Here is a 72,089-nt window from a genome sequence, read left to right on the forward strand (position 1 = left end):
ACATTACTACGACTGTACGTGGGCAGATCTGATTCCTATATCAAGAATTCGGCGCACTGTATCAGTAAATGAAACGACATGATAGTAGAGCCGGAGGACATGTTAGTTTTGACGTGGTGTCGCTGTTCGCTATGGTTCGACTCAATGAAGTGTAGCAACATGTAGTAATATAACGATGAAAATTAATATTACGACGATGTCAAACCTTATTTTCATGATTTAAAGAAGTATTCATGATAGTAAAAACGTAATTATAATTTTTTTTCATATTTGTGCTCAGTATATTAAAGATTTTCTAGTGCAAGGAATAAATTATAATTGTTTGTACTACGAAACTATATATGATTGTTAAGGGTTAAGCATGTAATAATTCGATGTAAGACATTTTGCTGAGTCTGAATATTGTTCTCGTACTGGTCGGTAGAGAAGGAAAAGTTCCTTAATCGATGTGAAGGTATAGAGGCTGTAAAAAGGAGAGTGATTGAAGGTAGATGCAAGATATTCAAAACAAATATCTCCAAAGTGTACGTCTTGTCCTATAACTAAAAATTGCAAGGTCTAATCTGAGCCTGTCCTGAATAATAGCGAGGAACATTTATGTTGTCATATGTTTTCTTCGTTTGACCACGGTTGTGATTCGCATGTTTCTTTTTGTTACGCGACATGTTATGAATATTTTCATTATACGCGCAAAAGTGCACACAGCTTTAATCGAACCTGCGTCTTTCGGAAACGATAACTTTTAATCAGTACAGTTACGCAAATACTGTCTAAATCGCAACCGTGATCGCAACAGCGTTTCCTAGACCAAATAATTCTTATAAAATGTGTGTTCTCCAAAGCGAGCAGCATTGCACTATCGCTGACTCGCAACAATCGAAAGAGTAAGGTCAATGCTAAAATAAAATTGCCACCTTTTAATAATTATTATTATCCCATTAAATAAATAAATAGCATTTCAGTGGCTATTCAATCAATAAACAGAAGGGGCAATTCATTGGCAACCTATTGACAGTACTAGCTTATATGTGTGTTTCTTCTGTTTGTTTCATGCTGTAATAAGCGGAAATATACGCCGACCCAAGCACAATAATTTAGCTGTACCATTCCACACCAGCGGCAACAGAACGAGGCACTGCGTAAAGTAGGCACATCTTCAACCTGGTGCTGTATCTTACTAAAAATATAACATCAAATAAACAAATGATTGAAATAGAAATTACATTACGTGTAATGGGTCCTCTCAGGAAGCTATAACAGTTAATTATATTTAAATAACTGCGAGAAGGATCAGTAAAATTCAGCATGAAGTGTTTTCAGTAGAGGTTAACTGAACGAGATTGGAACTGAATTTTAATGAAACGAAAGTGAACATTTATAGTACTGATTACAATCTCGTGCAGTGTAGTAATTATTTTATGTTTTTTGTGGCGGAATAATTGATGTGTTGCATGTGACGTTTTCCCGATTAGACCTGCACCCAAACATATGCAAACATGGTGAAAACAGTGCGACGTGTAAGAAAAGCTAAAAAGCAGGAAGTAACCGTAGAACATTCAGAGGAGGAAGGAATAACTAGTGATGTAGAAATTGATAATATTCTTTCAGATCAGGCAGAGGATATAGAACAGGACACTAATATTAAAGTCAGTGATCCATCTGCTGTAGAACACTCAGGCAGAATGGAGACGGTAGTTCAAGTGCATACTGAAGCGGAACCACAAGAAACGCCAGTTACAGTCGATTTACCACCGGTAGACCCAACACAAACAGTAATGGATCCATTTTCTCTCTTAATGATGAAAGTGGAACAAATGTTTAAAATACAGGCACAATCACAGATACAGCGTGCAACTGAGATCAATAATAAATTAGATAAACGTATTGGCAGAGTAGATGAACGAATTAGGACCTTCGATGAACACATCAGTCCATTAGAAGAGCGACCGCAGTTAAGCTTTCCACAGTTCTCAAAAGAGATAGATCAAAAGCTTGAAAACCGGTTAAAAGAACACCATCGCCAGCTGGGACAGCAAATAGATGCTCAGCTGTCTGCTGTTCTGAACAACATTTCAAGTATGCAACAAACATACCATGACTTACCACAGAATGTAAAGAAGTAACCCAGGATGTGGACAAATTACAACAAACACACGCTTCTTTGGAAGCAGAAATACGCAACATAAGTACACTTGCAGAAAACCTTACGGTTGAGAATCAAAACGTAATACAACAAAAATGCAAAAAACAAGAAGAACGCATTGTGACCACTTTCAACACACGGCTAAATGACAAAGACAAACAAATTAGTACTGTTATACAGAAGGAACTACCTGTGATGTTACAACGAGCAGGAACACAACTGATACATGATGGTTCAAATGGCTCTGAGCACTATGGGACTCAACTGCTGTGGTCATTAGTCCCCTAAAACTTAGAACTATTTAAACCTAACTAACCTAAGGACATCACACACATCCATGCCGGAGGCAGGATTCGAACCTGCGACCGTAGCAGTCGCACAGTTCCGGACTGCGCGCGTAGAACCGCGAGACCACCGCGGCCGGCTACTGATAAATGAAAACAACACAAAGATTCATGAACTCCAGACTGAATTACAAAACATGCAGAAAGTGCTTAACGAAACGCTTATGCAAACATCTCATAACAGTTCACCGGATTGTGTTAGTCCCACGGAAACACACCCTGATCATTATGAAACGCCTTTAACTGAAAGTAGGCCGCAGATGGGCAATAATTTCAATCCAACACGTGGAGTAACATCCGTTGATAAGGACCATACACAATCATTGGTGACTCAGGATGCTTTAGTGAAGAATTCCCAGTTTCAGAAGTTTACCAATGGTAAGAACGGACCCCATCCAATTATGTTTATCTAATGGATCCGCGGAATAATGCCAAAAAGTTGGAACGAAAGGGAGAAAATTGTTCTTACCATTACCCATATTGAAGGTGAGACAGCGTTGTTCGCGACACAGAAAGCTGAAGAATGTAGCTCCTTCAAAGAACTTGAACAAGCTTTTCTAAACAGGTATTGGTCGCATGGGGTACAAGAACGATTAAGAAAAGAAGTTAATAGTCCTGAGCCATTTAATAGAAAATGCGGTACTTTGAGGAAATATTTCGAAAAGTATCTGGACAAAGTGAAATATTTATCCACACCAATTCCTGAGTGTGATGTTTTAAAGATATTAAAGGAGAAGTTACCGCGTGATCTAAAGGAGAAATTGTTTCACATTCCTGAAGACAACGTGGAACATTTTCTATCTGTACTGGACTCTTTAGATTTGGTTATCGAAGAGGACAGACACCATTATGGGAATAATTCATTGAATAATGGTGATGGTAATGGCAATGGACGAAACCACAAGAACAATAGTAATAGAAACACCTACTATGGGAATCAAAATCACTGGAATAGACCGAATTATTCAGGATGGCAGAACCACAATATGAACACAAATGGACAGTACAGTAATGCACCGAATCACAATTATCATCCACAGAACAACAGCGGACAAACCAATAACGGAAACTTTTCAAAGAAACGGAAACGAGATTTTAGAGCTAACGCCAATTACAATAACGGTAATTTTTCAAATAATCAGCAAAACATGCAACCACCACATAACTGGTCAACACAGAATTATGCACAACAGCAATAGCAGCAGCTTAGGCCACAGCAATATCACAACAACAATAATGTGCAACCCCGTACAATACAAATACGTCAAATAACAAGCAGCAGTATATGAATGCGCAGCCATGGCAACCACTGAATAAAAATATCTAGATCATTGAGGTAAGTGAACCGCAACCATCAACCAGTACCAGTCAGTCAAACTAGATGCGACGACATTCTGCTCCCGCGTGTCAGTCTCAGGGTGTCTAGGGGGCACTTGCATGAATGATGTTAGTAATAACGAGCAACTAAACGTGCAGACAGCCAGCAGTAGTAACAATGAGAAGGTGTGTCGCATAGAATCAGCAGCGACCGGGTTGAACGACGTGAAAAATGCAGTGTGCAGGAAAAATTCTGTTGATCTTGCTCAGCAACGTAGTTCAGCTATGCACATGTTAAGATATAATGACGGAGTCGATATACGAGAGGAATTATGTCAAGATTTTCGGAAGAAGTGTATCTTGTTTGAACGGGAAGTTGTACAAGCAGCTATAGTTTGTGATATTTATGGTATTCAAACTTCGGTGATTTGAGATACTGGAGCATCTGTTTCTGTGCTGAATGAATCGTTCTTTCTTCACTTAAAGAAGATTAGAAAGATTCCGGTTTTTCCAGTCACTAATTGTCGAGTTACAGGAGCCATTAGTCAGAAAGCCCAACTACTTTGGGAACATACACGGTTTTTTATTAATTTTGGAATGGCAGCCAAAGAGTGCACCTTCCTTATTGTAAAGAATTTAGCTGTGAACTGTCTCCTCGGATTACATATTTTGCGAGAGACGGAAACTATAATCGATCTCGCAAAGGGTGAATGCAGCATGTGTTTCGGTGACACGAGAGTCAGGTTAGACTTGGTAAAGACCAAAGAATTACGTGGCAAATATTCTAAAATTTTAAAGATAGAACCGATTTGCGCACATTTATGGCGGCTTCAAGATAGTTTCAATTGCCGTACCTTCCCCGTCATGGAAGATGTGAAGGACGAAGAGAATATCCACTTCTCTGAAATAGTAGAAAAAGTACAACAATCCTCTGGTCTTGACAGTCTGCAACAAAAGCAATTATTAGACACACTTACTAATTATCGTAAAGTATTTTTGAAAAAATTTAGACTAATTAAAGGTTACGTGTACGACTTGGAAGTGTTTCCGCATGAAATTTACTGTCATCAAACGTACTCAATACCCAGTGCGAAAAGGGAAGCAGGACTCTCAGAATACGAATTAGTTGTAAGAAAATTTCGGCTCCAGTTCGACGGAGAAGAGGACGCCGAACTGCAGCAAGGAGAAGAAGAATTGCTTCAAGATGATTCCACCCTAAGACACTTAATCAAACATAATACAAACTACGAACAGTGAACAGAACTGCATATTTCACACAACAGTAGGATATAGTGACTTTAGAAAATAAATGTTTCATTTTGTTGATTGTTAACTATTTTGAACTCACTAGGTTGAGCAGGTTATGTTCTTTTTTTTTCTTTCAGACTGTGCACAGGATACACTTACAACATGTAAAGTTTATGCGTGTTACGTATAGGTTTAACAAATTTTCCACTGTAAGTTAGTGCTCGGACTTGCATGAGCGATAAACCAGGTCGAAAAAGATGTTGTCAATGACTGAACAGATCAATACACACACAAACATATACACACTTGTGTTTATCACTGCACAATTCTTTGTAAGTCCAGGAGCACCTTTTCGAGAAAATATATGACTTAGGATTTGCTTTTATATTGTAAATGACAACAATTATGTACTTCATTTGGTATGTACAATCATTCAGTTATTCATCATTATGTAACTAGACTGTGTAAAGACATTCTTATGGGTAGCACAAGGACTGTACCTTGTCAGACTTGATAACTGTGATCAAGTGACTACGTGGTGGAGTGAATATGTCACAGATGACCTATGAACAAAGACATCCTGTGAACATTATTCTCTGGCGAAAGAGTGGAATTTAACACAAAAGAGGACGCTCAATGAGTGCGTTGTGTTACCATGATTTCGTTTTCAAATTTTGTGCTACGAGTGTTTAGTAATGCCAAATATTCAGAGTGTTATTGGGACCACATGCGTGGACGTAACATTCCAGGCAAACTAAAATTCAAGAGCAAATGTTTTTATCGATCCGTCAGCAACAGTGGTGAGTCGTAACAGTGTTGGGAACTGCTACTGACTATATCGTTAAACACGTTGCAGAACTGTATCAATGTTGGAACGGAATTACATGAACCTCTAATTGCAGATAGTCAGTTACGTCGGAAGGACGAATGGACTTGCATGATAAAGAAACTCACAAACAGTCGAAAACCTCACAAAAAAACACACATTCTTCTTGTTGAGTGAAAGAGTGCGTGAAATATGATGTAATTTAGATGTTAATTTAAGGAACTGATACTGCTGTTTGAATTTCATGTGACTGTATGCTGGGATGCTGAGCACACGTGTCGGTGAGGGCAGCATACTGCAGCGACATCATGCGTCATCCCTTGCCGCACCCTGCCACGTCATCGCAGTCCGTCGCAGACTTACCAGATGGGGGGAGACATCGGTGTTGCAGTACACCAAGTCTCCAGCTGTCGTCACCAGCAGCACTATTACGAAATTGTACCATTATTAAATGTCATACGAAGTAAATATTCAAATGCTGAAAATTAAAAAAGAGGGTTTGGTAGATGTACTCGCTCCGCCGTGTTTTTTTTCCAGGGTTTTTCCCATTATCCTTTGCCCGAATGGGGGAGCGTAACTCAAAATCCCTGAGACTTAAAAGTAAACAAAGCACATGTTTCCAAGTGAAAGAACACAGTGAAATTTAAACAGAACAAACAAGGAAAGTAAGCCTGCTTGGATGTCCAAAGGGGGCAATGTAGTTCTACCACGATGAAAATTAATGTTACGAAGACGTCAAACCTTATTTTCATGATTTAAAGAAGTATTCATGATATTAAAAATGTAATTACAATTTTATTATTTTCATTTTTGTGCTCAGTATATCAAAGACTTTCTGGTGCAAGGAATAAATTAGCATTGTTTGTACTACGAAACTATATATGAATGTTAAGGGTTAAGCATGTAATAATTCGATGTAAGACATTTTATTGAGTCTGAATTTTGTTCTCGTACTGGTCGGTAGAGAAGGAAAAGTTCTTTAATCGATGTGAAGGTATGGAGGCTGTAAAAAGGAGAGAGATTGAAGGTAGATACAAGTTATTCAAAAAAAATATCTCCCAAGTGTAACGTCTTGTCATTTCCTATAACTAAAAATTGCAAAGTCTAATCTGAGCCTGTCCTGAATAACAGCGAAGAACATTTATGTTATCATATATTTTCTTCGTTTGACCACGGTTGTGATTCTCATGTTTCTTTTTGTTACGCGACGTGTTATGAATATTTTCATTATACATGCAAAAGTGCACACAGCTTTAATCGAACCTGCATCTTTCGGAAACGATAACTTTTAATCAATACCATTACGCGAATACTGTCTAAATCGCAACCGTGATCGCAACAGCGTTTCCTGGACCAAATAATTCTTATAAAATGTGTATTCTCCAAAGCGAGCAGCATTGCACTATCGCTGACTTGCAACAATCGAAAGAGTAAAATCAATGCTTAAATAAAATTGCCACCTTTTAATAATTATTATTATCCCATTAAATAAATAAATACAATTTCAGTGGCTATCCAATCAATAAACAGAAGCGGCAATTCAAACAGCTGAATCAGGTTATTCCTCCCAATGTTGCTGAAGTTAAAAAATATTGCCTCACAACCATGTATTTCAAATGGATCGAAGACTACGTACAGACGGATGGTGTCGCAATTGGGAGACCCTTAAGCACGGCTGTAGCGACCATTAAGTACAACAAAAAATGGTTCAAATGGCTCTGAGCACTATGGGACTCAACTGCTGTGGTCATTAGTCCCCTAGAACTTAGAACTACTTAAACCTAACTAACCTAAGGACATCACACACATCCATGCCCGAGGCAGGATTCGAACCTGCGACTGTAGCAGTCGCACGGTTCCGGACTGCGCGCCTAGAACCGCGAGACCACCGCGGCCGGCTTAAGTACAACACTTGGTGGTGATAACGCCCCATATATACTTTGCCCTCCGTACAAAAATGAATAAACCTCAATTAAAATAATGGAGTCTGATTATTCTCGGTGACAATTCTCAGACCCTGATACTAAAAAAAGTGCCATGGACTTCGTATTTGACGTTTGAAGTATTCCCTTTGCCAGAAATGTTCTGGGACAGGATGTTAAAGAAAAGAAAATTGCACTTACCAGATAATGATCACAGCTCCTATAGAAGTAGTCCCCTTGGACACCTCCACCCAGTTGCCAACGTTTCTTCTGGTTTTGGAAGCAAGCAGGGAAATTTTCAACTGTGGTACTGATAAGCCCATTGGATGTCTGCGGTATCTTGATGAAGCTTTCCTTTCAGTCACCTCTTAACTCGCGGAAACAAGGAAAATATCGCAAAGTGAGAGGTCGGGCAAATATGGTGGATACTGGATGGCAATGTCTGGCCATATACTCGGCAACGGATCATGCAATATGTGTTCTACCATCGTTATGCAGGAAGAACCAGTCTTGTGAATGCCACATATCAAGGCGTCGATGTCGAATTGCTTGTCGAAAACGTTTCAAGACTTCGATGTAAACGGTTTGATTCACTGTTTGATCTAGAGGAATATATTCATGGTGAACTAATCCTTTACCATCAGAGAATGCGATCAACACTGTCTTTGTTTTCAAAGGTTGTCGTGTGATTTTTTTGTAGGTTCGTAACCCAGGACTTCCCCATTTATCACCTTGACTCCTTGTGTAAAGGTGTTACCGGTTGCACCAACTTTATTCCCCAACAATAATCTTTGACAGAAATGTGGGATGACATCTGACTCCATCAGTTAGTTCAGCAGAAATTCTTCGTCCTCTCTCGTCGTGTTCGTCTGTTACTGTATCAGGGACGAGTATTGCATTAAGATTCCGTTTCACTAAATCTTCGGGTAAAATCTTGTGGCAATCACGATTCAAATTAAGTTCTTCTGATAGCGCACGCACAGTTACATGACGGCATTCTTGCAATAACTGCTATATACGTACGCTCCACGTTTGCATCGGTATGTGCCGCAGACGGGCGACCAGCCCCAGGATCATCTTTCACAGAATCTCTGCCTCCACGAAACCTTTTGTATTCTTGTAAGTGCCTCGCCTGCATATGCTAGCTTTATCACTGTACACGTTTCACTAGCGATCCCGAGTTTGAGTCTCGGTCAGGCACACAGTTTTAATCTGCCAGAAAGTTTCATATCAGCGCACACTCCGCTGCAGAGTGAAAATCTCATTCTGGTCACTACAGATATTCGGATTTAGGTTATGACATGCCTGCCATAATTGGCGATCATGTGGCGCAGAAGAATAGCGAAATTCTGCATGGCCCAGAGAAGTGTCTGAACTTAGATGCTGTCGATGACCTGAATGGATGTTTTCAGGTCATCAGTGGTTTTGGGTTTATTGCTCTACATATTCTCATCAATATAGCCACACAGAAAGGAGTCGCATGTGTTCAGGAGAATATAGCGGCCAATCGAGGCCCATGCCAATGGCCCATGAGTGCCCCAGGGCCATGCTGCAGTCCACAAAGTGATCCTTCAGCACATCAAACACTCTCCTGCTTCGATGGGCTAGTTCCGCCTTGCATGAACTACATCGTATCGAAATTAGGGTCACTTTGGGTAATGGGGATGAAATAATGTTCCAAAACCTTCACATACTGTTCGGTAGTCACCATGCCATCAAGGAATATCGCACCAATTATTCTGTGACTGGACACTGCATACCAAACAGTCATCTGCTGAACGTGAAGTGACTTCTCGATCGCGAAATGCGGATTCTCAGTCCCCCCCCCCCCCCCCAAAGTGCACCAATTTTGCGTCTTGGAGAACCAATCCAGATGAAAGTGGGCTAAACAAAACCATGCGCACAGTAATTCCCGTCATATCCCGTCGCCAACCGTGATGTTTGAACGTTGTACCGATACACAGTACAAAATATTAAATCGTGCGACGAAAATTCAGATACAAAACGAAGTAAAATGAAAATTGTAAGAAACTCTGAAAACGCAAGTGCAGTTAGCTCCCGGTAATTTATAATGAAATGAAATAATAATGATACAAACAGACTCTTATAACATAACTGTGTATGATCTCTTTGGTTGGTTGTTTTGGGGAAGGAGACCAGACAGCGAGGTCATCGGTCTCATCGGATTAGGGGAAGACGGGGAAGGAAGTCGGCCGTTCCCTTTGAAAGGAACCATCCCGGCATTTACCTGGAGGGATTTAGTGAAAGCACGGAAAACCGAAATCAGGATGGCTGGATGCGGGATTGAACCGTCGTCCTCCCGAATGCGAGTCCAGTGTCTAGCCACTGCGCCACTTCTCTCGGTGCACTATCTCTTTGCTAATTAATTATTCTTTCACTCGCTGGCGAAAGAAACTAAAAAGACTAGCGTTATTAGTCGCTCTTTGTCCTAGTCTTGAAGTTAACGCACGCTATGGCGGCCATTTCGCACTGTACGATGTAATTTTTAAATAATATATCGTAATTAATGCTGATTGTGTATTTTTTCCTTCATATGTCTAGTGACCTTCATTCAGAAACAAAAACATTATTTGCGAGGTTTACAGCACGCGGGATAAACGACAAGAACTGTCGAACAAGCAGGCATTCTTGGCAGACATCTTGCATCGGGCAGATTTCATTATAAATTCCATTGCGTTCCGTCATCAGCGGACGCATTATAAAACTCGTACCTAATTGTTAAGGAAAAGAAAGTGAATGTGCCAGCTTATGTTGTATTAAAGTAAAAAACTAAGAACATTTAATTAAGTTCAAATATTTGTCACTTCTCGGCAAGATGAAGATTATTCCTTCAAGAAAGAGAGAAATGTTTTATTTTATTGCAAGGTTTCTTTTAATTAAATGTCACTACAGTAAAGATATCCTGCAGCAATATTTTAATGTGATAACACGAAATACAATCCCTGAGAGTAGGTTTACGTTTTTTTGTCAGTATGAAAGCTCCACGTACAGCTCTGTTTAAATGAAATCTAAAAGCGCCTCATGTAATCATATATCAACAAGGTGGGGAGTCGCGCGCTGTTATTTAATCAGAGTTCAAAGGACTATTTTATGAAAGAATAACTCAGGTCCCACATATTTCCATGATTCTTTCTTGTGTCCGCTCCGCCAAATAACTGCTCTATTCCCCTTTCTTGCTGGGCGTAAATATCAGTAAAGTTAGGCGGGAAGATCTTACACTCTTTTCTTCACATTCATTGAGTACACCGTAAATATACTTAAGACAGTGTTAGGACCAGGGCGGTAGCGGCACGACGTCCTACCGCAAACCGTTAAGAAGTTATGACGATTTCATTTCATATAGCTCAATAATTATGAATGCAAGATAAGCGCATTTCATAAACAGAATGGAAATTGCTCTACTGAATCATATTCTCAAGAGTCATTCTGCCACAACATTCAAGATTGAGCTAAAAAGATTTCGAAAAACCAATATGGCTCTCCACTGCCAGCTGTCGGTATTGAATATCCATTAGTTTTTGTCCACATTCGAACAAGAGAGGAATTTTGTTTTTAATAAAATGTATCATTATTGTTCTGCTTTGATACGGCCAGTGACTGCACAGCTTAGCACCTTGTTGGTTAGGGCATCCTCACACTTATTAACCTCGCCAGGAACATTATCATGGCATACCTCATAACAAGGTCAGTCACTGTGTTCAAAGGTAAGAAAAAATGTCGCTTGAAGATAATGGAGATGGAACAAACTGAATCTATAGAAGTTAGCAAACGTCTAAATATAATGGACAACTTTCATCACAACACATTCCAAACTTATCACTTCTTACAACTCATATTGGTTGCATTCAGCATTTACAGTCAGAATTAAAATTCATTATGCCATAATTGTATAAAAATTCTTTGATGTATAGTCTTTATAAATTTCATATTATTCCCGAAATTAGCGACAAAGTTTGTGAGAATGAGATTCTGTGGTCAGAGTAGAAACATCAGTTTTAATTTTCGACATAAAAGACTAATTTATCAAAATGTGAGAAGGTTCTAGGTATGATACTTGAAAGAAGTTACACATACCAAGAAAAGGATTGTAACGTCATTTAAACTGTTCATAATTAATAATATAAATTGTGCAAAATACTTAGACTGAGCAGTAACTTGCATATAAATCCTTATACAAATGAAAGTGTGTGTGTGTGAGAGAGACATAACTTAAAGCAATAGCCATATTTTTGTCTTATGTAAGTGGATGTCCATAGCTATGATATGAAATTAATACAAAAATAAGTGATTAAATAGTGAAAAATGTTAACCCAAAATATTATCTCACTGTGGATACAATGTAAACGAAACATTAAAACCTAATATGAAAATCATTGTTCTAACAAGCTCAGTCTTAAGCAAACTCTCAATAACTAACTTAGAGGTATGCAGTTCATATGTAGAACCTTAACTATATTATAAATATGAGTACAAATCCCATTAATGATCTTTTTTTACCCTGTACATTTTAGAACTGTACACACCAAAAATTAGAAGATTATTCTTTCTGTAAATTGATCAGTGTTATATCAAGGATATACTAAATGTTTAAAGTCACTAAGTTGATGGAGAGCTTCTAGATACAGAAGAAGAAAGAAAGCATAGTACTTGTGACCTGATTAAGGTTAGAGAATCACAAAATTACCATGTAAAGCTAGCAACATTCTGCCTATTCCAGCCTTGTGGAGATGGAACAAAAGCATTCTTGTGCCTTATATTACTGCAAAGGATTATGAAGTGGCTTCCATTACAGACTAATGAAAAATGACTTTATCTCACATAGTATTTGGAATTACGTATATAATGGCCTAAGAATATATTCTTCACAGGCTAATATTTAGAGAAATGTAAGATGCTTTACACAGTCTCTGTTTGTGAGAGTATTAATGAATCAGAAATGTCCACAATGTTAGGAAATTGATCATTGTCCTGTTAAATGAGGGAAGATAAAGTTACAAGTGTCATATACCACATGGTTGTTCAACCAGAATTCTGTGACATGTGAAAGGATTAGAGTGAGCTTGTATTTCTAAACTTGAAGTAGCTGAACCCTTCCCTAGGGTAATAGGGAATTGGGGATCTGTCAGTGGTACCAAAACTACCTTTCACCAAACGCTTTTTGATGACTTACTGACTGGGATGTACATGTAGAATGTGTGGCCGAAGACAGGATGCTAATCATTATCTTCAGTGCAGTATACGATAAGTATTTAAGGATATACTACAATGACAATATTTAGTTTCATTACTTCTGGATAAGTCATTTGCGCTATGTCTCAGAGCTATTCACTTCTGGTAAACTACAAAATTGGTACCTAATTTAAATTATGAAAGGTGTGAATCAGTAATACAGATCTGAGATTTCCATTGACCTTGTTGTATCTCAAGAATAGAAAGGTTTCACGTTGTAAGGAAGCACTAATTTTGCTAACCTCTGCAGTATGCCCATTTTCTACTTTTGTCATGCCATGGGAAAAGTTCACATTGGGAACAGAGCTGATTTTCATTCTCATCATTTTTTGATTCCGTAGTTTTACTGTTGGGTTACCAGAACAGCTGTTATGATATTTTTGTCCCTTTTGCTCTTTTGACAAGGTTCTACAACGAAATTTGAGTGAGGATGACAGATGATAACATGAGAGAGTAGATGAGAAAGCTAGGTTCCAGCTTACTCAGCTCTAGATTCCTTCGCTCAGTTCAGATTCACCAGAAAACTTACCAAAATATTAGACTATCGATAAATTTTTCAGGTCTAACTCACTTTTTAAGAAATGTTTTTTTCCTCACTAAAGGTGCATATAATGAAATGAATTTGTTAACAAGGCAAATAAATTTATTTGCAGTCCTCTTAAGCAGCGATGAGATTTTTCGACTGTTTACTGCATTAACATCTAAAAATAAATTCGTGCTCAAAAAGTGCAAAAGCTTGGTGCCTTCAATGAGAAAACTGGAGTGTTTTTTATTTTTTGTAAATGTAATAAATCTTTTGTAATAAAAGGTGAGTCTTAAAGTCAACAAATTAAAAACTAGACCAAGATAACTACGAATTAAACGATATTCTAAAATAGAAAAGGAAAAACTTAGTTTAATGACTAATTATAATTTTAAAAATTTACATTTTAATGCACTATATAGATTGTATTTGACAATATTTGAAACATATGAAAATAAAATTGTTGGGTATATTAAAAATCATGATCCATTTGGTAACAATGCATGGAAATATATATGTGGATACTATAAACTACCTGAAGATTTTATAAGAGAATTTGAAGACTAATTAGGTTTTAATGTTCTATCAAGTACAGAAAACTTATGTGAAAAATTTATACAACAGTATCAGAATATAGTAAATTGGTCATTTCTATCGATATGTCAAAATTTATCTCAGGTTTTATAAGAGATTTCCAAGATAATGTAAAATGGGTTGGTAGTACCATTACATCAAAATTTAACTGAAGATTTTATAAGAGTATTTCAAGATAAATTAGCCTGAATAAGAAATAAATTTTCGAATAGAATTTAAAGTTAATTTGGAAATAATTTAGAATGACAAAATCTATCAGAATGATTGTTACAAAATATATTTTAACCTGATGAAACACAATAAGACACTGACCAATCATAAGATAATGAGTGTGCAATATGCTTAAGCAATGAAAATCATCACAATCGAAGGTATGCTGTAAACATATTTCTCAAAAAGAATGTATTGACAAATAGTTAGAACAAATTAATTATCCAATGCATAGAAGCATAATTAAAAAAGACTTATATACTTTGATTAGGAACCATTACAAAAGATCTAATAATTTTCTTCATACTTAAATGGAAGCCATTGCATCTAAAATACGTTAGTATTGCAACATTGAAAACTAATTTGGGAATTTTACTTCACAGAAATATACATATGATGATTATAGAACGATATGTAGACAATGTGTAAATGAATATAACGTAAAACTGTATAATGGAAAACGAATTCCTTGTGTATGTGTGAAAAATATTTCTATATGTTATTATAAAAATAAATTACACGGTTTTTCTTAGTGAAGAACATTCGAAAATATTATTGTCATTGTAAGAAAACTGGCACAGGGCCAGCAGAAGCAGCATCAGCTCAAAAAGCACACAGTCCAGAGACTGCTTCAGCAGCTGCAGGCTTAGGGCTTTCCATAAAATGTAAAAGTAGTCAAGAAATTAAAGATTTAAGATGTTTTAAAATAAATCTTTCACATAAAGATAAACACAACTATAAATTTAAAAAGTGGACCTTAGAATGTGTGGAAAATAAGAAAGGACTATCATCTTGTGCTTAACTTTAAATAATTATTAAATAAGAATTGTCTTTGATTGAATTTCGAAGAATTAATTTTTTCACAAATCTTAATTTTATTTCCAACAAATAGGTAAGTCAAATGGAGCGATTCAACATTTTTCGACTTTGTGATTGTTGCAAAACAAATCATTTAAAAGGATACTGTAGTCCTTTGATTTACATCTTTGGAAACAGTTACCTTACATTAAAATTAAAAATTATGACGATGTTTTCAAAAATAATGAGAAGATAATCCTCTGGAGGAAATATTTTAATTTTCTACCGATGCATGCATGAAACAAAAAATCTAGAGCTAATGAAGAAAAATTACTTCCTTTTTACTCTAATTTTTTTGAGAAACCAAAAGGTAGAAGAACATTTAGGGATTGTGTAGTTAATAATGCATTTGCAAACAGATTACAAACTATAAATTTCGAAAATAATATATATTTACTCAGCTGAACCTAACCATTTCCAAACTGCAGCAAAGCCTAACATTATGAAAATCGTAGAAGACAGTCTAAGAATACCTCATGGATTGAAACTACCTTTTAAACTTTTTGTGAGTACCACATGCAGACCAATAGAAATATTAGGGAATTTAATTTTCAGACACAAAACTATAAGAACACAAAATAAAGACAGATAATTAATAAATTTAGTATTGTACAATACAACAAAATATTTTATCAAGATTTCCAAGCACTTGAATCAGAACAGACATTAAGTGTGATACTGGATTACACCATTGGAGCTGATGTACACATTCATTATGTTTTAACCATAAAACCTATGGACATTTGTCATACGTTTTTCATTTCCGACTTATTTATTTGTGATTTAAACGAGTGTTTTACGTTTCTAAGAGGCTAGATTGACTGTTTGGCTTGTCCTAAGTGCAGTGCTGATGACTAGCTCGCACCAGTCTCTCGTGAATGGTACCAGTGTTACACGAACTCCACGCGCTCGAAATATTGTTTCTAAAATTAAAGTCACAGACACATATTTATGCTACTGATACTATTTCATAACTTTGCCGTCATAACAAAATCAAACTAAAATATTTATGGATGAAATGGAGAGCAGTTAGGGTACATGAAGTATATAATATTTTTGCATTCATTTTGTATATGTGTGTTGTAAAGAAACCTAAACTTAGGGATTATTGGTCTGAAGACCACGTGCTTGCTTCATCATTTGCTTCTCAGCTATGTCACGAGACAGATTTTTTTGCCATCTACAGGATGCTGCATGTGAACACTAACACACGATGGATACCTAAAAAAGACCTGGGTCATGACACCCTGCATAAAATAAGACCTGTCTGGGACTTTTTCACAGAAAGATGCAGAGAAGTTTTTATTGTCACGAAATGTGACTGTAGATGAAGCAATATGTACTTTAAAAGGAAGAATTGGATTCTGTGTTTATATGAAAGACAAACCAAGAAATATGGGATAAAACTGTAAGTTGTAGGTGTTGTGCAAACAGGTTACATGTGCAATGCTCAAGTTTATACTAGAGGAAAAGGAAGTTTTGACAATTCTGTCAAATCCCTGCTGCTAAGGCTATGTTCGTCTTACTTGGGAAAAGGACATGTGATATACATTTGACAGATTTTTATACAAGTTCTGTAGTCCTTGAAGAACTGTGCGAATGAAGTACATTTGGAGTAGGAAATAAACAGGATAGGTTTGCCTAGAGTCCTAATAAATCAAAAACTCAAGAAAGGAGAAACGACATTTCGTCGCAAAGCACACCTATTCAGCTTGAAATGGAAAGACAAAAGTGATGTACACATGTCGCCAACGCAGCATAAGATGACTGCTTCACAAATCAGCGTAAAATCAATGAGTGAATATGTTGAGGTAATTAAGACAAATGTTGTATTAAACTACAACTTGTGTAAAACAAGTGTTAACAGGGGAGACCAGCTGAAGAGTTACTATCCCTTCCAGCGAAAGACTGTAAACTTGTGGTAAAAGATCTTCTTACATATTTTTATGAGAGCAGTTGTGAATGCCAACATCATTCAAATTATTAAAATATGAAAAAAGTGTGCGTTAGCAGATTTTATATGTAAATTAGCAAAGTAGGTGATTCAAAAAGGTGGAATGGAACAAAATAAAAACACACATTAAGCATCTGTAGTTGCAAGTGCAAAGAGACTTTCAGCATGTCATTTTCTTCAGAAACTGCTACTGACAGAAAAGAAAACAAACCCAGCTAGAAGATGCAAGGTCTGTTGGGAACAAGGGAAAGCTGCAGGAAAGGTAGTGAGGAAAGAGATCATATACTGCTGTAGTCCATGTAACACAGGCCTTTGTGTTTCGAAAGATTTCATGCCTCAGTGAAGTTCTCTAATTTGCAAAAATGAGAAAATTTATTTCACAATAAAATTCTTTGCCTACAAATTAAACATTTAGTACTTCTTTTTGACAAGCGATTTTAAATCAATAGCTTACCATTCCCTATGACTTATGAAAATTTTGTTCATTTTGAGGAAAAATAAAAATGTTGAAAAGCAGTATATTTAGAGTATTATCTACAAATCCCTGTATAATTAATGTGTGCAAAACGTATACATATTCATGAAAAGGATGGATGGGTTAAGCTGATATACTGACTGAAGAATTTAGTGGATTAGTAAATTCATTAAAAATTGTAAATTGCAGCAAATTTCCTCAGGATCCAGGTATCAACAATACTGGCACACCATTAGGATCCAACGTGTTAATGGATATGTTACACAGAATTACCAGACAAATTAAAAATAAAAAATCATATATTATTGTAAAAAAACGATCAAAAAGATTTTCTCTGCTCTATAAATTTTGCATTATGTTCCACAAAGGAAAAGTTCAGAAACAGTAATAAAATATAAAAATGTTGGTCTTGATCTTGATCATAAATATGAAAATTTTGAATCTCCTGTAGTGTTTGTTAGTATTCTGAAAATTGAGAGTAGAATTAAGGTATCTGTTAATGTTTATTCGTTTGATGAAAAATATAAAATATATCCACAAAAAATTACAAAGTTCAAGAAAGAGAAACAATTAAATCTCTTTTATTTCAAGAACTGTTATATAAAAAATTTATTTCAACTTGTGTAAAGTCAGCTTAATAAAGGTAAAGAAGTAAAATTTATTAGTAATATGTGTTTACTCCATCTCAGCAGTAAAAAAAATTAGATAAACACACACCAAATTATTTGATTATCTAATCATTAAAAGTAAAAATGCCAGAAAAAGGGTCATATGTTGTTTTTAAAAATTATCAACATACATAAAAAGTTCCATTTGTTGTTTATTCTGGTTTTGGATGTTTCCTATTGAAGATCAACATCAGTCCAGAAAAATCATATAACATGAAATACCAAAAACATGTACCAGACGGATTCTGTTGTTATATCAAGTACATTAATTGATATTATAAAGTTTCCATTGTGTAGAGATGATCAAATTGTCATAGAAATTTATTGAATGTATAAAACAATAAATAGAAGAAGATGGAAAAATTTGTTTGAAAACTGATGAAATGAGCTCATTAACACCTGAAGAACAATCAAGACATAATGCAGCTAAAACTTATACATTGTGTAGATGTCATTATACAAGATATAATGAGAAAGTTTGTCATCATGATCATTTCACTGAAAAATATATCAATCCATTATGTAAGAATTGTAATTCAAGTTGGAAGGTCATAGTTTTGTACCACTTTATTTACATAAATTAGCAGCACATGATTCACATCTGTTTGTGAAAGAACATGGTTAAGATGAAAACAGAAATAGATTTATACCAAATAATGAACACAAATATGTTTCTTTTGGTAAGAGGACAGAAAACATGACTTACCTACAAATTTAAATTTATGGTATCTACACTCGATAATCTCGAATCTAATTTAAGAAGAATAAAAAAAATCAGGAAATTTTGCTCAGAAGTGTCATTCAATGTAGTGATCAGAAAGTGTGATAACATGAATTCTTGGATATAATTTGAAGAGACACAGTTACCACTGACAGATGAATTTTTCAATAAACTGAATGACTGTGAAATAGATGATGAAGATTATAAACAGTCAAAATTATTTGGGAAAAAATTAATATGAAAAGTTTGGTGAATCATATCTTCAAATTGGTGTCTTTTTATTGGTTGATGTGTTTGAAAATATTAGAAAAACTTTTATTAAAGCTGATGATTTAGATTCTTCATGCTATTTCACTACACCTGCAATGTTGAAAATGACTGAAGAACCACTGAAGCTATTACACAATTATGATACGATTTTAATGGCTGAAAGGGGAATAAGAAGTGGTACATCTCTGTGTTGTGTAAGAAATGTCAAAGCATATAATAAAAACATGAAACATTTTATTGATAAGAATATATCAAGTTATTTACCACATTTAGATGCAAATAATTTATATGGTTATGCTATGACTAAGTATTTACAATGTAGTGGATTTGAATGTGAAATCCAGATTCTATTGATTCTACAAAAATTAGGATAATTTCAGACACTGAAAAAATTGGATTTGTTTTTGAAGCAGATTTAGAATATCCAAGAGAACTGCATGATTTACATATATATTTAGTATTTGCTTGTGACATTAAATAGTACGTGGGGCTAAAGAAAGGAAGTTGTTGACAACTATTAATGACAAACATAATTACTCTGTTCACTATGGAAATCTGAAACATTCTATTATTGGAAGGAAAATAAGTAAAATACATGAGCTCTTAAAATTCAGACTGATTGGTTGAAGAAATAGTCTAATCAGCATACAGTCGAAGAATGATTTTTGAAAAAGATTTATACAAATTGATGAATACTTCTATGTTACGTAATGCAATGGAAAATGTAAGAAACACAGTGGATATAAAATTAGTGTCAAATGAAAAAATTGAGAGCTGAACCAAACTTTGAACAAAATCTATATTGAATGAATATCTTGTGGCCAATGATCAAAATACATTTAATAAACCTATCTATTGCGGCATGAGTATACTTGAGTTATAAAAAGAAGACAATGACACCAAAATACGAAAAAATTTATTTTGAAAACAAAAATATGAAACTGAGATACAAGTTGTACAATTCACTCTGTGAATTCCTTGACACAAGTTAAATAAAAAGTTTTGTAAATAAATGCAGATATTGCAATATATATAATGTAGTTGTCACTAAATCAGAAATACACATGACAAAACAACTGCTTCAGCCGTCTTCGGACTAGGGACAGCCAAAGAACTCTTTAGACTGGGTCTGCATGAATATATTTGAATATATGAAGGAAAATAATTTAACAACATCTGATGATCAAACCTTTTTGGAATTGTTGCTATCTTCGCAAATACAAAAATAAATATTAAAAACAAAAAATTTACTTATACATACAATGATCGAATATTACAATCTCTGAAATATGAAAGAGAAAATCCAGTTTTGTTGAATTCTTAAAAGAGAATGATGTAGATTTGAATAAATGAATTATCTTGATTAAAAAAATATTTTTTCTATCCCTATATTAAAGATGATAATAATTTTAAATGTGCAATTATGTTGTTGAATGAAACTAAGGCTAAGAAAGTTTAAAAAACATAATCTTAAACACATAAAACTCTTTCTCTCCTGTACTGACTATGTAACAGAATATAAAGTCATTCAGTCTGAACAACTAACCATCGATTATGAAAAGAAAGAATGAAAGAAAGAGAACTGGACGAAAAAGAGAAAGCATGTTTACATTTTACACATGTTGTTCATAACATCATTGAATTGTAAATAGAGCACAGTATTTATATTCAAACTATCAAGTATAGATCAAAGAAAAATGAATGTCAGTGGAGTTCAATCTACAGTACACATACAAGGTTTGTTTTTCGACTTGTAGCAGTGGTCGATTAGGTGATGACAAATTATCTTTCTATTCATTCAATAATGATATAATTATAAATTAATTGAAAATAATTACTGCTTCTACATGAAGATAATCAAGACAATAAATTATCAAATTTATTATGATGAAGAGACTAATAATTATATTGATTTAACAAATTAAGGTAAAACTAAAATATTTTCGAATATAAGGAAAGAACAACCTATAGAGTTTCATCAATTGTTATTGAACAAGAAATTGTGGTACAGTTGAAGATTCGAAACAAAACACATAAAATAAAAACTGTTGTGTTAGAAAATTTGCTGAAGAATAATTATCTTCAGCTATTTCTAAAATCTTTGAAGAACATCCAGACAAAAATAATGTGGTTAAACATTCAAAGAACGATAGAATCGAAAGGGTGTAAAATTAAAGGAAAGATACAGATATGGAAAGAGACAGTGAATATTCTGGGAATAAATTTTACACAGTAATTTGCTTTTTAAAAGTATTAACAAGCCATACAAATTTCTTCATCAGTTTCATCATAATAATAATTCACATTTTAGTCAGTTAATTGATATATGTATGTAGAGATTATACCTTCATGATATAGACAGCTGAAGCTGCCCTCTGATTGCACATCATCAGGATAACAAATGAAATGGTTAACTTTCTCATTCATACTGTTTCATACATTTATGCACAAAAAGATTTTTATAACATTACCATCTTTATTTACTCACAGCCCAACTATTTAAGGTGTGCCCCATCACCTTTCTTTATTAAAACTGTTTCAACAAGGTATACATAAAAGTATATTTTGTTTTCTTTAGTTCTTGCTCATAACAATTTCTTTTTACTTCTTCTCCATCTATAGTTTTTAATTTAAGCATGATTTTATCAGAATGAATAACACCATCAATTTCAAAAAATTCTGTTGACCAATAAGGTGTGTATCCTTTCTTCAACATTCCTTTAAGTTTTCTGGTTTAAGCTTTGCCTCCTTTTTTAAATTTGTCCTTCTCATTAGGTACAACGGATAATGGTTTATAATTCTTTTAATTAGCTCTTATTGGCTTCATTTTTGTAGTGGAATGTTTTGTGTTATTATATTCATCAACTAATTTCGAAACTAGACCAGTCCTTTTACAATTTCCTAGTAAGTCAAATTTTTTTCCACCACTTTTCTTTCTTTATTATTTATTTATTTATTTATTTATGCATTTATTTTACCTGGCAAGAATTAGGGCCTTCAGGCCCTCTCTTACACCTAACCAGGCATACTCAGATTGAACGAGTTACAGTTTCTACATAACATTAAGGACATATAACGTATTATGCAGTATTGATGTTAAAGAAAAGAAATTGAGATTATAACAGTAGTACAATGATAATTATAACAATAAAAAATAATTATAACAATCAAGAATAATAAAGATAATAATAATAATAGTAATAGTGACTATGTATATTAAAGTAAACATACTTTTCTTTTGTGAATGTCAGTCCTATTGTTAGTTGGGAATTTTCTCGTTATGTTCTTGCAGATTGTGAGTTATTCTCATCGAGCAGAGACATAAGACGATAGAATGGGGTGAAAGAGATATATTAGAGGTATATAGGTTAGAGGAATAGAAATAGAATGGTAAAATTCGAAGCTGTGATGGAGAGGAGAAAGAAAGAGATGGGAGGGGCACAACAATGGTGGCTATACCGTCCCTAATTTGTAAGTTTTGAGTTCTCTCTTGAATGTTGAGTAGTTCTGGATAAGACGCAGATCACAGGGGAGCACATTCCGTAGTCATATGGCTGAGATGGAGAATGACACGGAGCAAGATTTTGTGTTATGTAAACATACAGCCAAGATGCTAGACGTATCCGATCTGGTATTGCGATTGTGGAATGATATAGGTGTTTAATGTGAGAAGATAAGTATTGGGGCCACCAATGGCTAAGAAATCGATGAAGTAAGCACATCTTGTGGAGATCGCGTTCCTTATGTGGGCGTATCCAACCTAGCTGGGAGTATGAAGGACTGATATGATCATACAACCGAATATTGCACATGTATCTAACGCAAGCATTCATCACTAGCTCGAGGCATCTAGAATTTTCACTATTTGTGCCTTGTTGAACTACATCGCAGTAGTAAAGATTAGGCAAGACTAGTGTTTGGACGAATTTTTGTTTAACATGGGTTGGAAATATTTTTGAAATTTTTGAATTGCATGTAGGGAGGAGAACGATTTCCAGCAAGCTGTGACTGTTTGTTCTTCCCAGTTTAGGTGTTTATCCAAGATTATTCCAAGGTCTTTTACTGTTTTTTGGTATGGTAATTGGGTACCATTGAGGAGTATTTTAGGGACTGTTTCGCGAAAGTACCGGCTGATTAACTTTGGATGAGATATAAGTATGACCTGGGATTTCTTGGGGTTTAGTTTGAGACCTAACTTCTGTGCCTATCGAGAAACAGAGCAAAGATCTGCGTCCATACATGCTACTGCGGCAGCAATGTTTTTGGGTCTTGCACTTATGTATAGTTGAATGTCGTCGGCATATAGATGGTAGTTGCGGGAGTGAATCACTGAATAAATATCATTAATGTACAGTGAGTAGAGTAGTGGACCAAGGACAGAGCCTTGGGGAACTCCAGAGCGCACGCTTTTACATGATGACTTTTCCGAACCACAAATGACTTGTTGACTTCTGTTTTTGAGGTAGCTTGGGGAACTCCAGAGCGCACGCTTTTACATGATGACTTTTCTGAACCACAAATGACTTGTTGACTTCTGTTTTTGAGGTAGCTGTCGAACCAGTGTTTTGCGCTGTTTGAGAAATTCAGCTGTTTCATTTTAATTAGTAATATATCGAAGTCAACTGTGTCAAAAGCCTTGCTAAAGTCAAGCAGTCTTAGGATAGTAGCTTCACGTCTGTCCATAGCATGTTTAATGTCATCAGTTACTTTGATTAATGCAGTTGCTATACTATGATGTTTTCGAAAGCCTGACTGATATTCGTCATGGATGTTATGAGTTTTGAGGTAATCTGTCAGCTGTTCATAGACGATGTATTCTAGGGCTTTAGATATTGCAGGTAGTATGCTGATCGGCCTGTAGTCACCTGGCGACTTAGGGTTGTCAGTCTTGGGTATAGGCTGAATTAAACTTTGCTTCCACTCAGTAGTATATGTACTACTGACAAGAGACAGGTTGAAGATGTCTGTGATAACTGGAATAATAGTGTCTACGACGTTCATAATCATGCCAATGCTCACTCCATCATTTCCTACTGCCTCGGAAGAGAACCTCATAATTGCCTAGTGTACTGTGCCGGTAGTGACATGTTTTAGGAAAAACTTGTATCTCGAGAGATTGATATCTTGGGGCTGGTAATTTGTCGCTGCGTGGCAGTTTACAGCTGTTGAGAACAAATCGTTTAATTCTTCTGCAGACGCTTGATAAACAGCGTCAGATCTTCGCTTCCCTATACCGAAACTGCGCAGCTTTTTCCACAGTGCAGCAGGTTTTGATATGCCGCATACGACATAGCGGGCAAGTCTGATTTTGGCATTCCTTACGCTTTGCTTGGTTCTGTTTCGGTGTTTCCTATAAACTTCGTACGCCTCTGGAGTTGGGTTACGTTTGAAGGCCCTATGTGCAGCATCACGTTTATTCATTAAGTGGCGTAATGCAGCGGTGAGCCACGGAGTGGGAGCTCTCTTTACCTTGACGGTGCGTTGAGGAGCATGTTTATCATACAGTGCAATAATTTTGCGACATAATTGCCGAATTTTTCCGTCTAAAGTCGGTTCATTTCTTATATCATGCCAAGAGATGTCTGAACAATCCTTTTGAAGAGCGTCATGGTTAATTTTTTTTAAGTTTCTGTAGGTTACCAGGTAAGATTTTTCTTTGGTAGCATGCATTGGGTAATTTAAGAATATCACGTCATGAGCAGAGAGTCCCGGAGTGGATGTCTGATTGGCGCGGATTATTTTATCTGGTCGCTTTGTTGGTATTATATCTATGAGTGTGTGGCTGTGTGGCGTGTGATGAGTTGGGTCCAGCGGTGTTAAACTCATATCATTGGAATGGAACAGTCGCCTTAGTTTTCTGGCAGAGGGAGATTTTAACTGTAAGTCGATGTTTGTGTCGCCCATAATGATTATGTGTTCATACTGTGTCACGAGTGAGGACAGGGCAGACTGAAAGGAGGACATGGCACAGACGTTTGGAGGTTTATAGATTACTCCAATTAGCAGTTTCTGATTTGATGTATTTACTTCGAAAAACAAGAACTCTGCTTCTCCTTCGCCCTTTGCATCCGACGTGCATAGTACAGTAGGTGTCAGATCAGAGCGAACATAGGCACCCACACAACCCCTGCGTTGTGTTTCACGATCTGCCGTTAGGAGAGAGTAACCGGCGATTCGGATAGCTTTGGAAGAAATGTTTGGTTTCAACCAAGATTCAGAGACGAGGACATTGTGGAACAGAGATTAGCAGAACAGGTCGCAGAACTCGTCGAAGTGAGCCGTTAGCGACTGCGCGTTCGCGTGGGCCACAAAGAGCCCGCCGCCGGAACCGGTCCGTCCCATTGTGGCCGCCTGTAGGACCGAGCGCGCTCCGTTTACGTGCTGGCCGGAAGAGGGACAAAAGCTGGATTTCGCGGGGGAAGACATTTACAGGTGTGTCCAAGGTCGTGACTGACTCAAGCGTCTGTGAACTAAAGGTGAAAAACATTCTGGAAGTATCGGAGAAGGGAGCGAAAAAAAAGATGGAAAGTGGCAGCAGGGGTTACGAAAAAGAAAATAGTAGTAGTAGTGGTAGTGGCGAAGATGAAAATAACTGATATAGAAAGGCGGTTGTAAGGAGATTCCTGTTAATGGAGAATGTTAATTCCCATTTGACTGACAATTGGAATATACATGAGCACTTATGACAGACAAATAAACAAACAATATTTTTGTGAAACAATTGACTAATTTTAAATAAAGTGCTTATGGTACTTATACAAATAACAGAGCAGTATTTAAGCTAAAAAAATGAGAAGAAAGAATAAAAATTAACTTATATTAGACAGATTATAATATGAGACTTTGTACCTCGCGAGATTTCGCTCAGTCTTTCAGTTCGAACATGTTTGTCACCGTTTTCCTCCCTCCTTCCGTCTTGATTACGATTCTGCCATCCTGCGTCAATACATTTTGAAGGCCGAACTGTGTGATCGCACTCTTGGCGAGTTTTCTTTTCTGAACAAACACTTCAGCTCTTTTCCAGTTGGACACAAATTTAATTATTATGGGCCTGGGTTTCATGGCACCTGGTATCCTGCGCCCAACACGGTGGCTTCTGTCAATATCGGCCACGTCGATCTGCACGCCAAGTTTCTCACGCACGAGGCTACTGGGCAGGTCGTTGGTGCTTTCGCGATCGTTTTCAGCTACCCCGAACAGGCGCCAGCTGTTCCTTCGCTGATACTGCTCAATTTCATCGGTGGCAGCAGAGAGTTTAGCTTCTAGGTCGGCGGCTTTTTTCTCTTGTGCGGCCAGGGACTTTCTAAGAGACTGGATTTCGGTGCTGTTGCGCCCGACAGACTCTTGCAGTTTGTCCATGACCGCGGCCGTGACAGAGTCCGTGATGGATTGGACGATTACGTCTAGCGTGTCTTTGCTGTGCAGTGCCTCACTAACCTGGGACCGGACGAGCTCCCCGATGTCGGGAAGCGGGGCCTCACCTGCCGCCGGAGACCGGGCGCCCGCGCTGCCTGCGCCCCTGTAGCCTCGACTGCTGCCGCTTACTCGTGCTCTTCCAATTTTTCACTCACTTATCACTTATCACTTGTGGTAATCAACGGAGAACAATACACCACGGCAAGTAACACTTGTTTAGTCGGATGCACACGTTGTGGACTGCCGCACTTCTCTGTAACACCTTCAATGAGCGGAAAAACTCGCGAGCCGAAGAAACGCGCGTCTCTCAGTGGCCGCCATCTTGGAATAAGTGATCTGTTAAATCTATTGGCAACAGTGTTTCTAATTCAGTAAAAGTTGAATAATCATGAACACACTTTTTTCCATCAGTTCTTTAAATTATTTATTATAGGATTCTTTACCATTATCTACTTGTAGATTTTTTGTTTTTCTATATCTAAATACTTTTTCAGAATCATAAGCTACAATTTTGCCTATTTTATCTTCAACTGAAACTGCCCAAGGAAACTTTGGAAAACAGCAATAAGAGTCAATAATTATTTATATGCTTTATTTGTTTTTGCAATTAATTTTAATTTTTCAGGATCCATTTCAGCTAAAACAGCTTACCATTAATCATCTATCCTAAGAGAAATGACATTTCTTCTTCTAAATTTTTTTCTCATCATTTTATGTAAATCATTAATAACTTATTCACAAATATTAGTAAGTTTTGCTTCATCACCTACAAAAACTTTTTATCAAATTTACTCTTCTTAGTTTTACATACAATAAAAAGATTTTCAGTTCTTTGTCTTCCATTTTTTGTTGTTGTTTTGTGAGGATAATGTGATTCAGTAAAATATTTGCACATCAAACAGCAGATATTATCATCCTTAAGGACGAGCTTCAACTGGTTATCCATTGATATAGATAAAAGCTTACTAAATTTTAAATTATGTCAGCAAATATAGAATTATTAATTTCATACATATTATGAAATACACCTACCAAAATATCAGAATCATTAATTGTTAAATCTGTTTTTATACTTTTACCAATAACAACAACCTTTTTAAGAATAAAATTATACTCATTGAAACTACATATCTTTTGTTCACCTCGAGTCATAGATGTGAATTCAATAACTTCTAACTTTAAGATTACTTGAATCGTTTAAGCATTGGGTTAAATGTGTTTTCGAGAAATAATCTGAAAAGCTCTTCCAACTTCCTTCATTGCAAAATAATGTGATAGATAACTGTTACCTATTACTGTCATAATTAATTAGTTATTGTAGAATACTTCTATACCCAGACTTTGTAACATTTATTAATAATTTATTTGCGAAATATTTTTTGGTAACTGCATCTTTAGCATCAATTCGATAATTTATATTCACAATTCTTCAGCCTTTAAAGCCAATGTAAACGTTGGTTGTTTTGAAAAATGCTGCATAACTCTTTATAAAACTGTTTAATTAAGGTTTCTATTTTTACAGACTGGAGGCTGCAACTGCTGGAGCTATTTTCTCCATTGCTTATGTCTTTTCTGTTCTTCCAAGTCTGAATCAGCTTTTTCATGTTTATTACTACATTTGCGATTACTGCAGATCCACCACCTAGTGAAAAAATAGTTGCAAGATATAGTAATGGAGCCATGTCGAATGGAAGAAAACCAGCTTTCATGTTCTATTTCTTTCATGTTTGTGAGTTTTTCATAACAGATGCATGTAATGCTATAAGTGATTTGTCTTCTTACCTCTCCTTCTTTCTTGTGCATCAGTTAAAAGTGGTTCAATATAATGTAACTGTCCATTATTGAGTTTAATTTTAATTGATTTTGGTTTATTTATGGCAATAGGTAGCAAAGTAAAATGAGTTTAAAAGATATTCTTATACATAGATAAAAAATTTATGAAGATTAAAAAAAATTTACACCTAACATTTTTCATGTACACCTAAGCTCATAGCTAATTTTCATTACTCGAACATTACTCCTCTAACTGAAGCTGCAGATATTTTTTCTCTCCTAAGAAAGCAGCAGGAGCATGCATTCTTTCTTTTGCACTGAACTGAAGTTTCTTATTTGTTTCATAACTTTTTTCAAAATCTTTTTTATCTCTATATGCAATATCACATTGTTTGCATGTGTCATGTAATAGATTAATTTCTTGATCTCCTCTAGCTAATCTTCAATCTAGTTTGGTCCCTGGACCAGAAAGTTGGTAGACGGGAAGATTCATTTTTCACTTGTCCATAAATATTGAGGAAGATTATTCAAAAATCTAATCATGTATGCAGTTCATTTTGGGATGCTGATGTAGAAATCATGAAATTTATTCATTAATACTAGTGTTGTACCAACTTTAACATTTTTCATTTCTCTAGTAAAATATTCTCTAACCATATTATGATTTTCATGAAGGAAGTCTAGTGTTATAATTTGTTCATTATTTTCAATAAAAGTAACATTCTTCTCATAATGCTTCTATTAAATTTTTCTACAAATTCCATGATACTGGTTGTTCAAAGATTTTAGAAAAATACACAAATGATTAATATTATCCAGTTCAACCATCCTGGAACTACAACATAACTGCCAATAAGTAATGTACTTTTTCCACAACAACTTGTTCCTGTTATTGCACATTGAATACAATTTGGTTAAAGTTTACTATACTTATTTTTTGTTTTTGACTGAAATCCTTATTAATTGTTCATTCAGTTAAATAAAAATGATCAAATAAATAACTTACTGATTTTAGATAATTGGTAAAAGCCTGTTCTTAAAAAAATTAACTACAACAGCAAGAGAAACTTATTACACTATTGTACTAGTTGGGTTTTACTCAAATTTTTTAACTGCAAATATTACATAAAAAATAGTAAATTGTATTGGTTTTGAGAAACGATGGAAATTCCTTTAGATTAAATAGTTACTATTGAGAATGATGTTAAGTTGTATGTGGATATAAAAGGATATTATATTGCTAGTGTGCTCGTATTTAATAACCAAATTATTGAAGATAATAAAAAGACTGTTGCTAGGAATGTTCCTAAAATTATTCCATTTGAATAAATAAATTTAAATTTTGATCTAAATGGCTGGGCAGGATAATTGATATGGCCTGGGAGTTGGGACAGGTTTCTCAGACTGGACAAAAGCAGTAATCACACCAATCTTTAAACATGGAAACAGAAAAGATTGTAACAACTACAGAGGTATCTCTTTAATCAGCGTTGTGGGTAAAATCTTCTCAGGTATTGTTGAAAGGAAAGCGCAAGTATTAGTTGAGGACAAACTGCATGAAAATCAGTGTGGGTTTAGAGCTCTTAGAGGTTGTCAGGACCAGATCACTAGCTTACGGCAAATAAGTGTTATGAGTGGAACAGGGAATTGTATCTATGCTTTATAGATCTAGAAAAGGCAGCAGTTAGAGTTGATGGTAAATTGAGTTCATGGTTCAGAGTAGTTTCAGGGGTAAGACAAGGCTGCAACCTGTCTCTACTGTAGTTCAAATTGTTTTTGGATCATATGTTGAAAACAATAGAATGGCTGGGTGAGATCAAGATATGGAAAAAAAATAAGCAGTCTTGCATATGCAGATGACTTAGTTGTGATGGCAGATTCGATTGAAAGTAATATTTCAGAGCTAGATCAGAAGTGTAAGGACTATGGTGTGAAGATTAGTATCTCCAAAACGAAAGTAATGTCAGTGGGAAAGAAATATAAACGGATTGAGTGCCAGATAGGAAGAACAAAGTCAGAACAGGTGGACGGTTTCTACTACTTAGGATGCATATTATCACAGGATGGCAACATAGTGAAAGAACAGGAAGTGAGGTGTAGCAAAAGCTAATGCAGTAAGCACTCAGCTACGATCTACTCTCTTCTGCAAGAAAGAAGTCTGTACCAAGACTAAGTTATTTGTGCACTGTTCAATCTTTCGATCAACTTTGTTGCATGGGAGCGAAAGCTGGGTGGATTCAGGTTACCTTATCAACAAGGTTGAGGTTACGGATATGAAAGTAGCTAGGATGATTGCAGGTACTAGTAGATGGGGACAATGGCAGGAGGGTGTCCACAATCAGTAAATTAAAGAAAAACTGGGAATGAACTCTATAGATGTAGCGGTCAGGGCGAACAGGCTTAGATGGTGGGGTCATGTTACACGCATGGGAGAAGCAAGGTTACCCAAGAGACTCATGGGTTCAGCAGTAGAGGTAGGAGGAGTCAGAGCAGACCAAGTAGAAGGTACCTGGATTCGGTTAAGAATGATTTTGAAGTAATAGGTTTAACATCAGAAGAGGCACCAATGTTAGCACTGAATAGGGGATCATGGAGGAATTTTATCAGGGGGCTATGCTCCAGACTGAATGCTGAAAGACATAATCAGTCTTAAATGATGATGATGATGATGGAAGGTTTATTAAAAATACTGATCATTCTCATTGATATACAAATATTATTGCTTCATTGAAAACTTATGCAGAATTTGGTGGAGCAATAATTCATGACCCACATGATCCTGTAATTATTTGAGTTCATGATAAAGTTCAGAAGTTAGAGAAAGCTATAACACATGAAAATAATGGCACCTTTGTAACAGTTGTTTTAGAAATGTCATAGTATTTTTTCCCCTAATATATCATGAACGAAACCGAGAGTTGTATTAATCCTCTGTCAACAAGAAAAGCAAAACTAATTTAAATCTTTTCAGCAAGGGTATAGATACTAATATAAACATTGTTGATGGATTGTTACATTATAACCATGTACAATTGTACATGAGTTCCAATATTACTGGAAGTTATGGATCAGATTATCCAACATATGAAGGAAAATCAAATAAAAAATTAATCAATAGTTGTGTACCAAAATTATTTTATTTTATAAGCATGAATGAAGTTAATTATATTTTATCTAGAATTGAACATCCTTTTATTTCCTTGTCAGTTCTATTAAATTTGATATCATCTGTTACTGAAAAGTATGGTAGTTAATATTAATAATAATGGAAAAATAAAGAATAAAAAAAATGAAGTCCACTGCATATACTTGGTGGTGTTTTAAGGATTGTAAGGGAATTACGTGGAATTTTTACTTGGAGTTCTAGTGCAAATGGCACCATTTTTCCTTCAGAAGACTACACTGAAATTGGAGTTGAAAGGTGTAATCACACTTCCTAGGGGACGTGAAATTAGTGCAACTATTGATTAATATGAGCTACATTACAAGTTAAAACCAAGAGAAAATACAGTGAAATTGCGGTATTTTTTTACAAGCTACAAACTGTAGAGGTTGCCGGATTAAGTGGAAAGAAAAATTTGGATTAATTATCAGGAATTACCATAACTCATCAGAATTTGATGTGCCGTTTTCAATATTTTTTACACTTCAGAAAACTCGTAAAATTAATCAGTTACTTCACTTGTCATTATTTGATCATGTTAATCTTCATAATTTATACTTGAAAAATGAAAGTAACGAAATATGATGCATTTCTCAATTTTAAGCAAGTCACACAACTCAGAGCAGATGTAGATATTGCTTCATATAATTTTATAGCAAATTACCCCGTAACTGTAATAAATACTACTCATAGAAATAAAAGTGTAGCTTCACAGAAAACGACTATGATTCTTGTGCAACGTTTAATGAATAAATTCCAGGTGACACACTTGCATATGTAATAATGAACAGAAAAAAGAACCTTACTTATGATGATCAACACATAATTTTAATTCAGAATTTTAACAGTTTTTAACATTTTGAATTTTTGGAATCGGTTAATAATTTACTGAAAATCGATCGCTCTAAAGAGCTCAGTTCACTGAAGGTGAACGATCTTTTCTGGTAGCTGGCATGCGAGAGCAAAATGTATACCTTCTTCTCCTATAAGGCCTCTCGGTCGACTGAGCGCTGCGGGAAATGCAAGCTGATAAATACGACAACCAGCATGGCCTTCAGATAACTAGTCCCGCCTTCCACTCTCTTCGCCTTTTATCTCCTCCATCTCTGTCGCTCCCTGCACAAGAAGAAAACTCTATGGCCAGTTGCTCAGAGCTTTTCCTGTAGATGTCTGTGACTGCAGAAAATTATTATCACGATATTTTTACTATTTATTAACCGATTTTGATGATTTAAACTTTGAATTGAAGGTCATTAAGCGGTTTCCTGACGTTTCCAAGAGATTTAAATGAACATTACACATTTCAAAAGTTTCGAGACTATATGACAGACGGCCTTGATCTAAGTTTCACTAGAATTTCACTTTAGAAACAATTTTTTCTCTTTTAATTTTAATTCTGGTGTTCTAAATCACATTTATGTTTTTTACACACATTCTCTTATAATAAACGTAATAACTGAAAGAAAATAATGCATATGCCTCCAATATAAAATGATGAAAGTAGTGCTATTTAGAATGTACTTCGTCACTCCAATACCAACTACGTATACGATTTGTGAGCGCTAATCCCTTGCCCTGTGGGACACAGCTAAATTGCTATAGGCTTGGTTTGTCTAGTCAGTACTAATGCAGTTTGCTGTCGTCATCCACTTCTCGAGTCCATCAACATCCCCAGAGGCAGCTCTTCCAGTTCATACCAATGTGTACAGAGCCAACTGAATAGCAGAAGAAGATGGTTGGACAACGGATAGCAGCCAAGAAGCAGAACAGCAGCAACGTTCAGCAGAAAGAAAGCCCTCTGTGGAGATGAAATGAAGTGAGTAACATCAAGAAATCCAGAGGACTTTCCTTCATATGACGCCGAAAGTTTTGAACTTTTTGAGAATGATTTTATTTTTTTGATGATAATGCAGTAAACAAAAGAAAAATCTTTACGCTGCTGAAGACGAAAGTGAATGATCTTCTTTACCTTCGTTAAGCAATTAATTTATTTATGTGCATCTTTTATGAGAAAAATATGTCTTTTCAAATGAAAATAAGTGAGTTAAATCTGAAAAAATTGGGCTATAGTAGAATATTTCGCTAAATTTTCTGCTGAGCCAGAACTGAGCTGAGTGAGCCAGAAGTGCGCAAAGTGGGATGGAACTCAGCATTTCATCTACTGATGATTTTAGTTTTTACTGCATACGATGGAACTGTAACTGTTCTGAAACCCGCCGTGTAACCAGTAAAATACTGTGGATTAAGCAAGCGTCAAGCGGTTTTCTTCAATTTTTATAAATTCTAATTGTTATTATGCTAAATATCCAGCATCTTACGTAACTTTAGCTACCATTCCTAAACGTGGAAGATAGCGTGATTGTATGAATGACAGTGTAAATATACTGAAGCGCCAAAGAAACTGGTATAGGCAAATGCAGAGATATGGAAATAGGTGCTGCGGTAAACGACGCCTATATAAGTCAACAACTGACTGGCGCAGTTGTTATGTCGGTTACTGCAGTGGCAGGTTTTTAAGATTTCAGAGGCTTTGAACGTGGTGTTACAGTCGGCGCACGAGGGACGTGACACAGCTTCTCCCAGATAGCGATGAAGTGAAGATTTTCCTTTACAACCATTTCATGAATGTACTGTGAATATCAGGAATCCGGTAAAACATTAAATCTCCGGCATCACTGCGACCGGAGAAGGATCCAGCAATAACGGGATCAACGACGAATGAAGAGAATCGTTCAGCGTGACAGAAGAACAAACCTTCCGCAAACTGCATAGTACTTCAGTGCTGGCCATCAACAAATCATCAACGTCATCAGTACTGCCTTTTGGAATCGAAAGCCCACTCGTGTACCCTTCATGGCTGCGCGACGCAAGGCTTTACGCCTCGGCTCAGCCTGCCAACAACGTCACAGGACTTTTGATGAGTGCAAACCTGTTGCCTGGTCAGAGGAGTTTCACTTCAAATTGTATTGACTGGATGGACGTGTGCAGGTGTGGTGACAACTTCATGAATCCATGGTCTCTGCATGTCAGCAGGGGACTGTTCAAGCTGGTGGAAGCTCTGTAAAGGTGCGGGGAATGTTGGAGTGATATGGGACACCTAATACGTCGAGATACAGCTCTGACAGGTGACACGTGCGTAAATACCCCACCTGATCGTCTGCATCCATTCATATCCATTGTGCATTCTGACGGACTTGGGCAATTCCAGCACGACAATGCGATACCCCACATGTCCAGAATCGATATAGAGTCTCTCCAGGAACAGTTTTCAGGGTTTAAATACTTCCGCTGGCCACCAAGCTCCACAGACGTGGACATTATTCAGCATATCTGGGATGTTTTTTATCGTTCTGTTCAGAAGGGATCTTCATCCCCATGTTCTCTTACGGATTTTTGGACAGCCCTGCAAGTATTATCTTGTCAGTTCCCTTAAGCACTACTTCAGACATTAGTCGAGTCTAAACCATGTAGTGTAGCACCGCCTCTGCGTGCTCGCGGGGGCCCTACACGTTATTAGGGAGGTGTACCAGTTTCTTTTGTTGTTCAGTGTACAAATGCATGCACACTGATAAAATCAGGTGGACTTCTTTCGTTTCATCTTATAAAATGGCCTGGTAATAGCCGCTGAATTTTTTCTGCAAGGCCTTCTTGTGGTGTCAGTCGGGTGGTGGGGAAGAGGACGAGGGAGTATGTCGTTTGGCCTTGCTTAGCAAGTGGCCTCGTAATTAGTTTCTTTGAAAGCACTGCGCAAGGACAACAGCTGGTAAAATTTTAGACGTTGAGTCAGTAGGAAGTGCTGAACAGGGAAACCAGGTGCTGTATCTGCTGTCTACTGTTTGGAGGATACGTCTGGTACCACTGGAAGGTCGCTTTGTCGATGGGCCACTTAGCCACCGACAAATTTCACGTGTTGTGGTATAGCAGAGGAAATGGCAAGAAAATCTGTAATCTTGTAGTTCAACCAGTAATTCATATCAAAATCTTACTGACTTTCAATTTCTTAGCAGAGGCGGTGACTACTTCCGAACTGCTCTCAGGATCATAACTGTTCTGTGTTTGATCTGATGACATTCGGCGCCGTGTTCGACACGATAATTTTGTACATTTGCTGCCTGAGTACACTTTCTTATCATTTCTCATCACTCATTCTCCCTTGAAAGATAAAACTGTGTACTATAAGATCACAATTATACTATAAAAATCGTAGGTTTGAATCCTGCCTCGGGCATGGATGTGTGTGATGCCCTTAGGTTAGTTAGGTTTTACTAGTTCTAAGTTCTAGGGGACTAATGACCTCAGAAGTTGAGTCCCATAGTGCTCAGCGCCATTTGAACCCTTTTTGTACTATGAAAAGTCAACACTGCACAAAAAAACCAACATGCGAAGGGAAATATTTATCTTTTTCGTACTTCTGCTGATGCTTGCTGACTTCAAGCTGCCGTATTATTGTTCTGAAATGCTTTTAACTCTGCACAGGCACTGAAGGGGGTATCAAGTTGGCATAGACAGACCTCCGTTTTCCGTCATCCAAGGAGCTAAAGGAGCTCAGAATTCCATAGAAAACTTCTTTTTTCAGGGATTGATCTTTTTGCCTCGTATATTACAAGATTCAAAGTTTTTTAGTCAATAAAAAAGAATTTTTTTGGAAAATTGTACAGTTGTGTTACCCATAACCCCTTCCCACTCCTTCCCCCCCACCCCCCACCCCTCAGAAAGAAACCAGCATGTCGACGTCGAGCAGCTGGCACTAACGTGATGTGCAGGCAATGCTGACTACACTGCACCACTGCCGTCGCCGAACTGTAGAACTCGGTCCGCTGTCTGAGGATCTGGATATCTGGTCAGCACAGCAAATCACAGTAACGTGTCGCCTTCTCTGAAATACGACGCTACATCTACCGAGATTGTAGCGCCTAAAACCGTTCGGCCACTCGTGCGGGCTCCACAAATGATGTATACTCAAGTGTGATCTATTAATGAATAGCAGCTCGAGAACAATTCCGTCGGGAGCGTTCAGTTCTAATTAAATAATGTGATGCTTTCTTTGGAATAGAAGTGATTTCACGGATAATTTCTTTATTTTTATTTTTTCGTTTTTTATTTTATTTATTTATTTTTGCTATGCAACAGAGCCCCGACGAAGATTTCTCCGCTTCTTTGATAAATACTTTCAGCTTCAATACAGCATCTGCAGCAGCTGGAGCAGATCGCCATAACAACTGAAACGTATACTGTGAAAGCAGTTTCGCCCATCGCCCTCTGTCGCACCAACAGTGTATGTATTCACTATAACGGAACATACACACAGACAATCACTCATACATATAAAGCCACAAAACCAGGTGGTGTGGGAGACATCTCAGAATTATAGTCTCAAAGGCAAAATACAAATAACAGTAAGTGAAGAAAGCTGAGTGATTTTATGATTGTCTACCGTTAGACAGGACTCGATCTTGATACAACAGCGCTAAAAATGAACTAGAACCTGCAATACCACTTCAATTGGTGGCAGGTAGACACGACACTAACAGTCAAACGTATTTGTCATTACTGATAACTGTAACATACTTTGTAGCGGATATATACTCCTGGAAATTGAAATAAGAACACCGTGAATTCATTGTCCCAGGAAGGGGAAACTTTATTGACACATTCCTGGGGTCAGATACATCACATGATCACACTGACAGAAACACAGGCACATAGACACAGGCAACAGAGCATGCACAATGTCGGCACTAGTACAGTGTATATCCACCTTTCGCAGCAACGCAGGCTGCTATTCTCCCATGGAGACGATCGTAGAGATGCTGGATGTAGTCCTGTGGAACGGCTTGCCATGCCATTTCCACCTGGCGCCTCAGCTGGACCAGCGTTCGTGCTGGACGTGCAGTCCGCGTGAGACGACGCTTCATCCAGTCCCAAACATGCTCAATGGGGGACAGATCCGGAGATCTTGCTGGCCAGGGTAGTTTACTTACACCTTCTAGAGCACGTTGGGTGGCACGGGATACATGCGGACATGCATTGTCCTGTTGGAACAGCAAGTTCCCTTGCCGGTCTAGGAATGGTAGAACGATGGGTTCGATGACGGTTTGGATTTACCGTGCACTATTCAGTGTCCCCTCGACGATCACCAGAGGTGTACGACCAGTGTATTTGATCGCTCCCCACACCATGATGCCAGGTGTTGGCCCTGTGTGCCTCGGTCGTATGCAGTCCTGATTGTGGCGCTCACATGCACGGCGCCAAACACGCATACGACCGTCATTGGCACTAAGTCAGAAGCGACTCTCATCGCTGAAGACGACACGTCTCCATTCGTCCCTCCATTCACGTCTGTGGCTACACCCCTGGAGGCGGGCTGCACGATGTTGGGGCGTGAGCGGAAGACGGCCTAACGGTGTGCGGGACCGTAGCCCAGCTTCATGGAGACGGTTGCGAATGGTCCTCGCTGATACCCCAGGAGCAACAGTGTCCCTAATTTGCTGCGAAGTGGCGGTGCGGTCCCCTACGGCACTGCGTAGGATCCTACGGTCTTGGCGCGCATCCGTGCGTCGCTGCGGTCTGGTCCCAGGTCGACGGGCACGTGCACCTTCCGCCGATCACTGGCGACAACATCGATGTACTGTGGAGACCTCACGCCCCACGTGTTGAGCAATTTGGCGGTACGTCCACCCGGCCTCCCGCATGCCCACTATACGCCCTGGCTCAAAGTCCGTCAACTGCACATACAGTTCACTTCCACGCTGTCGCGGCATGCTACCAGTGTTAAAGACTGCGATGGAGCTCAGTATGCCACGGCAAACTGGCTAACACTGACGGCGGCGGTTAACAAATGCTGCGCAGCTAGCGCCATTCGATGGCCAACACCACAGTTCCTGGTGTGTCCGCTGTGCCATGCGTGTGATCATTGCTTGTACAGCCCTCTCGCAGTGTCTGGAGCAAGTATGGTGGGTCTGACACACCAGTGTCAATGTGTTCTTTCTTTCCATTTCCAGGATTGTAGTTCTTATCTTTAGGGAAATTCGTTATCTTATTAATTAAGTAATTAACGTTTCATGTTTGTGCATGTATGTATAGTTAGAAAGTGTAATTACATTATGGTTCTTTGTATGTTTAATGCTAACTGAACGTGCGGGAGTATCTTGTGAAGAGAACGTGTACTCCGTCCTATCAGCGAGGCTGAAACTTCTAAAAGGCCAGACATTTGAATTACTAGCTATCTGGAGCATTTATGCATTTTAATGACCTTTTACTTATTTTCTTTTAAGCATCAATGAGTAGTTTCTCGATAACTTTGATTAGAATTTCACTACTTGAGTAGATCAATTAAGACAGTATTTTATGTTTTTATATGTAATATGTTGGTATTACAATGTAAAGTGAACATAGCATTACGGCGTTAACATTTTTGAGTGTGTAGAGATGAACATTGACTCATGTGAGAAGACTTAGTAGAGAAACTATCTGTTGTTTATTTACACGGTGATAATTACGTCTATGCTTAAAGTCAATAAACAAGAACGTAATATTACGATGGCACAAAATCAAATAAGCAACGTAATTACATCCTCAAAGGGTGCCACAAAATTTTAATCAGGCATAGTTAGCGAAGTGTCGGTTACGGCTGAGAAACCTGCTGTAATTTCGGCGCTCACGTCGGCGACACAAACGGTTTCAGTTTCCGCCATTCATATGTCGAGTGAAATCCAGAAATACGCAGCAACCAAATAATAACATGAATATGATCTCTGATACAGAAGCACTCGCCAGGGGAGAATTAGCGGCAACTATGTGCGAAACCGAAATAAATGTGCCGAAAATTGTGTCGGTACAATCTTCAATAAACCCAGTGCAAACCTCAATTGCTGAGGATACTGGGTATTTATCCCAGCTGATGTCGAATTTGACGGTCATATCATAAGGGATTAACGCAATAGCGAATAAGGTCCAAGCATTGGAAAGTGCGCAAATTAATTTTGCAACAGCACAATCCACTTTTGATAATGATATAAAAACTATGCAAGCTAATTTTGCTACACACAGTCCACTTTCGCTCAGGAGCAGTCCGAAAAACGTAAAACAATAAATGAAAATATTACTGAAAAATTCCAAAATTTGGAAGCAGAACAGAGTCACTTGCAGGCCAGTCAAACACAGCTCATCGTCACACAAGAACAGTAACACAAAGAATTATCAACCAAAGACGAAGATATCTTATACCAACAAGATAAAGTAAATAATCAAGTGCAAGAAATTATCTATGTAGAGAACACCGTTGCACAGGACGTGCCTACAATTGAATACGAAAACCAGCAATACAATCAATGATCTTACTCGAGGGGTAGACACTCTTAGGTGAGAAACAAATAGAGAAAGGTTTCAACGAACATAAGATTGTTTTACTAAAGTCATAGAGGAAAGGGCGTAAGCGCAAACCGAGACGGTGCGAAATTATGTGGATCAAACCTTGGCAGAACTTTGGCAGAAACGGTTATTAACGTACAAATTAACAAGGAAACTGCACAAGGACAACTTAAATCAGAAATTCAAGAGATTAAACAAAATAAAGGAGATCAATTTCCTGCTTGGAAGGCATATATTGAAATTGAACTCAAAGCGTGCTAGCGAGGTTTAGCTAATACTAGAGGGGCGCCTATTACCTGCAGTTTATCAAAAGCAGACATTATTTCAGACGAATTTAGTGAAACTGAATCCATGCTACAATATCCATGTATTGGTGCGTATTCACGTAATTAACAGGAACGAAATTATCAGGTATATCATCCATCACGAAATAGTCACCAGAATACACCTGTGACTATGAATGAAGAAAAAAATACTTAAATATCGTCAATTTCAGATATTTAGCCCCGAAAGAAATTCGATAAATCCTGTGGTCTTTATCAAGCAATTTAGAGGGATATTGCCACGAATATGGACTGAGCAACAAAAAATTAAGTTCGTTGCAGGATTCATACAAGGGGATGGATCGATGTGGGCGTCAGAAGCATCGGAATGGTGTCAAGAATACCAGCAATTTGAAAACGCTTTCTTGCACAGATACTGGAATATGGGAGTGCGAGAAAGACTACGCAAGGAAGTTTTTGACCAACAACCATTTTCTTTCAAAAACGGAATTTTAAGGAAATATTTCGATAAAATATAATAAAATCAAATACTGGAATGAACCAATCCCGGCACAAGATACTATTCGAATATTAAAGACCAAACTTCCACTAGAGGTAAAGGAAAAACTTCTACATGTGCCTGAACAACATCTGGAAGATTTTTTAGCTACATACGATTCAATAGACATTCTATTCGAAGAATCGCGGGTGCGCTGTACCCAACCAAGTTACCACCCTAACAAATATAACAGTAACAACAAAACGTATGGAACCAAACCTTTTGCACAAAATTCACCAAACCCATAGTTGCCCGAACTACTTCCAGAAAAACGTGTAATCTACTAATGAGAATCCAGACCAACGTAATCAAAACCAACAAGGTGAACAAACATATAAACGGAAAAGGAGAAAAAATAATAAGAAGAGGAAATGATATTATCAAGAGGGGAATTACCAGCCAAAACGCCGATATCAGCAACAAACCCAAAAGTATCACAACCAACCACAACCTTCAGGTTGGGAACCAAACGTCAATGCAAATGAATGGTGAAACCAATCACCAGTAATAACTGACGTAACGGAGCAAACACCTAACAATTATGGACAATCGTTAAACTAGACTCGACTGTCAGGAGCCCCGACGACACAGTCGAAGAAGTTTGGAGGGGCGAAAATTCTAGCATCAATTTTTTCTCGTAGAATGATGGCAGATTGTTAATAGAAGAACTTTAGCAAGATATGATGCGTTGTCAAGAGGAACATACCGCTGAAACTGTTGTGAAAATTCAAGCCGGAAATTGAAGGTATTACTGTGCAGGTCACTTTAGACACGGGAGCAGCAGGAAATGTCTTTTCTGAGAAATTATTTGAAAAAATACTCCAGAAAGTAAATCCACCGATTTTCCCTGTTCAGTGTTGTACGATTGTGGGCCCAACTGGTCATAAGTCTTCTCAGGTTACAGTTCAGACTCAACTACAGTTAAAAACACTCCTGGAGATGGAAAAAAGAACACATTGACACCGGTGTGTCAGACCCACCATACTTGCTCCGGACACTGCGAGAGGGCTGTACAAGCAATGATCACACGCACGGCACAGCGGACACACCAGGAACCGCGGTGTTGGCCGTCGAATGGCGCTAGCTGCGCAGCATTTGTGAACCGCCGCCGTCAGTGTCAGCCAGTTTGCCGTGGCATACGGAGCTCCATCGCAGTCTTTAACACTGGTAGCATGCCGCGACAGCGTGGACGTGAACCGTATGTGCAGTTGACGGACTTTGAGCGAGGGCGTATAGTGGGCATGCGGGAAGCCGGGTGGACGTACCGCCGAATTGCTCAACACGTGGGGCGTGAGGTCTCCACAGTACATCGATGTTGTCGCCAGTGGTCGGCGGAAGGTGCACGTGCCCGTCGACCTGGGAGCGGACCGCAGCGACGCACGGATGCACGCCAAGACCATAGGATCCTACGCAGTGCAGTAGGGGACCGCACCGCCACTTCCCAGCAAATTAGGGACACTGTTGCTCCTGGGGTATCGGCGAGGACCATTCGCAACCGTCTCCATGAAGCTGGGCTACGGTCGCGCACACCGTTAGGCCGTCTTCCGCTCACGCCCCAACATCGTGCAGCCCGCCTCGAGTGGTGTCGCGACAGGCGTGAATGGAGGGACGAATGGAGACGTGTCGTCTTCAGCGAGAGTCGCTTCTGCCTTGGTGCCAATGATGGTCGTATGCGTGTTTGGCGCCGTGCAGATGAGCGCCACAATCAGGACTGCATATGACCGAGGCACACAGGGCCAACACCCGGCATCATGGTGTGGGGAGCGATCTCCTACACTGGCCGTACACCTCCGGTGATCGTCGAGGGGACACTAAATAGTGCACGGTACATCCAAACCATAATCGAACCCATCGTTCTAGCATTCCTAGACCGGCAAGGGAACTAGCTGTTCCAACAGGACAATGCACGTCCGCATGTATCCCGTGCCACCCAACGTGCTCTAGAAGGTGTAAGTAAACTACCCAGGCCAGCAAGATCTCCGGATCTGTCCCCCATTGAGCATGTTTGGGACTGGATGAAGCGTCGTCTCACGCGGTCTGCACGTCCAGCACGAACGCTGGTCCAACTGAGGCGCCAGGTGGAAATGGCATGGCAAGCCGTTCCACAGGACTACATCCAGCATCTCTACGATCGTCTACATGGGAGAATAGCAGCCTGCATTGCTGCGAAAGGTGGATATACACTGTATTAGTGCCGACATTGTGCATGCTCTGTTGCCTGTGTCTATGTGCCTGTGTTTCTGTCAGTGTGATCATGTGATGTTTCTGACCCCAGGAATGTGTCAATAAAGTTTCCCTTCCTGGGAAAAAGAATTCACGGTGTTCTTATTTCAATTTCCAGGAGTGTATATCATAGCTATAAACTGCATATTCCTTGTAATAGAAAAATTGGTTGAGTACTGTATCTTGGGAACTGACGAATTTATAGAGAGGGTTTGCCAATCGATTTTTCGCTGAGCCGTGCCAGTTACAATAATGGTTCAGAGACATCAGGTGAATCTTCTCAGGGAACATAGTCGTCATGGACAAAAACTGCATATAAAGTGGATACGTTGTGAACCTGCACAAGAAGTTGCAGTGCATGAAAAAATACAAGAATCTGAATATTTGCAACACCATCAAAGAAAGCAGTTATACGATATTGTACAGAAATATCATGAAGTCCTTAAAGAAAATCCAGGTGTAATAAAGGGAAACACGTGTCATTTAGATGTGATTCCACATCAAGTTTTCTGCTGTACTTTGTATCCAGTACCGTGGCATCTACGAGAGGCTGTTGATGCAGAAATCCAACAGATGCTTGAATGGGAGCTGATCGAACCTTTAACGAGTCCATACTGTAGTCCTATTCATGTTGTCGCGAAAAAGGAATGGAAGGTTCGTCTCGTGCTAGACGCACGGCAAATAAATTATTGTGCCCGTGCAAACTCATCCGGAAAATATCGATGAGTTAATTCATAAATTCGAAGGATTAAAATACTTATCTAATATTGATCTCAGGAGTTCAGTTTGGCAGGTGGCGCTAGACGAACAATCAAAAAGGTGCACCGCATTTTTAGACGCAGGCAGAAACTGCCAACTTAAGCTTCTACCTTTCGAACGTGAACTCTGGGGTTTTTATTACGCATTGGGGCCTACACTTCGAAGCAGTTGAATTTTTTTTGTGGACGACATGATCATTGCTACGACCACCTGGAAGGAACACGTCGATTTAATGAGGAGAGTGTTTTACCGTTTCGAGGAAGCAGGAGTAACCGTAAATCTGCAGAAGTCCCATTTTGCTTCGGATAAAATTAAATTTCTGGGTCATCTTATAAATGAAAAAGGAATATTACCGGACTCCGAGAAATTGAAGGTAATCAAAAGCTTTGCAGTTCCAACAACTAAAAAGCAATTAAAGGGATTCCTCGGAGTTGCTTCTTTATTCAGGGGCTTCATTTATGACCACTCTATTAATGCAGAACCGTTGTACAGGTATTTTCGAAAAATACTCGGTGGGTTTAGACGTAATAATGCCAGCATGCACTAGAAGCAATAGACATGTCTTAGTTAATATACAAATATAATATCATCCAGATGTGAGCCAAGAATTCGGTTCAATGGCGGATGCTTCGGAAATTGGAATTGGTTCCTGCCTCTTCCAAGTAAAAATAATAGATGGAAAAACGACTTTCTGTTCCATAGCTTTCGCTAGCCGACTCTTAACTGCTTGTGAACGAGCGTATAGAACTACCGAAAAGGAAGCATTGGCCGTAGTCTGGTCATTTAAAAAATTTCACTATTACTTATACGGAACAGAGACAACAGCATACTGTGACCACAAAGCCTTAAGTTTTTTGCAAACGTGTAAGTTATTACATCCAAGATTAGCAAGATGGATGCTCTCAGTCCAAGAGTTTAAATTTAAAATTGAATACATAAGCCGACAGGATAATTTCATCGCCGATGTACTGTCAAGAATGCCACACAGTGATGTGTCAACAATTAACATCACAGACAATACGTCCGAGTCCAAAATTCTGTTAATGACTAGTAAAAAATATAAAAAGCATTTTCTAAGAATGTGTAAACTCATGGGAAGACTACAAATTGAAGATCGTCGTTGGCTCTCAGTAAAAGAAGCTTTAGAAAAACCTAGAAACGAAGATCTAAAGCGACTGTACAAAGATGAGGACGGCGTGTTATTTTTCAGAGGGCATATTGGTTAAGATAATTGGAGAGTGTGTATTCCCAAGTAGAATGAGGATGACTTAATTTTGTACACGCACATCATTTGGGGACATTTTGGAGTATTAACATGTGCTCAATAGATTCAAGCATTTGCTACTTCCCAAATATTCGCAGGAAAGTACACCGACAGTTTAGGAAACTAAAATTTGTCAGCTAGCCTAACCATGAAATTTTTGTGTGATGGATTTCCTACATCCGATTATCCCTACTAAACCACTGTCGATCGTTTCGGTCGACGTCTGTGGTCCTCTACCGTCTTCAAGAGGAGGTGCTAGGATATTGTGGCTTTTCTCGATCTATTCACTAAATACGTCAAACTATATCTGTTAAAAATCAGCTACTTCTCCAACCATAGCCAAGAAACTGGTCAAAGATCATATAGTCAATGTAGGGAAACCAGAGGCTATACTTTCTGACAATGGGTCAACGATGACTGGATTTCGTTGGAAGCAAACTTTAAGTAACTGTGGTATAAAACAGATTCTAACATCAGTGTACCAGCCTTCGGCAAATCCTGTGGAACGTATCTTTAAGGAATTAAACCGGTTCATGAGAACATATTGCCACAACCAGCAAACGATGGATCTATTATCTTGACGATTTTCAGGAAATTGTGAACAACATGACACATACTACGACAGAGTACACCCCGTAGGAACTGACGTTTGGAAAACAGGAGCAGAATGACGGGATTCGACCAATTCTTAAGACAGCAGTTGACAGAGTGTCACTACACCTTAGTCAGTGTAATGAACAAAGCAAAGAAAAGAAAAATCAATTTTGACAATCGACTAGGAAGAATAGAAACATATCAAGTGAAAGACCAACTGTTAGTAAAAACTCTTCATAAGGCTTCACTTATACAGAGGAGGAACAACAAATGGCAATTATTCTCTCATCTAGGGACTTATGTTTTGAAGAATGTGAAGATAGATAAGGTGAAAGGAATGTATCCTCATCATTTATTGAAAGAATTTCATGATGACTGAAGATTCTGAAGACTGAAGATACGACTATCTCAATTAATATTGATTAGAAAGTTTTACATTGAATCTATGAATCATATTAAGAATATTTCCTTTCTTTTTACGATTTAGTAGTAAGTTTTTCTTTTCAGGCATTATGTTCGAGATGTATGCAGCCATTATGTGTTTGTTTTTCAATGTAGAGATGAATTTGCTTACCAGAATGCTGATAATGTAGCTATAGTATGATTCATTTCTTTTAATTTTTAGATTAATTAATAATAATAACTTCAGTCATTTCTCACAATGCATAATGACCATGGGTTAATGATTCAAATGAATCTGGTCTATAGCATGATTGTTTTTGAAACTTCCTGGCAGATTAAAACTGTGTGCCCGACCTAGACTCGAACTCGGGACCTTTGCCTTACGTGGGCAAGTGCTCTACCACTTGCCCGCGTAAGGCAAAGGTCCAGAGTTCGAGTCTCGGTCGGGCACACAGTTTAATCTGCCAGGAAGTTTCATATCAGCGCACACTCCGCTGCAGAGTGAAAATCTCATTCTGATGATTGTATTTGCTTACGCCAATTATTCATTGCATGTTTGTATCTTTCTTAACTCGCTGAGCTGAAGTCATACTCTTCGGAAGGGGTAACATATTCTCAGCTACTACACATGCTCATGCTTTATTTCAATCTGTTGTAATGGACAATTGCTTCATTATTGTATCAGTGTTGTAGCATACCTCTGTATGTAAATTTTGTCATGAGAATTGTTACTCGTGAAGTTACTAACTAGGCGAATGATGAGCAGTTACAAACTCATCAACAACTGTTAAGGTAGATCTGAAGGATGATGAACATAAGTTGAGGCGGCATCACCAGTTGAATTAGTGTATAGTGCAGGATATGCTTATTAATAAGAATTAAGGACATCTTTAAACTTCATAATATTTCGAATTCAGGACAGAGAATTAGAAAGGACTTTAGATTAGATTCTATTTCAGCTCAGCATCGATCAAATACCTTTTTCACAGAACTTATACTGACTCTTATTTTCATGTAAATCACATGCCAGAAAGAATAACACCCACGAGGATGTAGTGGAATGGGAATAGAATTCAAATCAGCTAAACAGAGATGACAAGTAAAAGGGAATCGTAGATGGACATTACCCAGTGCGTTCACCTCAAGACACAGGAAATTAACTGTGTTGTATTTCTTGTGTGAAAAGTGCTTAAATTCATTTCAAAGGAAATTATTCAGTAAATATTTTTTTATTCATTGTTATTCAATGAAATTTTTGTTTCCCAAATGATAAATACTAGGATAGGAAATCTACCCCGAGGTTTTACTTTGTGGGGCAAGACTGAATGGCTAGATTAGAAGTTTGAGACGTCCTAAGGCGTGTGACAGAAGCTTTGAGTGATGATGAAACAGAATTCTGATCATATCTCATGCCATCCTTGACAAACTAAGTAATGCAAGTTAAGTGAGCTATGCAAATAAGCAGCATCTCAATAATTATCAAGCAACACAGACTTGTTAGAACAATATTGTACCACATTATGTATATGCACCCAAATGTATAATTTAAGTTCAATTTACAATTGATGGTAACTGGACTAAAGCAAAAAATGTTACTATAGATATTGTGGACATTAATAGTATACAGAGTATAACACCCCAACGACGCCCTTAAAGTCAATTAAGATAGAATATCATAATATGAAGTAAGGAAGAGTTATCTTGGCCAATACGACATCTTTGCCGATAAGCTAACACCAAGAAGTTTTGATAACAACAACATTATACATCACTGAGAGTTTTTATTATGAAAAGAGGAGGAAGAAACCTCAGATTTAATTAATGAACAAATATCCAAGTGATAATTGCAATTAATATCTTGAAAACTAAGTCCAAGGTAATGTTAGAGAGAGATAAGTTTTATGTGGAAGAGAGTTGTAAGAGCAACGAAGAAATTCAATGCGCCTACAATACCCTTTCCCAGAAGAAGTCGCTTGCTGGCTCTCGTCCTGTAAAGACGTGCGAGAACAATTTTTGTCTCAGCTATTGAGATTACGGAACGCTGCGAGATTGTTTTGTGTTCAGAAGTGTTTCTTGCGTGACGTCATTCACGAACCTCGGAAACTGATTTTCTAAGCAGAGACAGGGACTGATAGACGCGTTTAACCGTGCATGACGGGGTTAATTGAACTTTGTTGACGAAACTAGTGAATATAGGACTTGACTTTCAAATAGTTGGAACTAAAAGAAGAGTTGATAGTATATCAGAGGACTACACTCAATTAGTCTCGAGTAGGACACAATTACACGACTTCACGAAGATAATACAATTACGCTGAAGAGTCGCATTGTACCAATTGTCAAGAAACTTAATTGTAATAGAACTGACTTTACCAACCCACTGCGTGTGCTTGTGGTGCGAAAGTTATAAAGTATTTAGTGGCCAAGGAACAATAAACTGTTCGGGCCAATTGAAATATCAAGCGTAGACTACATCATTAAGTGATTTAATCAATGATAGTTAACCAACGGCTGTTCAGCAGGGACAATTTAATCTGAATATCAAAATACCTATTTCATTAATTGAAAAGAGAAATTTTTAACTTTTTTTTACATTACGGAGTAGTTTCACTCAGACGTGATCAAAGAGTAACTGTGGATCTCGCTTCATACAGGTTCAACAACTCCATAGCAACGAGCCAACAACTTACGAGAAGAAATAATTGCAATGTTTCGTCGCAATCGGTGGTGTGTACGATCCGGATGAGATAAGATTTAACAACTACTGCATATCCGGGCAATCTTAAATCAGAAGAAGCATCCATCGTACGAGTTCTCATTTCTGTCTCCCGTTCACCAACGGGGACCTACGTCATCGCCCATCGTGTCTCAACTCCACTGCGAGAGCTGCGGCAGTAGCAGCTCTACGGCGTCGACAATATCAGCAAGCGGTTGGAGTGCGGGGACACCTGCTTCAAGAGCACGTTTGTTAGGAAGTCTGGTCCTCCAGCTTTTTTCCATTTAGTTCTTCGAGCTGCTTTGTAACTTCTGCTGTAGAAATCGGTTGAATGTGGTCATCTTGGAAGTCTCTCGTTGATTAGGCCAATGTGGGCTGCGTCGGCGAGGTCATTCATCGGCGTAAAGTTTTTTTGCGAATACATCTGCCAAATCATTAGCTTTGGCATCTGGTTCGCTAATTATATTGTTGCCCACATGTAGTGGGGGTAACTTCTGTCCGTTCCTTAGTAGAGACTTCGTCATCTTCCAGGCTGATTAGTCTTGTAGCTGTGGCAGTGCAACCTTACCTGCCCAGACTTGATTCTTAAGTTTTTCTACTTCTGCCTTTATTTCTCGTTGCAGTCGATTTAGTAGGCGCTTTGTGTCTGGATTACGCGTTGCCTGCCATTCTCTGAATGCCCGGTTTTTTTCCCCTGATGGTTGCTATGATAAGTGGAGGCAGTTGATGAGTTTTTGGTCGTGTAGACCGTCTCGTAGGCATGGCTTCTGTTGTAGCGTCTAGTGTTTTAGATGTTATGAATAATACGGTGGATCCTGCTCCTGCTGTCTCAGGGTCTGGTGTGTCCGGAAGGTCTCTTTCAAGCAGTTGACGATATGTTTCCCAGCTGATTCCTCGAATATCCAGGTGGTGTCTTGACGGTTTATTGATGCCGACGAGATGTCAAAGATGACAAGTTCATGATCTGATGCAAGGGCCCGTCTGGTAGTGGCAGTAACATCATTGGGAAATCCCTTAATGAAGGCTACATCCAGCACGTCACTCTGGCCTCTGTTCGGAAAGCACGTGGGGTCGTATGGTCCCACAATGATGATGTGGTTTCTTTCTGCAACTTGTAGGAGATGGCGTCCACTGATGTAAGTGATGCGGCTGTTCCAGTTGGTATTTTTGGCATTAAGGTCGCCAGCAAGAAAACGATTTCCTTGTTGTGACAGTAATGCCTCAAAGTCTGCTTCTTCTAGATGGCCACCAGGAGGCCTGTACACTGCAATGAATTGTATGCGGCCTCGGTTTCTTACATGTACTGCTGTTCCTCCACCAGCAGTCGGCCAGTCCGTCCGGAAAAAGCTGTAGTTGGCGACTCGTACGTGGATGTCGGGTTTCAAGTGTGTCTCTGTGACAAGGCACACGTCGATTCTTTCATCTTGAAGAAATTAACAGAACTCTCCTACTTGATTGCGAATTCCATTGGCTTTCCACGTGCACACAGTTAGACCCAATCTAGCTGCCATGTTGAGTGGTGGAGGTTGGCTTTGGAATGGCCTATAGGGCAACTTGAACTGCAGCAGAAATCTGTTGCGGAATGGTGGCCATGAAAGCCTGAAGGGCTTCAGTGATAGCTTTCGTCATCACTTGCATGACTGAGGTCAGATTGAACTCTTGGAGGGGAGTGCTGTGTTGTGCATGAGTTGTTGGCGATCCGGCACTAACTATGTGCTGCTGAGGCGCAGCAGTGGTCGGAGGGGGTGGAACTGGGCGATGGGGAATAAACTGTGTCTGGCCACTTGGCCGATGCTTTGGCATCGATAACAAATGGTGGGGCCACGTTAGCCCCGAGGTTCCTCGGTTGTGACGTCTGTGTTGGCTATGATCTTCAGTGTCAGCAATTTTCGGTTGTCTGGTGTGTTGGTAAGCACTACCATAAAGAGGGGGGTGTCTTTGTGTGTTCTAGGCGATTGTAATCTGGAGATGGACCTGGGGACAACTGCAATGGCTTCGATATCTTCCCTCAGATCATCGCACGAGAAACTGAAGGGGAACCCTCGAATGACTTTTTTGTTGGGTTTGTCAGGCGAATAGTTATATAATCCCCATTGCCTTTTTGAGATTTCCTCCGTGACTTTCATAAAATCCGCGGTAGTTACGGTCTGAGCGTTGTAGAGATCTTTACAAGCTGTTCTGAAGTGGAAAGGGTAACTGAGAACGCCCTTAATAGTTTGCAGAATGATTTTATACGCCTCCTTGAATTCTATGATGAGAGGAGGAGGTTTCTGTGTTTTTGTAGAAGTCTCGATGACGGTGGACAAGGTGCGTTTTGGTCGGCGTCCATAGCCGGGAGGAAGTTATTTGTTGATATCGGAGCAGCACTCGTAATCTTGTGGGCAGGAGCCGTCCGAGTGGCTGGGATGAATCCCTCCTCATCAGCGATGGGGCGGGACTTCTTGTGTCGATTTTCGCTAGCTGACGAGTTCGGGGTTGTCTTGTCCGTCTTTTTCCTCCTGGCAGGCCCTGGAAGTTCTTCTGTTGGCGTAGATCATGTGATAGTGGTAGGCATTAAGTCGGAAGGAAGCTCTAGGCTTTCATTTGGATCCTGCTCGGCTTTGTTGGACGTTGCATTGCCTACCTGATGCAATCAGTGTCTCTCTTAGCGTTGAGTTCTTGCTTCTTCTTCGAAGCCTCGGACGAGCGAGGCGCCTTTCGCGTGTCAGACATAGTGCCAGTAAAAGCGAAGAGATTTAAAAACAAAAGAAGGAAAGCTAGCCTCGGCCTCTGCGATCGCAGGCTTGTCCCATGCGAAGGGGGCCCTGACTCGCAAAATCTCTCACTATCAGTCCCTAGGTGCGCAATGTTGTATTCCTAAAGAAAGCACTGCCCAACTAACAAGCGCAGGAACAAGAGAAGTTGCTTCGCGTACGACGGCGCGCGTGACTGATAACTGCACTCTGATGTGTGTACATAAATATATATGACAGAGAATCGCTAATTCATGTGCGAGAAGAATTTCATTGCCACTAAGGTCAATACAGCTTCGTTCTTTTCAAAAAGGTACGTGTTATTTACACAAACGACGTATACTCAAGTGTGATCTATTAATGAATACCAGCTAGAGAACAATTCCGACGGGAGCGTTCAGTAAAATAATTTGATGCTTTCTTCGGAAAGGAAGTGATTTCACGGATTTTTTTTGTCACCAATGCTTCTAAGAACTGAAGACAAATCTGAATGCTATGCAACAGAACCCCAACCAATATTTCTCCGCAACTTTAGCACTTTCAACGTATACACAGCATCTGCAGTAGCTGGAGCAGATCGCCATAACAACGGAATCCTATAGTGTGAAAGCAGTTTCACCCATCGCCCTCTGTCCCACCGACGGTGTATGTATTCACTACAACAGAACACACACAGACAATCACTCATACATATAAAGCCACAACACAAGGTGGTGTAGAAAACATCTCAGTATTAAGGAGAGACGGTGGCAGTCTTGTACTGATATTTTTCTCCATTTTTTGTTCAATCTCATTGAAATTTTGCACACTTATGTATAGAGATCTAATATGATATTTTTTTAAATTCAGAACATTTAATAACAATCTAATGCAGTGAGATAATTTTGAATTTTTTATTGCATTATTACACTCCTGGAAATGGAAAAAAGAACACATTGACACCGGTGTGTCAGACCCACCATACTTGCTCCGGACACTGCGGGAGGGCTGTACAAGCAATGATCACACGCACGGCACAGCGGACACACCAGCAACCGCGGTGTTGGCCGACGAATGGCGCTAGCTGCGCAGCATTTGTGCACCGCCGCCGTCAGTGTCAGCCAGTTTACCGTGGCATACGGAGCTCCATCGCAGTCTTTAACACTGGTAGCATGCCGCGACAGCGTGGACGTGAACCGTATGTGCAGTTGACGGACTTTGAGCGAGGGCGTATAGTGGGCATGCGGGAGGCCGGGTGGACGTACCGCCGAATTGCTCAACACGTGGGGCGTGAGGTCTCCACGGTACATCGATGTTGTCGCCAGTGGTCGGCGGAAGGTGCACGTGCCCGTCGACCTGGGAGCGGACCGCAGCGACGCACGGATGCACGCCAAGACCGTAGGATCCTACGCAGTGCCGTAGGGGACCGCACCGCCACTTCCAAGCAAATTAGGGACACTGTTGCTTCTGGGGTATCGGCGAGGACCATTCGCAACCGTCTCCATGAAGCTGGGCTACGGTCCCGCACACCGTTAGGCCGTCTTCCGCTCACGCCCCAACATCGTGCAGCCCGCCTCGAGTGGTGTCGCGACAGGCGTGAATGGAGGGACGAATGGAGACGTGTCGTCTTCAGCGATGAGAGTCGCTTCTGCCTATGTGCCAATGATGGTCGTATGCGTGTTTGGCGCCGTGCAGGTGAGCGCCACAATCAGGACTGCATACGACCGAGGCACACAGGGCCAACACCCGGCATCATGGTGTGGGGAGCGATCTCCTACACTGGCCGTACACCTCTGGTGATCGTCGAGGGGACACTGAATAGTGCACGGTACATCCAAACCGTCATCGAACCCATCGTTCTACCATTCCTAGACCGGCAAGGGAACTTGCTGTTCCAACAGGACAATGCACGTCCGCATGTATCCCGATCCACCCAACGTACTATAGAAGGTGTAAGTCAACTACCCTGGCCAGCAAGATCTCCGGATCTGTTCCCCATTGAGCATGTTTGGGACTGGATGATGCGTCGTCTCACGGGGTCTGCACGTCCAGCACGAACGCTGGTCCAACTGAGGCGCCAGGTGGAAATGGCATGGCAAGCCGTTCCACAGGACTACATCCAGCATCTCTACGATCGTCTCCATGGGAGAATAGCAGCCTGCATTGCTGCGAAAGGTGGATATACACTGTACTAGTGCCGACATTGTGCATGCTCTGTTGCCTGTGTCGATGTGCCTGTGGTTCTGTCAGTGTGATCATGTGATGTATCTGACCCCAGGAATGTGTCAATAAAGTTTTCCCTTCCTGGGACAATGAATTCACGGTGTTCTTATTTCAATTTCGAGGAGTGTATTTTAAGATACACTTTTTCATAACTTCGAGGCAAATTTGGCAAATTTTTTTAATGGTAAAATAATCTAAACTAATATGTGTACAATTAAGTGAACTAACTTTTTGGTAAATTAATGCTATTATTTTCTGTGATATTTTAGATTCGAACATTTTTTACAAGCGAACTTTTCAATACATTATCAACCACAAAAATGTGTATATCTCGATTAAAACTCAGTTCCACTTAAAATATTGCTTCAAAGTAAAAGAATAAGTGTCCCAAATTTCATTGCAATCGTTCCAGCAATTTCTGATATATGTGTTCCTGAAAGCAGAAAACCTTAAGTTGCAGAAAAATCATTTTAAAGTTTGGATGAAATGTAAAAAAAAAAAATAAAAATCTGTCATACCTTATCTAAAACTGCTCATATCCATATTCCATTTCTTCCTCATCATCCTCTATAGCTCTTTTAACTTCTCTGATCCTTTGCATAGCAATTTTTTGTATGTTCTGGACTGAACTCTCCGCCTTCGCGTTTCTTTGCTTATCGATGATCGTGAAGTCTTGCCACATTCCCATCATTAAACACTGCTGCAGCTTCCAAAGCAGAAATCTTCACCACCAAATTGGAAACAAACACAGTATTGGGACATCTTTTCCAAATAAGAGCAGTGAAACTTTCATTTGGGTTCTGTGTTTTCCCATGCAGACATTTTTCTAGCAGTTCTGGTGATGCCAGTGCTCTAAAAGTTGGTTTAATGGCCACTGAAACCTCAGATGGATGATAATTATTATGGTTGTAGGCTTCCCCACTTTCCTTACTTTTCAAAAATTTGCACCATTCATTAGAACAGAGGCCATGTTGAGGTGTAGTGTCTGTCGACAAGTAATGAAGCCAAATGGCCCATGCTGCTTTCCTCATACTGTCCAAGCTTGTGAGGTTACTTCTAATTGCCCCACCATAATGGACTTGTAGGCTGTCAATTTTCTTCTTTGTTACTCTGTTTTTACCTCCCAATGGCTACAATGCTCTAGTAACTTGCCTTTATTGTCTAGAAAAAGTCTTCAAAGTCGTCCACCCATCCTCCTCTGAATATGGCCTAAGCACTCCAGTTAATCAATAGTGCAATCTTTTCCACAGGGCTGACTTTCAACTACATTCTTGAAAGCACTAGAATCTCCATCTCCTAAGTACTGTACGTATATTACTCCATACCTTTGCGAAGATCTATGGAAAATGAATTTCATACCTGCAGCTTCCATCCCACCACTGGAGCCTGCATAATTTCTGCTACAAACAGCTTTATGGGTTTCTTGCCATTCTGTTTCTTTACCTGCATCAATATATTTCTTGTGCAAGGAACATGCAGAACAATGTTTAGACATCACCTCTAAGTCTAATACTTTTCTGGTGTCGACACTAATGATTGTTGAAACTCCATGCAGTGAAGATGCCCCCTCTTCATCCAGGAACTTTAGGTTTTATTAATGTATAGGTACTCCTATGTATCGATGTATTGTAGTGGTTTTATTAATGTATAGGTACTCCGATGTATCGATATATTACAGTGATATGGTTCTTGTATGTATTCATTTCTGTGAGACTGTCATAATCTGGGACTTTCTTGTAACCGTTAAGGCGCGAATGCGCACAGAGCAGTCTTTGTTTCACTTGGCAGAAGTTAAGCTGTTATTTCGCTTTGTAAAAGAACAGTCAAGTCTTGTGTTTGGTTAAAGTGGAAATGAAATATATGGATATTGATACAAAACTGTTTCCTTGATGCTGTGGCAATTAAGAAGAACTATATGTGAATGTGAATGTTTAATCGGAGAAGGAACTTACTCACCAGCAACAACATCAGTCTGAAAATAAGGAAACGCATCATGAAAGGTTTCGTTTGGAGTGTGGCCCTATATGGATGTGCTCCCTGCCGCCGTTGGATAAGCAGCCGCTGCAGCAAGTCGTATAACCCTAGCTTACTTATTTGTTAGATAGTTTAATTAATTTCTTTGCGTGTTTTTGGGTACTTGCATTGTTTAATTCATATATTTCGGGCTTATTATAGTATTTGACAGTTGTAGCATCGCGCTTTAGTGTTTACTTCGTAGATTCTTATTTAAATTGCGTGTGAGTTTCGTATAGGAGGTGCAATTTCGAGTTTTAGTTACTGTAATCGTAAATTCAGCAGATTGTAGCGCAGTCGTTAGGCATTTGTACAGGTTAGTTGATACATTCTTTGTGTGTTCCGCTTGCGTTATCTAGGCACGGACTCGTGTTTCAGTAACTGTTGTTAAACATCAATTAGAATGGACAGGGACTGCGATTGCTGTGTTCGGATGAGGGCTGACTTGGCATCCCTTCGCTCACAGCTGCAATCGGCGCTGACTTCGGTCGCGCAGCTTGAGGCTGTTGCCAATGGGCACCACTGTGGGGAGCCGGACTCGGGTATCACGGGGATGTCAACCTCATCCCGTCTGTCCCCAGATCGGTCTGCCGCTGTGGTTGCTCCGGTTGCTGCCCGCAGTGGGGCTGAGCCCTCGCCTGTGGTTGATTGGGAGGTCGTTCCAAGGCGTGGCAGGCAGCGAAAGGCGTCCCCGGAGGCTGATCAGAAAGCCTCCCCGGTGCGTCTGACAAACCGGTTTCAGGCACTGTCTCTGGCTGAGCCAGATGCAGCCGCCTGCCCTGTTTCAGAGGATCATTCTCAGCCTTCAAGGTCCGGGCAATCGCAGAGGGTGGGCTTACTGGTAGTTGGGAGCTCCAATGTTAGGCGCGTAATGGGGCCCCTTAGGGATATGGCGGCTAAGGAGGGGAAGAAATCCAGTGTGCACTCCGTGTGCATTCCGGGAGGAGTCATTCCTGATGTGGAAAGGGTCCTTCCGGATGCCATGAAGAGCACAGGGTGCAGCCAGCTGCAGGTGGTGGCACATGTCGGCACTAATGACGTGTGTCGCTTTGGATCTGAGGAAATTCTCTCTGGATTCCAGCGGCTATCTGATTTGGTGAAGGCTGCCGGTCTTGCTTACGAGATGAAGGCAGAGCTCACCATCTGCAGCATCGTTGACAGAACCGACTGCGGACCTTTGGTGCAGAGCCGGGTGGAGGGTCTGAATCAGAGGCTCAGACGGTTTTGCGACCGTATTGGCTGCAGATTCCTTGACTTGCGCCATAGGGTGGTGGGGTTTCGGGTTCCGCTGAATAGGTCAGGAGTTCACTACACTCAGCTGGCGGCTACACGGGTAGCGGAGGCTGTGTGGCATGGACTGGGCGGTTTTTTAGGTTAGAAGGCCTCGGGAAAGTGCGGGATGGGCTGCAATGTCAAAGGGTGCTTGGCAATTACAGGACGTGCTTGGATCAAGGAACAGTCGGAATTATAGTTGTAAACTGTTGTAGTTGCGCTGGAAAAGTCCCTGAGCTTCAAGCGCTAATAGAAAGCACAGAAGCTGATATCGTCATAGGTACAGAAAGCTGGCTAAAGCCTGAAATAAGTTCTGCAGAAATTTTTACGAAGTCTCAGACGGTGTTCAGGAAAGATAGATTAGGCAGAATTGGTGGTGGAGTGTTGGTGTCTGTCAGTAGTGGTTTATCTTGTAGTGAAGTCGAAGTAGATACTCCGTGCGAATTGGTGTGGGTGGAGGTTATACTTAACAGCCGAATTAAGTTAATAATTGGCTCCTTCTACCGACCCCCAGACTCCGATGATACAGTTGCGGAACAGTTCAGAGAAAGTCTGAGTCTCGTAACAAATAAATACCCCACTCATACGGTTATAGTTGGTGGGGACTTCAACCTACCCTCGGTATGTTGGCAAAAATACTTGTTCAAAACCGGTGGTAGGCAGAAAACGTCTTCCGAGATTGTCCTAAAAGCATTCTCCGAAAATTATTTCGAGCAGTTAGTCCACGAACCCACGCGAATTGTAAATGGTTGCGAAAACACACTTGACCTCTGGCCACAAACAATCCAGAGCTGATAGAGAGCATCATGACTGATACAGGGATTAGTGATCACAAGGTCATTGTAGCTAAGCTCAATACCATTTCTTCCAAATCCATCAGAAACAAACGCAAAATAATTTTATTTAAAAAAGCGGATAAAGTGCCACTAGAAGCCTTCCTAAAAGACAATTTCCATTCCTTCCGAACTGACTATGCGAATGTAGACGAGATGTGGCTCAAATTCAAAGATATAGTAGCAACAGCAATTGAGATATTCATACCTCATAAATTGGTAAGAGATGGAACGGATCCCCCGTGGTACACAAAACAGGTCCGAACGCTGTTGCAGAGGCAACGGAAAAAGCATGCGAAGTTCAGAAGAACGCGAAATCCTGAAGATGGGCTAAAATTTACAGACGCGCGAAATTTGGCACGTACTTCGATGCGAGATGCCTTTAATAGGTTCCACAACGAAACATTGTCTCGAAATTTGGTAGAAAATCCGAAGAAATTCTGGTCGTATGTAAAGTACACAAGCGGCAAGACGCAGTCAATACCTTCGCTGCGCAGTGCCGATGGTACTGTTATCGACGACTGTGCCGCTAAAGCGGAGTTATTGAACGCAGTTTTCCGAAATTCCTTCACCAGGGAAGACGAATGGAATATTCCAGAATTTGAAACACGAACATCTGCTAGCATGAGTTTCTTAGAAGTAGATACCTTAGGGGTTGCGAAGCAACTCAAATCGCTTGATACGAGCAAGTCTTCAGATCCAGATTGTATACCGATTAGGTTCCTTTCAGATTACGCTGATACTATAGCTCCCTACTTAGCACTCATATACAACCGCTCGCTCACCGATAGATCTGTACCTACAGATTGGAAAATTGCTCAGGTCGCACCAGTGTTCAAGAAGGGTAGTAGGAGTAATCCATGTAACTACAGACCTATATCATTGACGTCGGTTTGCAGTAAGGTTTTGGAGCATATACTGTATTCAAACATTATGAATCACCTCGAAGAGAACGATCTATTGACACGTAATCAGCATGGCTTCAGAAAACATCGCTCTTGTGCAACGCAGCTAGCTCTTTATTCGCACGAAGTAATGGCCGCTATCGACAGGGGATCTCAAGTTGATTCCGTATTTCTAGATTTCCGGAAAGCTTTTGACACCGTTCCTCACAAGCGACTTCTAATCAAGCTGCGGAGCTATGGGGTATCGTTTCAGTTGTGCGACTGGATTCGTGATTTCCTGTCAGGAAGGTCGCAGTTCGTAGTAATAGACGGCAAATCATCGAGTAAAACTGAAGTGATATCAGGTGTTCCCCAGGGAAGCGTCCTGGGACCTCTACTGTTCTTGATCTATATAAATGACCTGGGTGACAATCTGAGCAGTTCTCTTAGACTGTTCGCAGATGATGCTGTAATTTACCGTCTAGTAAGGTCATCCGAAGACCAGTATCAGCTGCAAAGCGATTTAGAAAAGATTGCTGTATGGTGTGTCAGGTGGCAGTTGACGCTAAATAACGAAAAGTGTGAGATGATCCACATGAGTTCCAAAAGAACTCCGTTGGAATTCGATTACTCGATAAATAGTACAATTCTCAAGGCTGTCAATTCAACTAAGTACCTGGGTGTTAAAATTACGAACAACTTCAGTTGGAAGGACCACATAGATAATATTGTCGGGAAGGCGAGCCAAAGGTTGCGTTTCATTGGCAGGACACTTAGAAGATGCAACAAGTCCACTAAAGAGACAGCTTACACTACACTCGTTCGTCCTCTGTTAGAATACTGCTGCGCGGTGTGGGATCCTTACCAGGTGGGATTGACGGAGGACATCGAGAGGGTGCAAAGAAGGGCAGCTCGTTTTGTATTATCGCGTTATAGAGGAGAGAGTGTGGCAGATATGATACACGAGTTGGGATGGAAGTCATTACAGTATAGACGTTTTTCGTCGCGGCGAGAGCTTTTTACGAAATTTCAGTCACCAACTTTCTCTTCCGAATGCGAAAATATTTTGTTGAGCCCAACCTACATAGGTAGGAATGATCATCAAAATAAAATAAGAGAAATCAGAGCTCGAACAGAAAGGTTTAGGTGTTCGTTTTTCCCGCTCGCTGTTCGGGAGTGGAATAGTAGAGAGATAGTATGATTGTGGTTCGATGAACCCTCTGCCAAGCACTTAAATGTGAATTGCAGAGTAGTCATGTAGATGTAGATGTAGAAACTTGGACAGTTGGAAGAGCAGAGAGAAGACGGCTAGAGGCCCTGGAGATGTGGTGCTATAGAAGGATGATGAAGATCAGCTGGACAGACAAAGTAACAAATAAAGAGGTGCTTAGAAGAGTACAGGAAACCAGATCTCTGTGGAGGCACATCCAAACAAGAAGAGACAAACTTGTAGGGCACATCCTACGACACAACAATATCATTGGAACAATAGCAGAAGGAGTTATTGAGGGAAGGAATCGACGGGGGCGACCAAGGATATCATACATGCAACAGATCATGAATGACGTTGGATGTAACACATATGTGGAAATGAAGAGGAAAGCAGACAGAAGAGAGGGATGGCGCTGTGCTGCAAACCAACCTCAGGATTGAACACTAAAAGAAGAAGATATGTGAATTTACAAGAAGTTTAATAAAAATGTGGATCTTGAACACCAAGTCAAAAATTATTTCTACTTTACCATTGTTCGGATGTGGGATTGTTTGATCATTAAGAATTTCCTGAAAAACGCATTTGTTAGGTGTTCAAGTATTGCTAAAATACAGATCTGGACCTGCTAGCAGTCGAAGTGGAATCACCCTAGAATCAATAAGATGAGCCATAATAACTTCGACGGAATCTACGTGGGAATCAGTTCAAGATAAGTGCCAAAATTAATGATTTTTTTACAGTGACTTCATTATTTCCCCCCTTCTGACGATACCATCCACAGTCAATAACTTTGTTGTTGCCCGATAAAGTGACCAAATGCTGCCTGAGCAACATTATTAATCTGATTTCTAACCTACTTTGTAAGTGGTGGTATAGTTAGAACCTGCATCCATCTTCCACAGAGAATCACTGCACGCACGTCGTACCCGTCCCAGAAACCCCTTCATAATATCTCGTGTGTGGTTCTTTGTTCCATCGGAATTTTATGCAATGTCTCCTACAAACTGGCTTGATAAATAAATTTAGCAATTAAAAAGTAAATAAATGCACACTGTGATGCTGTTTTCTTTCCCGTAAGATTATCTGGAGGGCTCGAACTTAATGTAAAGTAAAAAACAGAAAAGAAACCGCTTTATCCTAGCTGATGTAGCTGTTTCTCTATATTATAGGCTACGTATAGTGCTCATCAGGAGTACCACATGGCAAAAACGAACATTAATGTGCACGTGTTTTAAGAGCTTATCTACACTACCACAGATCAGTCACAATCATAACTTTGCCTAACTTACGACTGGAAGGAACTGCTACTCTGACCAGGATCTCGACAAAGCTCATCCTCTCTCATTAACGTACTCGCCATTCAGATGTGTTATCTTTGACGATTAATTAATACTTGACTGTCTACCCTTTACAAGATTTGCATAGTAAATAGCACAGTCACTCAAAGTAAACTAAATTCTCTATTTGATGATACAGGTACCGACCCATCCAATGAGATTTTTGTGAAGGAACAAAGGTTTTACATTATCCAGTGCTGGTCATACAGACACCAACACAAAGGTTCGATGCAACTACTGATAAATACGGGGTGGTTATAATTCAGCATTCCCTATTTAACACTTTATAACCTGGAAACGGGAGTAGCCGTGGTCTATCTATGTGTTGCGGGTTATATCGGAGACACGGAATCCGACAGCGAAGACTTATTATAGTGCTCTCCAGCACTGGACTCCGGATAACGACATTGTACGGCGCCACCCTACGGTCGACTGGCCACGGGTATGGCGAGCCATCCACGCGCCGTTCCTGTCTACTTTAGTGCGGTCGACGTGGTATGTGGTCGTTAACGAGAAACTTCCAACCCGACAACGGCTGCATGCCATTCACCTAATTGACGACCCTGTGTGCCCCCGTTGCACGACGTTAGACACGGACGAACATAGACTGAACTGTGGCCCCGCGCGTGAGTGCTGGAAACTGATCCGCCAGATCCTGGCTTTCCTGCTCCGCCGCCCCTACGTTTCGATTTTACCCCAAGAACTCTTTCATCCTGACGCTGTCTATTTCCCTATGACCCGGATGAATGCGGTTAATTGAGTACGAGGAATGGCGATGCACTACATATACCGCGATGGAGACAAAGACGTCCTCGATTTATGGTACTATATGATCGCCGAGTTTCTGGTCTTAACGAACAGACAGGATTACCGGAACCTTTTTGCGAACTATTTGGGTTCGTCATTCATGGACCCACCACCCAGCTGGGGTGTGCCGGGTGTGAGAAGACATTAACTTGTAGATGTGATCCTTCCACGATTCCCCTATGGTAAAAGAAACAGTCTCTGACTGTGTGCAGCGACCTCGGGCGCTCCAACGATTGGTGGCTGGTGATGTCCAATGTAATGACGACCGCCCGTTCCTGGCCGCCCGCCTAGCAATGTGACCGCGGCGAGCAAGATGGCCCTTTTTAGTTCACTTTATTGGCAACTTTTTGCGCATGGCTGCCTTGTTTTTTTTATGCATTCTCAAAAAGAAAAAAAAGAAAAAAAGAGAAAAATAAAAAAATAAAATAAAATTGATTGTTAACATATTCTAATGTTTTGTCTGTCACATTGATTATAATAAATAACTTTTTGTTACATGAAAAAAAAAAGTTGATAGAGCACTTGCCCGCGAAAGGCAAAGGCCCCGAGTTCAAGTCTCGGTCGAAAAAAAAAAAAAAGGGGGAGGCGTCTTTGATTCATAATCAAAACGCCTTTCGTCCCGGGTTCGATCCCCGCCACTGCCTAAATTTTGATCAATATTCAGCATTGGCGGCCGAAGACTTCCGGCATAAGAAGTCAGACTCATTCTGCCAACGGCCTTGTCAAAGAAGGCGGAGGAGCGGATAGAGGTTCAGGGCACTCTCTTGTCCAAGGGGTGGGAAATTGCCCCTAAAGGCGGAAGAATCAGCAATGATCAACGACAAGAGGATGCAGAAGGCAATGGAAACCACTGCATTAAAGACACGTAACGTGTATCCACAGGACATGTGGCCTGTAGTTGAAGAAGTGTCATGATGATCTCTCCATTGGCAAAAGATTCCGGAATAGTCCCCCATTCGGATCTCCGGGAGCGGACTGTCAAGGGGCAGGTTACCATGAGAAAAATATTGAATAAGCAACGAAAGAATAATGTTCTACGAGTCGGGGCGTGGAATGTCAGAAGCTGGAATGTGGTAGGGAAACTAGAAAATCTGAAAAGGGAAATGCAAAGATATAGTAGGGGTCAGTGAAGTGAAGTGGAAGGAAGACAAGGATTTCTGGTCAGATGAGTATCGGGTAATATCAACAGCAGCAGAAAATGGTATAACAGGTGTAGGATTCGTTATGAATAGGAAGGTAGGGCAGAGGGTGTGTTACTGTGAACAGTTCAGTGACCGGGTTATTCTAATCAGAATCGATAGCAGACCAACACCGACAACGATAGTTCAGGTATACATGCCGACGTCGCAAGCTGAAGATGAACAGATAGAGAAAGTGCATGAGGATATTGAAAGGGTAATGCAGTATGTAAAGGGGGACGAAAATCTAATAGTCATGGGGGACTGGAATGGAGCTGTAGGGGAAGGAGTAGAAGAAAAGGTTAGAGGAGAATATGGGCTTGGGACAAGGATTGAAAGAGGAGAAAGACTAATTGAGTTCTGCAACACGTTTTAGCTAGTAATAGCAAATATCCTGTTCAAGAATCACAAGAGGAGGAGGTATACTTGGAAAAGGCCGCGAGATACGGGTAGATTTCAATTAGATTACATCATGGTCAGAAAGAGATTCCGAAATCAGATACTGGATTGTAAGGCGTACCCAGGAGCATATATAGACTCAGATCACAATATAGTAGTGATGAAGAGTAGGCTGAAGTTCAAGACATTAGTCAGGAAGAGTCAATACGCTAAGAAGTGGGATACGGAAGTTCTAAGGAATGACGAGATACGTTTGAAGTTCTCTAACGCTATAGATACAGCAATAAGGAATAGCGCAGTAGGCAGCACAGTTGAAGAGGAATGGACATCTCTAGAAAGGGCCATCACAGAAGTTGGGAAGGAAAACATAGGTAAAAAAAGGTAGCTGCGAAGAAACCATGGGTAACGGAAGAAATACTTCAGTTGATTGATGAAAGGAGGAAGTACAAACATGTTCCGGGAAAATCAGGAATACAGAAATACAAGTCACTGAGGAATGAAATAAATAGGAAGTGCAGGGAAGCTAAGACGAAATGGCTGCAGGAAAAATGTGAAGACATCGGAAAAGATATGATTGTCGGAAGGGCAGACTCAGCTTACAGGAAAGTCAAAACAACCTTTGGTGACATTAAAAGCAACGGTGGATAAAATTAAGAGTGCAACGGGAATTCCACTGTTAAATGCAGAGGAGAGAGCAGATAGGTGGAGAGAATACATTGAAAGGCTCTACGAGGGTGAAGATTTGTCTGATGTGATAGAAGAAGAAACAGGAGTCGATTTAGAAGAGATAGGGGATCCAGTATTAGAATCGGAATTTAAAAGGGCTTTGGAAGACTTACGGTCAAATAAGGCAGAAGGGATAGATAACAATCCATAATAATTTCTAAAATCATTAGGGGAAGAGGCAACAAAACGACTATTCACGTTGGTGTGTAGAATATATGAGTCTGGCGATATACCATCTGACTTTCGGAAAAGCATCATCCACACAATTCCGAAGACGGCAAGAGCTGACAAGTGCGAGAATTATCGCACAATAAGCTTAACAGCTCATGCATCGAAGCTGCTTACAAGAATAATATACAGAAGAATGGAAAAGAAAATTGAGAATGTGCTAGGTGACGATCAGTTTGGCTTTAGGAAAAGTAAAGGTGTTCGTTTTTCCCGCTCGCTGTTCGGGAGTGGAATAGTAGAGAGATAGTATGATTGTGGTTCGATGAACCCTCTGCCAAGCACTTAAATGTGGATTGCAGAGTAGTCATGTAGATGTATATGTAGATGTAGAGAGAGGCAATTCTGACGTTACGGCTAATAATGGAAGCAAGGCTCAAGAAAAATCAAGACACGTTCATAGGGTTTGTCGACCTGGAAAAATCGTTCGACAATATAAATTGGTGCAAGCTGTTCGAGATTCAGAAAAAAGTAGGGGTAAGCTATAGGAAGTGACGAGTCATATACAATATGTACAACAACCAAGAGGGAATAATAAGAGTGGATGATCAAGAACGAAGTGCTCGTATTAAGAAGGGAGTAAGACAAGGCTGTAGCCTTTCGCCCCTACTCTTCAATCTGTACATCGAGGAAGCAATGATGGAAATAAAAGTAAGGTTCAGGAGTGGAATTAAAATACAATGTGAAAGGATATCAATGATACAATTCGCTGATGACACTGCTATCCTGAGTGAAAGTGAAGAAGAATTAAATGATCTGCTGAATGGAATGAACAGTCTAATGAGTACACAGTGTGGTTTGAGAGTAAATCGGAGAAAGACGAAGGTAATGAGAAGTAGAAGAAATGAGAACAGCGAGAAACTTAACATCAGGATTGATGGTCACGAAGTCAATGAAGTTAAGGAATTCTGCTACCTAGGCAGTAAAATAACCAATGACGGACGGAGCAAGGAGGACATCAAAAGCAGACTCGCTATGGCAAAAAAGGCATTTCTGGCAAAAAGAAGTCTACTAGTATCAAATACCGGCCTTAATTTGAGGAAGAAATTTCTGAGGATGTACGTCTGGAGTACAGCATTGTATGGTAGTGAAACATGGACTGTGGGAATACCGGAACAGAAGAGAATCGAAGCATTTGAGATGTGGTGCTATAGACGAATGTTGAAAATTAGGTGGACTGATAAGGTAAGGAATGAGGAGGTTCTACGCAGAATCGGAGAGGAAAAGAATATGTGGAAAACACTGATAAGGAGTAGGGACAGGATGATAGGACATATGCTATGACTTGAGGGAATGACTTCCATGGTACTAGAGGGAGCTGTAGCGGCAAAAACTGTAAAGGAAGACAGAGATTGGAATACGTCAATAATTGAGGACGTAGGTTGCAAGTGCTACTCTGAGATGAAGAGGTTAGCACAGGAAAGGAATTCGTGGCGGGCCGCATCAAACCAGTCAGTAGACTGATGACCAAAAACAAAAAAAAAAGTTGGAAACTAATAACCGCACGAGTACCAAACATAGTACCATTAACGTCCGGAGTGTGGAGTGCATGATTGCCACGCGTCATAGCGCCAATGTACTTGTTGACGTGTCAACATGAACTTGGACGAAAGGATAAGGGCATTATTGGTGAAGCTCTATTATAAAAGCAACAGTAATGCTGCAGCTGCAGTTCGTGAATATCGTCGGCTGACAAGATTGAGGAAGGGTCCTCTTTCTCCACCTGCTCTGCAGAGCATGATGAAGAAGTTCGATTCAACTGGAGAACAGGGCGTTGGTCTAGGAAGAGACCGACGACCGGTTGCACCACAGGGGTTGATGAAATCGCTGTTCCTGTGGTAGACAACGCTGCGCGCTATTCGCAATGCTCAGGTTGTGCGCGTGCTGTGTCACCACAGTTGAATATCCCGTGGTCCACTGTACCGATGATACTTTGAACCATTCTCAAGTGGTATCTGCCCAAGATCCATATCATTCATCAACTTGCACCACAGGATGCACAACTACGTGTTGGCTTCGCTCTCCGTCCTCTCTCAAGGATTGAAGTTGACAAGGGCTGGCCCTGGACCATCCTATTCAGAGACGATACACATTTTTCTCAGACAGATGAGATGAACACAAAGAATTGCTGACTGTGGGGATCTTCACCTCCGGTTACTGTGCATGAAGTTCCCTTGTATGGTGTGGCTTCACAGCTACGTTCGTTCATCATTGGCTCTTTCTTTTTGAACAGGTTGGCGCTCAGGGACCAAAGACTTGTCAGTGTTACTGCGATATGCTTCGCCAGCGTATCATACCCCCTCTACAGGAGAGAGACGCAATGAACTCCACAGTTTTCATGCAAAAGGTGGCTCCATCGTACATCGCTCGTGAAGTTCACTTGCTTCTCCGAGACACATTGGGAAACGATCGAATTATCAGCCGGTATCACCTGATCTCTGTACCTGCGATCTCTGTTTGTGGAGCGACCTGAAGGACATGGTTTCACACATGGTCTGACCCGAAGCGCAGCATATCAAGAGGAGTAGCTAGCGTACCTGTGGACATGCTTCGGTCTGCTCTGAAGAATGCAGTTCTAAGTTTTCAGACTCTTCAGGACACTGATGGGCGCCATATTGAGCCCCTTTTGTAACAGTAATGGTACGGGTATCTAATGGTATGATGTACCGTAGCAGCAGATTAAAGTGTTTCAATTAAATTGATTCTGCATTGTTTCTCTTCCCCATGTCTGTGACAATAATACTACCATGTACGGCACTCATATGGTAATTAGTTTCCGTGTTTAATGTGTTCCATAGGAAAAGCTCAATTATAACAACCCGGTATTACGAACTACACAATTCTAATAAACACATGTATTCTATCACAGCAAGGCATAAACCTAGCCTCATGGTGAGTATGAAGGGGTGGTTGAAAACTCAGTACGCTCAAAAAATTAACAATGTGAGTATTCTATTCTTTTTTTAATTGTTATTTATTTGACTTTCAGTCGTCAGTTTGAATGGTTTGGCGCAGCCCACCACGAATTCCTCTCCTGTGCCAACTTTCTTATCTCAGAGTAACAATTGCAACCTACATCCCCAACTGTTTACTTGATGTAATCCAATTACTATATTCCTCTACGGTTTTTACCCTCTGCAGTCCTCTAGTACCGTGGGAGCTATTGCCTCATATCTCAACACGTGTCCCTACTTCTTGTCACTGTATTGTATATAATCCTTTTCTTGCTAATTCTGCTGAGAGCCTACTCATTCCTTGCCCTATCAGTCCACGTAATTTTCAACGTTCTTCTGCAGCACCACATCTGAAAAACTACGATTCTTTTCCGTTCCCGTTTCCCCACAGTCGTTGGTACACTCCCCAAACAATGTTGTGTTGAACAGCGATATTGAAGTTGAAAGGTGGCTGCATTGAGTCACAGCGCCAGAGATTGCGCCAAAGATTATTATTCCGCCTCCTCCACTAGACAGTAGAAGTTCAGAGGATGTCGAGGGCAGTTGTTGTTCTGTTGGGGGAGAGAGTAGACGCTGTTCGGTTGGTGTAATGTATAAATGGAAGAAGTTGCAGTTGTCAGAATATACACTCCTGGAAATTGAAATAAGAACACCATGAATTCATTGTACCCGGAAGGGGAAACTATATTGACACATTCCTGGGGTCAGATACATCACATGATCACACTGACAGAACCACAGGCACATAGACACAGGCAACAGAGCATGCACAATGTCGGCACTAGTACAGAGTATATCCACCTTTCGCAGCAATGCAAGCTGCTATTCTCCCATGGAGACGATCTTAGAGATGCTGGATGTAGTCCTGTGGAACGGCTTGCCATGCCATTTCCACCTGGCGCCTCAGTTGGACCAGCGTTCGTGCTGGACATGCAGACCGCGTGTGACGACGCTTCATCCAGTCACAAACATGCTCAATGGGGGACAGATCCGAAGATCTTGCTGGCCAGGGTAGTTGACTTACACCTTCTAGAGCACGTTGGGTGGCACGGGATACATGCGGACGTGCATTGTCCTGCTGGAACAGCAAATTCCCTTTCCGGTCTAGGAATGGTAGAACGATGGGTTTGATGACGGTTTGGATGTACCGTGCACTATTCAGTGTCCCCTCGATGGTCACCAGAGGTGTACGGCCATTGTAGGAGATCGCTCCCCACACCATGATGCCGGGTGTTGGCCCTGTGTGCCTCGGTCGTATGCAGTCCTGATTGTGGCGCTCACCTGCACGGCGCCAAACACGCATACGACCATCATTGGCACCAAGGCAGAAGCGACTCTCATGGTTCAAGGCGACACGTCTCCATTCGTCCCTCCATTCACGCCTGTCGCGACACCACTCGAGGCGGGCTGCACGATGTTGGGGCATGAGCGGAAGAAGGCCTAATGGTGTGCGGGACCATAGCCCAGCTTCATGGAGACGGTTGCGAATGGTACTCGCCGATACCCCAGGAGCAACAGTGTCCCTAATTTGCTGGGAAGTGGCGGTGCGGTCCCCTACGGCACTGCGTAGGATCCTACGGTCTTGGCGTGCATCCGTGCATCGCTGCGGTCCGGTCCCAGGTCGACGGGCACGTGCACCTTCCGCCGACCACTGGCGACAACATCGATGTACTGTGGAGACCTCACGCCCCACGTGTTGAGCAATTTGGCGGTACGTCCACCCGGCCTCCTGCATGCCCACTATACGCCCTCGCTCAAAGTCCGTCAACTGGACATACGGTTCACGTCCACGCTGTCGCGGCATGCTACCAGTGTTAAAGACTGCGATGGAGCTCCGTATGCCACGGCAAACTGGCTGACACAGACGGCGGAGGCGCACAAATGCTGCGCAGCTAGCGCCATTCGACGGCTAACACCGCAGTTCCTGGTGTGTCCGCTGTGCCGTGTGTGTGATCATTGCTTGTACAGCCCTCTCGCAGTGTCCCGAGCAAGTATGGTGGGTCTGACACACCGGTGTCAATGTGTTCTTTTTTCCATTTCCAGGAGTGTATTTGAGAAAGGAGATGGGCTTTTGGTTTATGATGCTGGTGTAATGGAATATTTTCGTCAATATATAATGAGGTAAAAAGGTATTTCAGTTTCCTTTAATGACAATTCCTCTTGCTCACAGGTACAGTCTACAAAGCATTTGGCTCGTGTTCATTTATCAGACTTGTAATTCTGGTTTCTATGTCCAATTATCGTATTTCTGCTTTTTCAATTAGTTCATTGTAAATGATGTTTAAAATATTTTGTCACATTGAGAAAAAACCGGCCAGATACATGTACGTTGAGTCACACTACTACGCACACAACAGTTACACTTGTGCTTTGTTGTTTCGTAGCTTTTATAGTTGCAGGGAACTTAATTAATCAATTGTGTTAATGGAAATTCCTTGTCATTCTTTTTTTTATGCAATCAGATTGCGTGCTAATATTCGTAACCGGTGACACAGCTACTAAAATTATTGCATTTATTCATTAATATTTGTCCTTTCTTCTTAATTAAGCCCCCATGCAAAATATTTAAGAAATTTTTGATATTAGCAGTGTACGATTCTGTATTGACAAGTAATTTCGATCACAGAATCATCGTCTGGTTGATCAGAGTGGGACGTAGGGACATGCAAAAATTTATCGTAAAACTGAAGTTAAGATAAACGAACAGGAATGGAACACTCACATACAAATACAATATAATCAATGATTTAAGGGAATGGTCCTTGAAGTCGGATATATGAATTGCACAGACGTACCCACGCAATTAAAAAATCGTGCAAACGTAAATACAGAGTATATAGAGCTGGTACTTCTAACGATTATGTAACCTACCAATTACAATTATTTTTAACAAGATTTTAAATATATTTAGTAAACAAGTACGTTAATTAGAATATGACACGTGCTGTGATTTTAATTTGGTATCCTAGTGCGTAGCATCACTGCAGTAGGCAAAGTTGAATATTTTAGGTATTTAATTAATGACGATAAAATTCTTAGAGTCGTTAGAAAGCTTCGTATCCCTCTTCATACTGTTAGAGTTTTCGATGTTTCGATCCCTCCCTTGTATTTTATTTAGGATTTCACTGGTGTCTCTGGATAGCTGAACACTGCCGAAAGACAGTGTGACGTTCGCTAATACAAGGCTATTTAACAGCACGTTTTCCAGAGAAGTGTCGTTAATGGATAAAAATCTTCAGACTGCTACTGTTGGGCCGTCATCGCTGGGTAAACACTGAAAGAACATTCTGAATAAGAGCAAAATTTAAAAATATTGTTCTTGTGTCCCTTTCGTTGTTTTTAGGTAGTTGTTTATGTACCTCCCTCACAGTTGCAATGTGTATAGTTCCGTTAAAATCACCACGATGGAAGCCTGCAGCCGTGTTTGAAATTGAAACTGTACTTATCCTTCGGATTTTTAACTGCCTCGGCGATTTTCTTACGATAAATATTATTTTCTCGTTCTCTTGCGTATTCTCTCAAAATACAAAGCTTGGTCGCATTCTCCAAGGTGCTCCACTATCCATTTTGTTTTAAGCCTGCGTAGCAGTCCATCTCTTTAACACGTTCTTTAATTATACATACAACTGCGTCTACACACGCTGAAGCGCCAAAGAAATTCGTATAGGCACATCTAGTGAAATACAGAGATACACTATGTGAAAAGAATTATCCGGACACCCCCAAAAATATACGATTTTCATATTAGGTGCATTTTGCTGTCACCTACTGCCAGTTACTCCATACCAGCGGCCTCAGTAGTCATTAGACATCGCGAGAGAGCAGAATGGGGCGCTCCGCGGAACTCACGAACATCGAACGTGGACAAGTAATTGGGTGTCTCTTGTGTCATTGTCTGTACGCGAGGTTTCCACACTCCCAAACATCCCTAGGTCCACTGTTTTCGATGTAATAGCGAAATAGAAACCTGAAGGGACACGTACAGCTGAATAGCATAAGGTCGATCTGGTCTGATAACTGACAGAGACCGCCGACAGTTGAAGAGGGCCGGCCGAAGTGGCCGTGCGGTTCTAGGCGCTGCAGTCTGGAACCACGAGACCGCTACTGTCGCAGGTTCGAATCCTGCCTCGGGCATGGATGTGTGTGGTGTCCTTAGGTTAGTTAGGTTTAACTAGTTTTAAGTTCTAAGGGACTAATGACGTCCCGGCCGAAGTGGCCGTGCAGTTCTAGGCGCTGCAATCTGGAACCGCGAGACCACTACGGTCGCAGGTTCGAATACTGTCTCGGGCACGGATGTGTGTGATGTCCTTAGTTTAGTTAGGTTTTACTAGTCCTAAGTTCTAGGGGACTAATGACCTCAGAAGTTGAGTCCCATAGTGCGCAGAGCCATTTTTGGACTAATGACCTCTGACCTTGAGCCCCATAGTACTCAGAGCCATTTTTGAGTTGGAGAGGGTCGTACTGGGTAACAAGTAGGTGTCTAAACACA

The sequence above is a fragment of the Schistocerca gregaria genome, chromosome 6 (genome assembly GCF_023897955.1).
Source record: "Schistocerca gregaria isolate iqSchGreg1 chromosome 6, iqSchGreg1.2, whole genome shotgun sequence".
Classification (NCBI taxonomy): domain Eukaryota; kingdom Metazoa; phylum Arthropoda; class Insecta; order Orthoptera; family Acrididae; genus Schistocerca; species Schistocerca gregaria.